Source organism: Coffea arabica, chromosome 4e (assembly GCF_036785885.1).
Source record: "Coffea arabica cultivar ET-39 chromosome 4e, Coffea Arabica ET-39 HiFi, whole genome shotgun sequence".
In the NCBI taxonomy this organism is placed as follows: domain Eukaryota; kingdom Viridiplantae; phylum Streptophyta; class Magnoliopsida; order Gentianales; family Rubiaceae; genus Coffea; species Coffea arabica.
The window spans coordinates 42,145,477-42,206,424 of NC_092317.1; the positions used below are offsets into that span (position 1 = coordinate 42,145,477).

At 33.3% G+C, this 60,948-nt stretch overlaps 2 protein-coding genes and 1 pseudogene across 4 annotated transcripts; 1 reads left to right on the forward strand and 2 right to left on the reverse strand.

Annotated features, from left to right (window-relative positions):
- The first annotated feature begins 37,654 nt into the window (after positions 1–37,654).
- Positions 37,655–44,069, forward strand: LOC113741425 (uncharacterized). 3 transcript variants are annotated; one of them, XM_072047882.1, is made up of 11 exons: positions 37,655–38,011; positions 38,312–38,323; positions 38,404–38,484; positions 39,157–39,216; positions 39,870–39,972; positions 40,765–41,335; positions 42,410–42,545; positions 42,691–42,858; positions 42,961–43,076; positions 43,465–43,637; positions 43,744–44,069. In XM_072047882.1, exons 3-9 carry the CDS (start codon positions 38,404–38,406, stop codon positions 43,042–43,044), a joined length of 1,203 nt encoding a protein of 400 aa, XP_071903983.1. In that variant the 5' UTR covers positions 37,655–38,011; positions 38,312–38,323; the 3' UTR covers positions 43,045–43,076; positions 43,465–43,637; positions 43,744–44,069. The 3 variants fall into 3 exon arrangements, with proteins under 3 accessions (XP_071903983.1, XP_027124753.2, XP_027124752.2); XM_027268952.2 differs by lacking the exon at positions 38,312–38,323 and having other exon boundaries at positions 37,658–38,011; XM_027268951.2 differs by lacking the exon at positions 38,312–38,323 and having other exon boundaries at positions 37,659–38,011; positions 43,535–43,637.
- A 2,045-nt stretch (positions 44,070–46,114) lies between these two features.
- Positions 46,115–47,574, reverse strand: LOC113740998 (uncharacterized). Its single transcript, XM_027268499.2, has 2 exons — positions 46,616–47,574; positions 46,115–46,529 (listed from the first exon to the last, which is right to left on the reverse strand). The coding sequence occupies exons 1-2, from the start codon at positions 47,295–47,297 to the stop codon at positions 46,138–46,140; spliced, it is 1,074 nt and encodes a 357-aa protein (XP_027124300.2). The 5' UTR covers positions 47,298–47,574; the 3' UTR covers positions 46,115–46,137.
- A 6,523-nt stretch (positions 47,575–54,097) lies between these two features.
- Positions 54,098–55,031, reverse strand: LOC113740997 (LEAF RUST 10 DISEASE-RESISTANCE LOCUS RECEPTOR-LIKE PROTEIN KINASE-like 2.4; annotated as a pseudogene).
- Between the last annotated feature and the right edge of the window lie 5,917 nt (positions 55,032–60,948).

Consider the following 60,948-nt stretch of genomic DNA (forward strand, 5'->3'; position numbering starts at 1 on the left):
AAGAAAATTAGATTGAGAGAAAAGGACATGAAGTTATATAATTCGTCAACTGCCTATAACAAACTTCCTTTGTTGTCATCACAAGGTAACATCATATATGTGAACATCAATACCTTAACAATTTCTTCAATTTAACCTAACATAGTCAAAAACTCAAAACAAAGATACAAGTCAAATTTCATCAAACTCAAATAAAAAAAATTAACTAATTAAAAAAATAAAAAACTTCAAAGAGAATAGAATACAACTAAACCCCTAAAAATTTAAATGCTACTAATCATTTCCAGTTAAAAATTAAAATGTTTCTATCACCAATCATTATCATCACCACCATCCAAAAGGCGTTTGCGTTGAAATGCTTCCAAATCAATATCTTTCTCAACTTCATTTTCATCATCTGAATAAATAAATTATACAACAAATATGGACTAATCAATACTTACAGAAAAATTTAAAACTCAATTTTACACTTTTAGCATCTCATGTTACAAGTAAAAATTATGTATTTTAATTTAGAACCATGATAAGGTATATTTTGTTAGTAAATTTATGAATATTTTTCCTTAATTCTGACCAAATATTGCATTAGTTGGTGGATATTACTTATATTTGGTAATTTGTGTTAATTACAGGAGCGTGGTACAAGAAGTAGTTAAATAGGTAATTTTTTGAAAGATTTATGTGCAGTAAAACATCGGGATGTTCATGATTTTCACAGTATGGTAGTTTCCAACTCCAAATCAAAAGTTGCTGAGATCAAATTCCTTTCTCCAGATGATTAATCTTTGGCTATTTTGTTCATATTAGGAAACTAATTTATTTTATCTTTTTCCTTTTTAGAATATCTATTAGATATTTATTATTGTACAGACTCGACACCTGTCAAGCCAACCTTGAGATTGGAAATCATCATTAGGAAATTCTTCAAGTTTTTTCTCTAATTCATCATAATCAAAATTACCATTTTTTCTCTTACGACCCAAAATTTCATTTTGTCTACAAATTCATAATTAATGGGATCATAAAATCTCTTTCGTTGATCGTTCCTATAAAATAATACACTTGTTATAAATTTAGTAGTACATTAAAAAAAATCAAATACAAAGAGAAACTAATTATACTAATATTGCAAGCGCAAATTTTAGTACACATAAACAAGATCATTGAGTCTTTGATGCTCCAATCTATTCCTTTTTCAATGTGAATGAGCTCAAAAATACTCCAATTGCGTTCACATCTAGAAGAAGAAACTGTCTGACTTAAAATTCTAATTGCAAACTTTTGCAAATTTGGAGCATCACAATCATATAGCCTAACTTCCACCAATTCTCTATCATTATCACATTAAAATATTAGAGAACATAAAGAATAAATTCATAAATTATAAAAGTTAGAAAAAATATAAATTACCTGGACAATCCGACTTGCAAGTAAGAATAGCAAGTTTTCGTCCAAAACTTCCTTGCCGTTTTCGATATATTCCAATCTCTTGTGATAATTTTGCAAAATTATACTAATTCACTTTTGTTTCAATATAATCTAACAACCCATTTATAATCTTTGGATGTGTGAAAAATGTCGTACTATCATACTGAAAAGTAGGATTCAAATAATAAATCGCAGCATGTAAATTTTTTTACTCAACACCCTATCCCATCTATCATTGATGATATTAATATAAGGCTTGTATAACAAATATTTATTTTTAAACAGATTTTTGATGTCATTTATTGCTCTAAACATATTTTCATAAACATGACCAATGAAAGCCTTTCATCAACGCCACAAATAAGTAATAAACGAATAAATGGACCCATTATTCACACCATAATCAAATAATTATTCCAAAATCTTTCATCCAAAATAATTTGCTTCACTTCTTTCCCATTTTCAATTCTCAAAAATTTTTTGTTCCACTTATAGCCAAAGATTGGAAACTATCCTTATGATAATGCAAACTTTTCAATGCAATAAAGGTAGTTGCAAATCGAGTTTCACCTGGACGGATAATTTCTTCCCACCCTACAGTCTTTCTTAATCAATTCAATGTGAACTGGCGATTATAGATAAAAAAAAAAAAAAAAAGTCACTATTGAAGCAAGAGACAATAAAACTTTTACATCGCTCATTTCACCAATATCTTTCATAATTAAATTGATATAGTGTGCAATACATAGTGACTAATAAATTTTTTTTTTCGAAAAAAAGTAAAAGGACCATTACATTACATTCATTTACCCTATGCCAAGTTCAGATGTTTACAGCTCAATTGACACAATTACATCAATCGATTTAGCAGTTGCTGATATGACATCCTCAAAAAACTAACTAAAGACAAGCAAATAGGGTATGAAGATCAATGATATTTCTAGATTACTTTAGCACTCGGTAGTATGAGGAAAACAAATTCCTCCTCTCAAGTCTTCATTTAGTGCAAAAATATATAGCAAGGACAATTTTTCAAAAATTATAAAATTTGAATCCAATTTGTCCATAACTTAGCTAACCCATCTATTTGTCTCGCAGAAGACATAAAAGAGCTTAATTTGCTAGAATGCAAGAGTAGGATTCATAAAATATAACTTTTAAGTCAGGTTTCAAAACTTTAAATCTTCAAAAATAGCATTGTTGTAAATTCTCATGAGATAATTACCCTCTAAATTACTTGCCAAAGTTATATCTCTTTCAGGCAAAATGACAAATTTGAATTAAAGTTCCTTATTAGCTGCCAATAAATATTGAGTGTATCAGGATTTTCAATATGAGCACCAAAATTTTTTAAAAAATCTATATAGGACAAAAGTCATCGTTGTAATCCTGTGGGTCAATCACTGATGGTGGACTTGCCAAACGTTTGTTTGGACAGCAAATTATTTGGCCAAATATATTTGCTTACATCATCATTACAATTTTCAATATACCTTTTTATCTTTCCAATTACTTTTTTATCTCACATACATCACATCACAAAAAGTGCTACAGTAAAAATATCTCAAATAATTTACAATCCAAACAAACCATAATAGTTAGTTTTGTAGTTTCGTCACTTTTCTTTGCCGCTCAATGGCAGGATAATTAAGCACAACAATACAAATAGGTTGGTTAGCTTGTCGGATTCTATGTGTCAAATGTCCAATATTGATTTTTGAATGCTTTAGTCTATCTCTCATCCTTGGACAAACACATATGAAAACGGAACATGAAACTCTTTTCTTTTGAATCAATACACCCCAATATTCCCTATCATGTAAAAAATTTTCAAATATTTTTGATTGGTTGTTGTAGATCATAATATTTTCTCTTGTAATTTCAAAAAATATCCTTGAAACTTCCATCGTTAACTTCAAATACAGATCGAGAGGACACTTTCTAACCAACCTACTCCTTATCATTCCAGACACCTCCTTCAAAATAAATTCTTTACATCATTTGAGGCATGATGCTGATTCCAGAAGTACCCACCGAATGTACAATCAATCTTATCTTTTCAAAGTACTATAAATTTGAGATAAAAAATTAGTTCCATGCAAATCACCCATTGTTAGATTTTTGAATGCTTTAGTCTATCTCTCATCCTTGAACAAACACGTATAAAAATTTCCTGACACTCTTCATGCATCAAGAGGAAAGGATGATAATAGAGTTTTGGGTGCAGTGAATCTTTCACATTACAAAATAGCTTATACTTCGTAGTTAAAAGTCTACGAGGAGGTCATAGAAGTGTGTTGTTGAACATTTGATGCATCCAACTCGTATCAAGTAATCTATGGTTTTTTCACTCTTTTTTATCCATGTTTCTGTAATCAAATTTAGCCAACAATAATTTCACTTTTTCCCAACTACAAAAATTTTGTTACCTGTTGCATCACCATGGTAAATTTTCACCTTGACAAGTACTCGAAAGTACGATATGATACCCTTTATCACCTCAGACGCCTCCTTCAAAACAAACCATTTACATCATGCGAGGCATGACGCTGATTCCAGAAATATCCGCTGAAAGTACAGTCAACCTTATCTTTTTACAGTACCATAAATTTGAACTAAAAAATTAGTTCCACGCAAATCATCCATTGTTAAATTAGCTACCTTATCAAAGTCATATTTGTTTGATATTTCAAAAACGGAACATGAAACTCTTTTCTTTTGAATCAATACACCCCAATATTCCCTATCATGTAAAAATTTTTCAAATATTTTTGATTGGTTGTTGTAGATCATAATATTTTCTCTTGTAATTTCAAAAAATATCTTTGAAACTTCCATCGTTAATTTCAAATACAGATCGAGAGGACACTTTCTAACCAACATACTCCTTATCATTCCAGACAACTCCTTCAAAATAAATCATTTACATCATTTGAGGCATGATGCTGATTCCAAAAATACCCACCGAAGGTACAATCAACCTTATCTTTTTATAGTACTATAAATTTGAAGTAAAAAATTTGTTCCACGCAAATCATCCATTGTTAGATTTTTGAATGCTTTTGTCTATCTGCCATCCTTGAACAAACACGTATGAAAATTTCCTGACACTCTTCATGCATCAAGAGGAAAAGATGATAATAGAGTTTTGGGTGCAGTAAATCTTTCATATTACAAAATAGCTTATACTCCGTAGTTAAAAGTCTAGGAGGAGGTCATAGTAGTGTGTTGTTGAACATTTGATGCAGACAACTCGTATCAAGCAATCTATGGCTTTTTCACTCTTTTTTATCCATATTTCTTTAATCAAATTTAGCCAAGAATAATTTCACTTTTCCACCAATCACAAAAATTTTGTTACCTATGACATCACCGTGGTAAATTTTCACCTTGACAAGTTCTCGAAAGCACGATATGATACCCCTTATCACCTTAGACGCCTCCTTCAAAACAAACCATTTACATCATGTGAGGCATGATGCTGATTCCAGAAACATCCGCTGAAAGTACAGTCAATCTTATCTTTTTACAGTACCATAATTTTGAAATAAAAAATTAGTTCCACGCAAATCATCCATTGTTAAATTAGCCACCTTATCAAAGTCATATTTGTTTCATATTTCAAAAACGGAACATGAAACTCTTTTCTTTTGAATCAATACACGCCAACATTCCCTATCATGTAAAAATTTTCCAAATACTTTTGATTGGTTGTTGTAGACTACAATACTTTATCTTGTAATTTCAAAAAATATCCTTGAAACTTCCATCGATATTTTCAAATACAGATCGGGAAGGCATTTTCTAATCAACCTACCGCTTATCATCTCAGACACCTCCTTCCAAATAAATCCTTTACATCATGTAAGACATGATGCCGATTCCAGAAGTACCCACCGAAGGTACAATCAACTTTATTTTTTTATAGTACTATAAATTAGAAATTAGTTCCACGCAAATCACCCATTGTTAGATTTTTGAATTCTTTAGTCTATCTCTCATCCTTGAACAAACACGTATAAAAATTTTCTGACACTCTTCATGCATCAAGAGGAAAGGATGATAATAGTATTTTGGGTACAGTAAATCTTTCACATTACAAAATAGGATATATTTCACGGTTAAAAGTCTAGTAGGAGGTCGTAGTAGTGTGTTGTTGAACATTTGATGCAGCCAGCTCGTATCAAGTAATCTATGACTTTTTCACTCTTTTTTATCCATGTTTCTGTAATCAAATTTAGCCAACAATAATTTCACTTTTCCCCCAATCACAAAAATTTTGTTACCTGTTGCATCACCGTGGTAAATTTTCACCTTGAGAAATTCTCGAAAGCACGATGTGATACCCCTTATCACTTCAGACGCCTCCTTCAAAACAAACCATTTACATCATGTGAGGCATGATGCTGATTCCAGAAATATCCGTTGAAAGTACAGTCAACCTTATCTTTTTACAGTACCATAAATTTGAAGTAAAAAAATTAGCTCCACACAAATCATCCATTGTTAAATTAGCCACCTTATCAAAGTCATATTCATTTGATATTTCAAAAAGGGAACATGAAACTCTTTTTTTTTGAATCAATGCACGCCAATATTCCCTATCATGTAAAAATGTTTAAAATATTTTTGATTGGTTGTTGTAGATCATAATATTTTCTCTTGTAATTTCAAAAAATATTCTTGAAACTTCCATCGTTAACTTCAAATACAAATCAGGAGGACACTTTCTAACCAACCTACCGCTTATCATCTCATACACCTCCTTCAAAATAAACCCTTTAAATCATGTGAGGCATGATGCTGATTCCAAAAATACCCACCGAAGGTACAATCAACCTCATCTTTTTACAGTACTATAAATTTGAAGTAAAAAAATTAGATTCACGCAAATCACCCATTATTAGATTAGCCACCTAATCAACGTCATCTTTGTTTGATAATTTACAAATGGAACATGAAACTCTTTTCTTTTGAATCAATACACACCAACATTCCCCTTCATATAAAAATCTTTCAAATCTTTCTGATTGGTTGCTGTAGATCATGATATTTGCTCTTGTAATTTTAAAAAATACCCTTGGAACTTTCATCATTAACTTTAAATGCAGATCGGGAGGACACTTTCTAACTAACCTACAGCCAGAAATTTTGAAGAAGTTTAATGATGACCAATAAATATTTGAATATCTTTCATTTAGCAAAGCTCCAGCAGCCTTAGAGTTACTGGCATTATTAGTAACTAAATGCACCACATTATTTGGACAACCATCTCAACAATTTCAACAAATGAATTAAACAAGTTTTCTCCATTTGTTACAATGTCAGATGCATCAACAAATTTAATAAAAGAAATGCCCTTCGGACAGTAAATCAAAAAATGTATCAATGACCTTTGTTTTGTATGTTTCCATCCATCATCTATTACAGTGCAACTTGTTTCTGTCCAAGCACTTCAAAATGAAATAATCTACCTTAACATTTCACAACAAATTAACTCTCAAATAATAATATGATTAATCTTTATACCCATGACCCATTGATGCTATTTGATTAATAGTTTTTTGAAAAATGGAGAGTTAACAGCATTTATGGGAATGCAAGCATCATAAAACCGAACAATAGCCATGTCCATATTTTTTTTACTTTGCAAACAAGCCTTGATGGTTGGTTGAAAAGTATCATGCCCTCTTTAAAGAAAGCATGTTTACCTACTGGGGCAATTGCTTTTCTATTTCCTTTAGTATATGCACCTATCTCATTGGCCAGAGAACAAGGAATTTCTTGCACTTCATCACCATCAAATGCATGCATATTTTAACCAAATGAATTTTCTATCCCAAAGTCTCCTTTCTTTTCTTTAGATTTCTATTCTTTCTCTTTCATCGATAATAAAATTACATGTCTAACTGCCAAGTCAACCTTTGGAGACGAAACAATACTGCCTTGTTCTCCTGCCAAATGCTACTTTATACGATTAATGCTACCAAAGTAATTATTTTAAAATAATATCCACATGTCAAAACCTTTCTTCCTTATTCACACCCTTTGAATGGTGATTCCATGCTATATCTGACTTTTGCATGTGACTTTCACTTGCTGATGTTTCACTATTAATGGCTCCCATAGTCGAAGATTGTGAATTGCTACAAGTATTAGTAGTAGTATCCATTATCCTTAACATAATTAATTTAGACAAAATTGGTTCATTATTGCAATATGGTGCACTGACAAGAAAATTTTAAAAAAATTTCAGCAACACTTGATGCATTAAAAGTCCCAAAAAATAAATTTAAATTTAATGCATATATAATATTCTATCATCTAAAGCCCTCAAACCTTAGAAGTGTTAATAGGAACATGGGTCTTGCATAGGGATAGTCGTATTTATTATTTTTTTTATTTCGTCAATTCTAGGTGCTATTAGGACATGGTTCTTTTTTATTTCTTAACAATCAGTTTATTTTGAAAAATCTTATATTAGAGAATATTGGTTTAAAGGGCTCAAGTAACCTTCATAGATAAACTACCAATTGCTAGCTAAAAAGTACTAAGACAAAAAGAAACAAAACTGAAGTTTTTAACTAGTTACTAAATAAACTTGAAAATTTTAACTAGTTACTAAGTAAATCTCTTGTTGATAGAGGACTAGTTAAATAAATTCCCTGTTAAACTACTAAGAATTGTAAATCTAAAATCAACATGTATAAATATTATTAGTTCTTTAAATTGTGTACCATCTTTAAAATTGCATATACAGCTGTATAGAGAAATCATCTCAATTACAACATAAGTTGGGAAACACAAAGAGTACTACACTTTTATGTCTTTAAGTTTTTAGCAAAATGGAATACTGAAATATGAGTAAGAAATGAAAACTTGTAATCTTTCATACAAAAAAAGGGAATTTGTACACTTATATAGTGGAAAACCATTGAAATGACTGTTATACCTAAACTTTTATGTAAGATGAGGCTAGATAAGGACCATTATCATATATGTAATTTCCCTCATCTGACTCATCTAAGAATGCATTAACTATTTCTTAGCCAAGGTAATTAGATAAAGTTTTAGTGGAATTAGGGCCTCTTATGCTATTAATTGTGAAGGTTTTGAAGTCAATGCTATCCACTATCTCAAAAGAAGTTGATATGCTAAAACTGAAGGCTAATGAAACAAATGATTAGCTGGTTCTTATTTGTAAACCTTAACTAAATAGTTTAAAGAACTAATAACAGTAATATCAAACAAAAGTTCAACATTAATTACAAAAAAAAAAGATGAAAACTAGAAAAAAACTATTGAACATCAAACTTTACAAAAAAAATAATGACATATTAATCGACTTTACAAAAAGAGTAGCTCATCATCAATTAGCTTTAAACATCAATTATGACAAAAAAAAAAGAATAGCAAAACATCAATTAGCTTTACAAAAAGAAACATAAAGAAAAAAGTCTCAGACGGGAAAAATTTTAACTCACCAAGATGAAAGCCAATTAATCAACTGAAAATGTTAGCCTAATGGATTGGAGTCTTAAAGCAAAATATTGTTTTGGATAGTTAGATTGTCATGGAGCCTTTGAATCAATTAAACAAAATTAGGAAGTAAAATTAAAAAGAGAAAAAAACAAAAGGAGCTAATCTCACTTTTTTCCCTGCAAATGATCTTTGCTTCAAGACGTTGAAATGTCAGCTAGCTTATTAGGAAGAAAACAGAGATTATCAGCCTTTGAGTTTTGAAAGTAGAAACAATGCCAATGTTGCCAAGAAAGAAAACAGAGGAGAGCGACGGCTATTTTGAGCTATGTTTATATATTTGTGTTGAGATAGGTATTTTTAAAAAGATTTTTCACTTAAGTGAAATGTTAAAAGATTTGAAAAACCGTTAGTTTATGATTTCAAATTATTTTTTAATGATTCACGCAGTTTGCCTGGTTTCAGAAGTTTTTAGTAATGCCCTGCTTTTGTACTAGAGAGGACCGTTGCTATGACCGATTCTCGATTCAATCAGTCAAACCGATCGGTCCGATAAGGTTCTAAAAACATTGCCAACAACTACCATGACACACAAATAATAGATATATAATACACCTTAGATAGGATCAGTACATGTGAGGAGCATGTATACTAGTTCTAGACAAAAAAGAAAGCATCACTAACCAACTAACAAATAAAAGACTTATTTCATTGTCATATAACCATTTTTTAGTGGTGAAAATTTTTAGTAATAATGCAAAAACCAAAAAACAAGATAATCTTAGCTACTGATGTTGGTATTCCAACATATGATTGGCAATTACTTGACGCATGTCATTCCAACTATCAATGGCTATCTGTGACATATCAAATGATTGTGGCTTTACAACTTGGTTGTTGAGTTCACTTCTATTGCCTCAATAGTAGCCTAGTTCATGAAATATTCGTCATTCAGTATTTGTCCCTCATGTAATTATGGAGAGCATAATAAGCGATGATAATATAATTATTTTGAGATAATTCTGCATTGGGCTAGTCAGTATTGAAAAATAGTTTTTAACACACCAAAACTTTGTTCAATCACATTTCTAAGTGAAAAATGATAATGATTGAAAAGGCCTTTAACTCTACGTTCTGCCATATCTCCCACCAGTAGCCCTATACAGTGTCATGAAATTGGAAATATTATTATATGTTTAGTTTACCATATAATACTTACCTATACAAATATTATACACCTACTTTCAAGTTTAAAATAAAATTATAGCTCAGACAAGTAGTAAATTAGATACATACCCTTCGGTAGCATAGGAAATATAGATTGTGGAGCAAACAAAGTATCTTGCAGGTCCCATGCCTCATATGCAAAACTTTCTTAATCATATCGGACAAGCACAAATCTCATATCATGGTCACATATATATAGTATTTTTTTAAAGATAAATCTCTTTTCCTATTTCAAAATTTATCTTGTAACTATGTTTGGGACCAAGCCAACATATAAGTCCCGTACATTACTCCTAACATAGTTCTATACCAATAAGACAAGTATAACTGTTGATCAATTAAACTAATTTTGTACTTTTTCAAATAAATGAATAACCTTTGATCAGGAGTAAAATTTTGCACTGTTTAGAATTTGTGAATGAGTTTGGCTGAAATTTCTCAGCTTGATTATATCCTATTCACAACATTCTAGTGCTATGAGACAACATCTCACATGTTGATCAATAGTTTTTGGAAAATGCTAAAAGTGCTTACAGAGAACCTAATGTCATTCATCATAACTAAGACATAGTAATGCAATAGCCATTGACACATGAATTCCCACGTTTCGCGTTGAGTGTTCTTGTAAGTAATTCCTTTCCATCAACAAAGTACAAAGATATAAGAATGTGGGAACATCTATATGCAAGTTCTCAAATATTATGTCCCAATGTCTATTTATAAATTCACAGATCTATTGTTGATCGAAGAGTTCACTATCTCTACAAATTTGTCTAGGAATGTACTAGTATTGGTGGTACAAATAAAATGCTAGTAATGAAAGCCAATTCATCAACATCGTCAGGGGATAGGTCCTCCAAATTGATGCCAAACAAATATGGAGGATTAGCCATTAGTTTCAACTTATAACTTCATTTGTATACCGTGTTCAGAGTACTTTTCATGCCCTGATCACATGCATAACTTACCATTCTATATTAAATATTGAAACATATGATAAATAAATAAAATATACTCATGCCTGTTATATTAGAATCAATTAAACTTCCACAAATATTGCCGTACAACAATAGGTACACAAGCTCAACACCAATAGAGAAGATATCATGAAACAATCATTCAGCAAATAATTTATTAGTTGTAAAGGAAAACTTGTGCCTTCTATACAAATCATTTAAGCAAATAGCATCTTTTTGTGAAAAATTTAAACCTTTGTTGTCAAAATGATTATATAATTGAAACCCAATCTAGAACTTGCAGATTTGGTGAAAAGTGAGTGCTATAGAATAGATTATTCCAAAAATTTGACTTAATATAAAGTATCTTGATGCTATAATCACTGATTCAATTACCTAATATGCTCTCTTGCTTGATTACTACAACGGTGGACTATCCATTGCAAGCACCACGTATATATTCATAAAATTCTTCTTTGGAATCAACCGTAATCTCATATCCATATTTGAAAAGATTTTCTATACTTTCATGCTAGGCTTGACCTACTTCAAATTTTTTACTGCAGGAATTCACGTTTTTCTAACATTAAAAATGTTTTCTCATAATAGTATTAAAGAAAGCAAAAAGTAAGTTTAAACTATATTTAAATGAAGAAATGCACATATCATTGATTAAATGACTGAAAATGAAAAAAAAAAGTTAAGAAAAGAAATAATAACATGAGCTATCAAAAAAGATTATTGACCTATCAAGTGATGCCATAGTAAGTAAAAAAAAAAACTTAGGGTACGTTTGATAAAACTAAAATCTAAAATCTAAAGTTTGAATCTATTAAATTATTGAATTTAAATCTAATACACTTGAGTGTATATCACATTCAGTTATAAGTAACTAACTTATCACTTAATTTTGAAGGCAAGTTCTGCCTAGAAAATTCAGTGCCACTTAATTAATTCAGATATTTTATTTTTAGTTATCAAACACGTCTGAACATATTAAGATCTGAATCCATTAAATTTAAGTGGTAAATTAGATTATCAAACAGGACCATAATGTAAAAATGGATTATTATAGTGTGAGAACTTGCAAATTCCTTACATTTTTCTTAAAAATTCCCTTTTATTTGGAAATTATTACTTTATAATAGCCCTACTATCTAATAATCCCACAATAAGTGCAAATAAACATAGAATTAAGGGTTTTTCCTTTGGTTTTTAAGTTAGCGCGAATTAGGGTTTTTACGCCTATCCGTAGTGTGATTATCCGGTACAGAATGGGGATCAAATTTGGTGATCAAAAGTGAGTTTAGATGATATTAAGTGTGTGAATAGAGGTGATAATACTAAGTTAGTGAATTATAAGTTAAAACCCTAGTATACGCGATTTAGAGGTCGAATTAAGCTTAGCATAAAACATAAAAATTGTAGAGAATTAGGTTTTATAATTCCCTACAAAATTTTAATCCAATCCGAGCACTGTAGCTCTTGAAAAGACAAAAATACCCCTGAGACTGCCCTAGGTAGAGTCCAGCAAACAGTTTTGACATTTCCTCAAGTTGGCTGCGTTTTTCACCTTGATCCGTACCAAACCAGTATTTTTTCCAAAACATGAACCATTTAGCCCTATGTTTCAGCTTTCCAATGCAATTGAAAACACCTCAATCGGACTTCGATAGCCTGAGTTATTATCATTTATGCATAATGCGGTTAACTAGCCCGAATGTGAGATTTTGGTTCTGTAATCCGGACTTTTGACCTAGATACACTATGAACTAGACTGAGTAGTCTTCATAAAAGTTGTAGCACTTTGTCTTAGCTTCGAAACGGTATAAATTTCACCCTACTCCAATAAGCGTAGCTTCGGTTGTGTCCGATACGCTAAGTGACGTCAAATCTGCCTTTAATTTTAGGCCTTCAACTTCATTTCCGGTCAATTTTTCTAGCTTGGTTTGGTAATCATATGACATTGAGCCTATTGAACGGCTATTTATATTGTGTGTAATGTTGGGACTGAATGAGGAAAACAATGAAACCATGAATGGGTGGAAAATAGGTAAATACAAAGGGCGTGCTACCCAAATTTACGCCCGAGAACTAGAAAGAGATACTTACGACTTGAGTAAGGCTTGAGAGTGAATACCACGTGAACCATCTAGGATATTTGCGTCTTGTTTATCGAGGTCTATAAGTTAGAATTCGGCCGAACCTTGTACCCTTTGAAAAATGGAAATAATGACTAATTGAAATATGTTTTCCTCGTTTTTTCGACTCCAATGAGAGTTTTACAGTTTTAACCGCTTCTTTACAGAAACTAAACGAGCGAGCATGAATTTTTTGGGATTTGATAAGTATCTTGAATACTACCTAACGAGTTGCATTTACTTAATTTTCTTGATGCGAAACTCCTATGTTTCGAACTCTAGAAAGGTTTAATTCGTAAATGATATTTTATCGCAGATTTGGACTCCAACCAAGGAGTTGGACCGGAACGTGATTTTTAGAGGCACTAGACTTTTGGTGAGTGCTTCCAAATACCTGATTGAACTAGACATTTGTTTTCAATTCTTGACCAATGTGATTTAATGATATGTAATTTGTTGATCGGGCAAGAGTGTACTTTATCGTACTTGCCCTAATATGATATATACTTGTTTATTGTTGCAATTGATTTGATATACTTGTACTTGATTTGTAAGTGTGGAGCGGCAGTATGTACCACACTCAATCCGAGTGGGAGGTGCCTCTCATTCCCGTCTCCATACTTTTATTTTAATTCAGTCGATTGGAGTGTTACCTTATCGACTTTTTGGGGACCCCAAACCCCATTGACTAGTTAATCGAGTCGAGTCGGCAAGGGGTTGGTCGATTAGATAACGAACCATGGGTAGTTAGTGATGTCGAGTGGAGTGTTATTTCTCGACTAATCGGTATACTCGAGTATTACCACCAATGTTTATTGAGGATTTTGGGCCCAGTAGGGTGTGTGAATGGTGGATGGAGAGTAGTGTAAGTGGTGCTCTACTGGATTGGTTACTTATTTGAAGGTTGACGGAGTGTCAACTATTACTTGATCAAACTCTGGTGATGCAATGGGAATTTGGCTCCTGAGAGCCATCCGTATCCTTATATTTTGGAATGATTATTGCTTATCGGATTATTGTTTCTTCTGAAAAACTTTTACACTCGCTCACTTTGAGATTTGCCACTTGAAGTATTATTATTCACTTTTATGAACTTTTGATGCTCATTAATTTGCTACGTTGATATTCGTACTTTTAACAATGGTCAATTTGTTATTTGAAACCTCACTGGGTTTTTAGCTCATTCCATGCCATTTGTTTTCCTTACAGGGGGTACGAGCGAGGCGTGAGACGTGTACAGGCTAGCATAATCTAGTTATTTTAAGTTTTGAATTTATACTCGCGCCATATCTCGGCTAGGGTGATTTGTATTCGAATTGTAAACACTTTGAAGACTTTTGGTATGTGGAAGCTTTGTATCTGGATTTTTGCATCGATGTATATTATAAGTTTGAATTGTGATGTTATTTATTATATATGGATGTATGCGTGAGATGCGAGTGAGTGAGTCCTGGCGAGAGTTAGACAGGCGACTCGCAGAACCCTTTGGTACGCCTTAGGGGGAGGTGGGGCCGTAACATATGGTATCAGAGCTCCTATCGAGCTCGTACCGGGAGAAGGTTCTCGGACTGTGGGGATTGGCTTACTAAGTGTGAAACATAAATCTATTTTTGGGGATCTTAGATATGTATGCTGGGTAGGAATCTCTAATATGGGTGATTTACTCTTGGGACCGGCCGGTTCGAGTTGTGAATTATCTTATTGTGGATTCTTGTACCTGAATACCCAGGAGTGTTATCATGGACGAATCGAGTAATAGTCTGGCTAGGGTTCCTATAGAGGATGATTAGGTTGTAGTATATGTCGAGAAAGTCTCACCGAAGACCGATTTCTTTTTTCTACCCTTGGTTATGCTCCTTTGATGCCTAGTATTTTTCTATATTGCCCTAATTATATTCTACTTTTCCGTCCGTTTCATTTGATCTTCCGTGGTTGGATTGGGAGTAAGGAACTTAACAGTTATATGGTTAGATTGCCACTTGTGCTCAGTTACTTACTCTTATCCATTGATCTGCCTGGCAGGCTATCATTTGAGTCCCAGTGAATCCGTGAGATGGCATATTTGGAGGATATATATAAGGAACTCGAGATTCTCCGAAATGAAATAGAGGTCCAAAAGAGACTAGCCGAGTATTGGGAAGGGCGATGAAAACACGAATATTCGGAGAAAATTGAGCTATTGCACGAGAACACAGAACTGAAAAGGCAATACAAAGGGATTCTTAAAGAGGTTTTAGCAATGGCACAAAGTAAAACTTTTACGAAGGATCTGGAAAGAGCCCAAAGGATAGAAATTGCAAGGGCACAAATGAAGAGCTTCCATGCAAAGAAAAGAGGTGAACCTAGTGACAATCAAAGTCAAGAACAAGGTGAACGATGTAGGCCACCCCTTAAGGTAGGTCGAGGAGCTAGTGGTGTGAAAATTTTGGGGACATCTAAAGAAGATACTCCGAAAGGAGCCCCAGGTGGAGCACAGCGACTGAAAGCTGTCTCACAAGGTGATCAAACATCAATCCTCCACTTATCTTGTGGCTATTGTGGAAAAATTAACCATACTAAGGAGAGTTGTTGGAAAAGAGGGGGAGAATGCCTGCGATGTGGGAGCACCAAGCATTGGATCGCTAATTGTCCGGTCCTATTACAGGACAAGAAAGGGACCCGGCAATCGACCAAGACCAATCTTGGACCGTCGAAGGGGGAAGAGAACGTAGAAGGTACGATCTGTCATTTAACTTAGGGTTTTATAGTCCTGATGGTAAGAAAATTTCGATAACGAAATTTCTTTAAGGGGGAAAGAGTGTGAGGACTTGCAAATTCCTTATATTTTTCTTAAAAATTCCCTTTTATTTGGAAATTATTACTTTATAATAACCCTACTATCTAATCATCCCACAATAAGTGCAAATGAACATAGAATTAAGGGTTTTTCCTTTGATTTTTAAGTTAGCGCGAATTAGGGGTTTTACCCCTATCGTAGTGTGATTATCCGGTACAGAATGGGGATCAAATTTAGTGATCAAGAGTGAGTTTAGATGATATTAAGTGTGTGAATAGAGGTGATAATACTAAGTTAGTGAATTATAAGTTAAAACCCTAGTATACGCGATTTAAGAAAAAACGGGTTGAACCGACGGGTACCGTTTGTTACCGAGTGAGTGCATCACTTGAACACTACTTTATTATCTTAATTTCCTTGCTATTAAGTGATTAATATCAGCCCCAAAATATCCCTTATGGCAGCCAAAATTATTGACTCAAAAAGGAGAGAAAAGAAAAAAAAATTTTGGATGCACCAAAGTGTGACACTTGTTGGTCACTTAGAGACCTTTGACCAAACCAATTTTCTTTGCTTATTATCTTCACTTGGACTCCATTTCTTCACCATTTTTCTTGGTTTGGCCGAGAGCAAGAGAGGGAGAAAGGGTGAAGAGAGTTTTCAATTTTCAACCTTGATTCCAACATTTTGAGCGAAAACAAGAAAAACTAAATCGATTAATCACTAGTTTGGGAGCTTGAGAAGCTTAAGGAACCAAAAATTTCAAGGGGAAGTGGAGGATAACTCTAGCAAGCTTTGTTTTGAGGTAATATGGCTGCCCACACTTTTCTTTGTCCTTTATTCATGTTGGAGTTGCTTAGTAGCTTGTATTTGTGGTTATCATAATGCTTATATCAAGTGATTTTGGATGATGGAAATGATGCAATTGAGTTAGGGTTTGAATGATACCCTCCTCATACTTATTGTATGGATGGTGTATGATGTATATATGTTGGTATATGAGGTGGTAGTGATGGTTTTAAACTAGAAATAGGATTTATACCTTGATTGTAGCAAATTTTCAGAATTGAAGTTAAGGTATACCCTGTTCTGCCCGGTTTCAGTTCATCATGTTAGAGGGCGAATTAGGCTTAGCATAAAACATGAAAGTTGTATAGAATGATATTTTATAGTTGTCAAAAAAATTACAGCCCAATCCGAGTACTGTATCTCTTGAAAAGATAAAAATACCCCTGAGACTGCCTTAGGTAGAGTCCAGCAGATAGTTTTGATATTTCCTCAGGTTGGCTGCATTTTTCACCTTGATCCGTACCAAACCAGTCTTTGCCTAAAACATGAACCTTTTAACTCTATGTTTCATCTTTCCAACGCAACTGAAAACACCTCAATCGGACTTCGGTAGCCTGAGTTATTATCATTCATGCATAATGCGGTTAACTAGCCCGAATGTGAGATTTTGGTTCTGTAATCCGGACTTTTGACCTAGATACACTATGAACTGGACTGAGTAGTCTTCATCAAAGTTGTAGCACTCTGTCTTAGCTCCGAAACGGTATAAATTTTACCCTACTCCGATAAGCGTAGTTTTGGTTGTGTCCGATACGCTAAGTGACGTCAAATCTACCTTTGATTTTAGGCCTTCAACTTCATTTACGGTCAATTTTTTTAGCTTGGTTTGGTAATCATATGATATTGAGCCTATTGAACGGCTATTTATGTTGTGTGTAATGTTGGGACTGATTGAGAAAAATAATGAAACAATGAATTGGTGGAAAATAGGTAAATACAAAGGGCGTGCTACCCAAATTTACGTCCGAGGACTAGAAAGAGATACTTACGACTTGAGTAAGGCTTGAGAGCGAATACCACGGGAACCATCTAGGATATTTGCGTCTTGTTTATCGCGGTCTGTAAGTTAGAATTCGGCCGAACCTTGTACCCTTTGGAAAATGGAAATAATGACTAATTGAAATATGTTTTCCTCGTTTTTTCGACTCCAATGAGAGTTTTAAAGTTTTAACCGCTTCTTTACAGAAACTAAACGAGCGAGCATGAATTTTTCGGGATTTGATAAGTATCTTGAATACTACCTAACGAGTTGCATTTACTTAATTTTCTTGATGCGAAACTCCTATGTTTCGAACTCTAGAAAGATTTAATTCGTAAATGATATTTTATCGCAGATTTGGACTCTAACCAAGGAGTTGGACCGGAACATGATTTTTAGAGGCACTAGACTTTTGGTGAGTGCTTCCAAATACCTGATTGAACTAGACATTTGTTTTCAATTCTTGACCAATGTGATTTAATGATATGTAATTTGTTGATCGGGCAAGAGTGTACTTTATCGTACTTGCCCTAATATGATATATACTTGTTTATTGTTGCAATTGATTTGATATACTTGTACTTGATTTGTAAGTGTGGAGCGGCAGTATGTACCACACTCAATCCGAGTGGGAGGTGCCTCTCATTCCCGTCTCCATACTTTTATTTTAATTCAGTCGATTGGAGTGTTACCTCATCGACTTTTTGGGGACCCCAAACCCCATTGACTAGTTAATCGAGTCGAGTCGGCAAAGGGTTGGTCGATTAGATAACGAACCATGGGTAGTTAGTGACGTCGAGTGGAGTGTTATCTCCTCGACTAATCGATATACTCGAGTATTATCACCAGTGTTTATTGAGGATTTTAGGCTCAGTAGGGGGTGTGAATGGTGGACGGTGAGTAGTGCAAGTGGTGCTCTACTGGATTGGTTACTTATTTGAAGGTTGACGGAGTGTCAACTATTACTTGATCAAATTCTGGTGGAAATTTGGCTCCTGAGACCCATCCGTATCCTTATATTTTGGAATGATTATTGCTTATCGGATTATTGTTTCTTCTGAAAAACTTTTACACTTGCTCACTTTGAGATTTGCCACTTGAAATATTATTGTTCACTTTTATGAACTTTTGATGCTCATTAATTTGCTACGTTGATATTCGTATTTTTAACAATGGTCAATTTGTTATTTGAAACCTCACTGGGCTTTTAATTCATTCCACGCCATTTGTTTTCCTTACAAGGGGTACGAGCGAGGCGTGAGACGTGTACAGGCTAGCGTAGTCTAGTTATTTTAAGTTTTGAATTTATACTCGCGCCATATCTCGGCTAGGGTGATTTGTACTCGAATTGTAAACATTTTGAAGACTTTTGGTATGTGGAAGTTTTGTATCTGGATTTGTGCATTGATGTATATTATAAGTTTGAATTGTGATGTTATTTATTATATATGGATGTATGCGTGAGATGCGAGTGAGTGAGTCCTGGCGAGAGTTTGGCAGGCGACCCGCCGAACCCTTTGGTACGCCTTAGGGGGAGGTGGGGCTGTCACATATAGTTAATTTAGTTTCATATTAAAATTATATTAACAAAAAGAAAGAAGAAATAAATATATCGATGAGAACTATAACATTGGTTCAAACCTTCTAAAAATACTTCCTCAAAATAATAAAAAATTTGTTCATTTAGTTCTTAATATTTTGTATTAATTGTGTATATGGATCACATGTCATTGATTATTTATAGCATTTATCAAGCAAATTAGCGATGGAAGGAAATATAATATATAGTTACTATGCTATGAGATTAAACTCTGTTTATTTATAGATCAATATGAATTAATTGCATCAATGCCACTTGGGCATTTCCTTTCTTTCTTTTTTTAATAAGAATGAATGTTTTCATGTATTGTGATTTTGCATAATTGAAATAGTTAATAGAATTCCTATTGTTAAATTGTTAAAGCCAAAGGAAAGATAGGATGCAAATACAACTAGTACAACTTTTTTATTCAATACTTTGTTTAAAGCAATAAATATTTCACACCAATAGAATACAAATTTTAATTTAGAGTTGTAATGGTTACTATGATACAACAAAGAGCTGAGTCTTCATTCAAAATCTTTCGTAAGAAATGAACCGCCTTATCATTTGACTCAAAACTATATCCAAAAGTGGTAATAAACATTGACTAGTAATTTTTCACATGAAATCCTTCACCTTCTTCGATTTGACGTCAACGTACCCCTTACACTAGTATTAGGTTTGAACTCAAAGTTTTTCTCATAAGTTAGATATATTACCATATCCTTATAGTCTTTCGATTTAACATCATTTCTGTACCCAAAATTGGTATTAGGAATTGATTCAAATTGATCAAATGATTTGATGACATCATGTGCCAAAGAAGCAATACCAATTGAATTGCAAGTTCTTGACTTCAGCCTCGATAGGAACCTTTCTTTCTTCTATAATGCATGCAAACTGGTTAATTGAGGACAAAAAAAAAAAAAAGAGGAAACCAAATACTACTAGACTGCATTTGTTGAACATCAAGCCTAATATATAAAAACGTCGATTGGGGAGATATTAATTACAAACTCATAAGTACTGATCTTACAACTAAAGTCACTATCACACAAGTATGTTAACAATGTTAGAAGACTGAAATTCATGAGTTGTAAAGGAAAATATAATGAATCATATCTTACTTGACTATTTAGTTTCAAGTGAAACGTGCTTCTTTAGATAAAACTCCATAAAAAAAAAAGGAAAGTAAGGAGACATGCTTCCATGTAAAAATAAACACCCACTTGTTCACACTTTTTCATATTGAAAATGTCTTAAAACTCATTGTATAGTATCTAAAGTTCTTCTCTATTTCCTCTAATCTACAATGTTATATAGTATTTTTTATCTTTTTTTTTATTTTGCACAGTATTATATCTATTTCTCCTACAAGACTTCCATGACTTACTCTTATTCTATAAATAGTTTTTTTTTCTATTTGTAAGTCTAATTTCTAGATTTAATTTGATCAAAAACTTCTACAATTTAAACAAAGTAATCTTGAATAGCTACTTTTTTCTAAACCTCACTCCACTTATTATACTATGTCCATCTTTGTTTTGCAATCATTGATACCAGGTTTCACTTCATTTAATATGCAACCTCTTATTAAACTTGTGATTATTGTTTCCTTACCAACAACGTCAGAGGGTTAAAAAAGTCGTATAAATGTAACTCGACATGCAACCTCCATGCCATATATGCTTAGTTGATGGTTTTTTCTTTCCTTTTTGTTAGATCTTAAAATTTTATCCTATAGGTTTATACATGTGTATTTGAGTTATTAACACAATTTTTTCTTGTATTCTCCAATATTAAAATCTAAGTAGCACTAAATTTATGATGTCCTCTACTATTTACTCTTCTTTATATTTTTTACATTAAATTTGTTTAATCACTCATCTTGAATTATAAGCAATAGTTTTATTTGATAAAATTGTATTTATAGGCTATTTATATGTTATGTTCAATTGTACAATCTTGTCGTCCAATTATAGCCCTCAGTTTCAGTTTTTGAAATATTTGAATTACATCTCTATATTTCATTATCAAATCAAAACTTTCTTTACCAAGCATACTTTACCTCTTCGATAAGTTTGATTTTCGATATTGGACAATCCACGTATCTATGATTGCTTATATATCGTAATTTATTGAGTGAATTACTTAATTAACATAAGAGTATTATATGTTGACAACTTTTTATCGCTAGTTGAAATATTATTCACAATATTATGACTTTCTTTTAGCAAAGCTCATTTACTGGGTGGGGATGCCAGCCTCTCATTTTATTAATAATCAACAAAGATACAATGAGTTTTAAAAAATTAGAAGAGTTACACCCTTGGATACAACTAAAAAATTACTCCTTGACAACTTGCATACGTATTGAGCAGAACTCTCAACAATCTAGATTCAAAAATGCCCGAATCTTCCCAGAAAGTTGGTCGTATGAAATACAAAAAAACTCCGAAGGAAGCTGCAAATTTGCCAGCATATTGGCCGAGGAATTAGCCTCCCTAAATATATGCTCAATCGAAGCCGAAAAGAAGACTAACAGCGCCCATATCCTTTTGAGTGTGTTGCAGAGCGGCCACTTGACTACCATTCCTGATGTAAAAAAGCAAACTAGACTTTCCGAGTCTACCTGTACCAACAACCATCCCCTAAATTCCTCTGAACACTGTTGAAGTCCGTGCAATAGTGAAAAACTTTCTACCGATAGCACATTGATCTATGCAATTTGTGTAACATATAGATTATGTATACAAACTTATTATTGAGTAAATTTTTAGATTAATCTTTCTAACACTAATAATGTATACACTGTCAAGTGTAAATTTATTCCACATCATATTAATTTCAATTTTAACTCTAAATTTTACACATATAACATGCATCAATACCTGCTAGTGTATATATTGTTACTGTTTGTAAGGTTAATTGATATATTATACATCACAATTATTTTTTGTGATACTATATTTTGATCCTTGTAGTTATTGTACCAACTTAACATTTAATTAATTTTAAATGATACATTGTGATGCCATATTTTAATATATCAATAATCTCACATACTTTTTATTGAATTGCTTATTTAAACAAACATGTTTACTGATTAATGATTTTCTATACTATTATCATTTGAATTGCTATATGTACAAAAAATATGCTATGTTTTCTTTCAGATCAACCTATATTTTTTTAAAAATAGAAGTCAATATTATTAATAATTTAGTTGAAAATCATTTAGAACAATTTGGTTGACAAAAAATGCTACACTAATGGTAGGAAATACATAAAACATGTCACAAATATATCTAATTTGAAAATTGTTGATCTTGGTCCCTAACTTTTGATGTTTACAAAACAATGGATAATATTAATATTTCTTCAAGATATACTTTCAGTTATGAAGTTATTTGATTCCATGAACAAGTGCAATTGAAAGAAGACAAAGGTTGTTGAAAGCTGTCGGACGCTTGTGATGACAATACCGGACGTCCGATAATCATTGCACAACTTCGGACGCATGTTTCGGACGTCTGATAGGATCCTTCAAAGTCGACGAAACCATCGGACGCTGAATATGTCTCCACCGGACGTCCGATAGAAACAAGATGATTTCTCAAATCTCTTTGTTTACTGTCGGACGCACAAAGAGCTTGCACCAGACGTCCGATAGAATTGAAGAAAATTTCTCAAACTCACTGCCTGCTGTCGGACGCAAAAAACAGGAGTACCGGACGTCCGATACTCCAACGGCTAGATGACACTTCAGCTACTTTCTATCCGTTGGAAGCATTAATGAGGCACTTTCTTGGTTCTATTTAAATAGTGGTTGGTCAGATACATCAAATAACTTTTGCACACTGAAGATACAAAAGATCAAGAGTGATTTTAGTGAGAAAATACTTTTCAAAGAAAATTTGTAGTATTAGTGGTGTGAGATTCATTATAAGCTTTTCATTTGTGAGTGAATACTTCATGAGTGTAACTCTGTGAGGGTTGTCCTAAGGGATAGTAAAACTTTCTGGCTTGACCGAGTGGTGTTCGGGGTAAGGAGGAGGTGAACCTTTCTTTGTACGCAAGAGTGATTGTAATTCATCAACTTGAAGAAACTTATTTGAATTAATCTAGAAGCTCAAGAGAAGCTTGGTAGTTAATTGGTTTGTAATTCTTTCCTTTTTATTTATTTATTGTTGCGTTTGTGATCTTTACACTGCTTATCTCTTTCATTTGGTTATCTTCGATCCTAGCAATTGGTATCAGAGTTTGGCCTCCTTGAGATTAAGCTCAATCGGCTTAGGAGTAAATATGACAACCAATAATACCATATTTTTTTAAGGACATTCTGTCATTAGACCACCTATGTTTAATGGGTCAAATTATATGAGTTGGAAAGAAAGAATGATTATATATTTGCAATCAATTAATATTGAATTGTGGTTTGTTATTAGTGAAGGTCTATGTGATGCCTCTTTTATAGATGAAAATACTCATAGATCTAGACCAAAAATAAGAAGTGAACTGACTGTTATGGATAGAGCTCATCTCATCTTAAATGCAAAAGCCATGAATGTGTTATATTGTGCTTTAGACTCAAATGAATCCATTAGAGTCAAGGGTTGCATGCCAGCTAAAGAAATTTGGGACAAATTGAAAGAAATTCATGAAGGTAGTGAGAATGTTAGAGAACAAAAGAAATCTATTCTGGTTACCAAGTATGAATCGTTCAAGATGGAATCTCATGAAAATATTGATAAGATGTATTGTAAATTCAATGACCTCATTAAAGATTCGGAGGTGCTGGAAAAGGAATACTCTTTAGGTGAGAAAAACAGAAAAATTCTGAATGTTTTATCCAATGATTGGAAAAATAAAGTGACTGCTATTGAGGAGGCTAAAGATTTGAATACTATGCCTATTGAATCACTTATTAATTCTCTAACCTCTTATGAGCTGAAACTTAAGTCCAAAGTGCAAGAGGAAGAGGATGCAAAGGTGAGAAAGAGTATTACTCTAAAAGCCTCACAAGATGAAGATGATTCAACCTCCTTAGATGAAGATGACATGGAAGGTGATGACAATGATATTGCACTCATCACGAAAAGTTTCAAGAGAATTCTCAACAAGAGGAGATTCAGAAAAGGAGGATTTAGCAATTCATTCCCAAATCAGTTCAACAACTCAAGAAACAAAGGGAAGCAAGAGTTCAATAAGAAGCAAACTGACAAATGCTTTGAATGCGGCCAACCTGGACACTACGCAAGTGAGTGTCCAATGAAGAAGAGGAAAGGTGAAAGAAAATCCAGATTCAATAACTTCCAGTTCACATGGAATGAATGCAACTCTGATGGTGAAATTGAAGAGGAAGAAGAATCTGCTCAATTGGCTTTCATGGCCATTGGAGATGATGAGATAACATCTTCTAACTCTCAATTTGAAAGTGATGATAAAACTGATGATGATCTTGAATCTTTCATTATAAAATTGCATGATAGTTTGAAAGAATCTTATGCTAGAAACAAAGAATTAAAACATAAAATTAATTTTCTTCTTCAAGACAATGCAAATCTTTTTCAACAAAACAAAAAGTTGAGAAAGAAAATCCAGATTCAATAACTTCTAGTTCACATGGAATGAATGCAACTCTGATGGTGAAATTGAAGAGGAAGAAGAATCTGCTCAATTGGCTTTCATGGCCATTGGAGATGATGAGATAACATCTTCTAACTCTCAATTTGAAAGTGATGATAAAACTGATGATGATATTGAATCTTTCATTATAAAATTGCATGATAGTTTGAAAGAATCTTATACTAGAAACAAAGAATTAAAACATAAAATTAATTTTCTTCTTCAAGACAATGCAAATCTTTTTCAACAAAACAAAAAGTTGAAAGCTGAAAATGATTACTTTAAAAAGAGTGAGACTGCTTTACACTTGGAGTTTGATAGAAAAATAAAGCTTTGTGAATTATTCAAAAAGGAACAAGGTGATTTGAAAAGAAGAATGGATGATCTAAATGAGTTGCTTAAACACAAGAAACAAGTCTGTTTTCAAAAGAATAGGTTGAATTTTAATTCCAACGAATTTGCTATTTATAAGAGAAGACAAGTAAGATTTATTAAACCTGTTCATATAAATAACTCTTTGGTTATCTGTAATTTTTGTTGTCAAAAAGGTCACATGAAAAGTGATTGTTATGTGAGAAAAAACATGAGAAGAGGCATGAAATGCATGTGGATAGTTAGACATGATACTAACTCTAACAAGTAGGAGATATTGGTAAGATTGATGAGATTTTTATTCATAATATTTTTTTGTAATTCTCTTTTGATGTTTCTGATGCTTTGAACTAAGTTTTTCTTGATTTTTTTACTGAATTTGTATGATGTCAAAAAGGGAGTAAAAAGAATAATGTCGATCTCATGATGATTTGCTGTGATATGTTGGTGATTGCTGTCATTTCTCTGTTGTTATTTGGAATATTGGATTCTCTGTTATGAGTTGCTTAAACACAAGAAACAAGTCTGTTTTCAAAAGAATAGGTTGAATTTTAATTCCAACGAATTTGCTATTTATAAGAGAAGACAAGTAAGATTTATTAAACCTGTTCATATAAATAACTCTTTGGTTATCTGTAATTTTTGTTGTCAAAAAGGTCACATGAAAAGTGATTGTTATGTGAGAAAAAACATGAGAAGAGGCATGAAATGCATGTGGATAGTTAGACATGATACTAACTCTAACAAGTAGGAGATATTGGTAAGATTGATGAGATTTTTATTCATAATATTTTTTTGTAATTCTCTTTTGATGTTTCTGATGCTTTGAACTAAGTTTTTCTTGATTTTTTTACTGAATTTGTATGATGTCAAAAAGGGAGTAAAAAGAATAATGTCGATCTCATGATGATTTGCTGTGATATGTTGGTGATTGCTGTCATTTCTCTGTTGTTATTTGGAATATTGGATTCTCTGTTATTGTTGCTGGATTTTGGTAACTAGTTTTTACTCTCATCTTATGATGACAAAAAGGGGGAGAAATGGATGCTATGTGTAAGGGGGAGTTATTCTGAGATTATAAGTTTGGATGTAATGAGTGAGGGGGAGCTTATGCTCATTTGCTCAGTCTTTTTCCTTTTTCCATCCATTGTTTTGTCATCATCAAAAAGGGGGAGAATGTTGACCTTGGTCCCTAACTTTTGATGTTTACAAAACAATGGATAATACTAATATTTCTTCAAGATATACTTTCAGTTATGAAATTATTTGATTCCATGAACAAGTGCAATTAAAAGAAGACAAAGGTTGCTGAAAGCTGTCGGACGCTTGTGATGACAGTATCGGACGTCCGATAATCATTGCACAATTTCAGACGCATGCTTCGGACGTCCGATAGGATCCTTCGAAGTCGACGAAACCATCGGACGCTGAATATGTCTCCACCGGACGTCCGATAGAAACAAGATGATTTCTCAAATCTCTTTGTTTGCTGTCGGACGCACAAAGAGTTTGCACCGGACGTCCGATAGAATTAAAGAAAATTTCTCAAACTCACTGCCTGCTGTCGGACGCAAAAAACAGGAGTACCGGACGTCCGATACTCCAACGGCTAGTTGACCCTTCAGCTACTTTCTATCCGTTGGAAGCACTAATGAGGCACTTTCTTGGTCCTATATAAATAGTGGTTGGTCAGATACATCAAACAACTTTTGCACACTGAAGATACAAAAGATCTAGAGTGATTTTAGTAAGAAAATACTCTTCAAAGAAGATTTGTAGTCTTAGTGGTGTGAGATTCATTATAAGCTTTTCATTTGTGAGTGAATATTTCATGAGTGTAGCTCTGTGAGGGTTGTCCTGAGGGATAGTAAAACTTCCTGACTTGACCGAGTAGTGTTTGGGGCAAGGAGGAGGTGAACCTTCATTTGTACGCAAGAGTGATTGTAATTCATCAACTTGAAGAAACTTATTTGAATTAATCTACAAGCTCAAGAGGAGTTTGGTAGTTAATTGGTTTGCAATTTTTTCCTTTTTATTTATTTATTGTTACGTTTGTGATCTTTACACTGCTTATCTCTTTCATTTGGTTGTCTTCGATCCTAACAAAAATTTATTAGATTTAATAGAGTTACAAAATATAAAAAATTACACTATGAATCACAAGTTCAGACATACTATGAATATCCATAATTGATAGCATGCTCACTAATCACTTTTTAGTTTCCTACTATAAAGTATAATTTATACTAAGTGTACCATCCTTCATGCATACACATAACGACCACACCCATCATTCATATAATACTAAGATTGAAACATGAAGCCTATTTTTTTTAATAAATTACAATTTCATCTCCGCCCAATTGTATTATTCATCTAAAAATTTACTATATATTTGTAAGATCCAAAGTAATCTAAGAGGGGGATGAATTAGGTAGTTCAACAATCAAGCAAATATTTACATATTTACATCCAATTTTATCTATCCAAATTTACCTAAATTAACACACATCTAAACAAACCAAATAGCAATAACAATAAGGCAATTTAACTATACAAACAAGTAACAAAAGATAGCAACAGAAGGTAAACAAAAGTTTCAAACCAAACAAACTTCCAAACTTCTTCCATATTTGAAATTGATTCTTCCACTAGTAATTTCATCAATTGATGGCGTAGTAAACCACATTATATATAAGAAGACTGACTCTTTGCTTATTCAAAACACCCTTTAGTTGAGTCAAAAAGTTTTATAACTTCACTTAAATTAACTCTCACTATGTTACAATTGAATGCCCCAACCAATTAAGAACTACCACACTTTTCAATCTCACCAAAATTACAAGTACACCCACACATGAGTATTTTTCCTCAAAATCACTATTACCAAACTTGTAGTCTTGCAGGCAAAAGTTTTCCTTTTCTTTAGACTTAGGGGTATTTAAAGGTAACGAAATTTTGTCCCAAAAGTTTCTCCAATAGTTAAAAAGACTTCCTATTAAAAACTAGCCGCTGGACCTATCGAACGTCCTATAGTTTGGTTCTGCATTCGACGTTGCATCCAAAGGTCTTCATTGGGAGTTTCAAACATCCAACGTAACGTCCAAAGATGCATCTAATAGAAATAAAGTGTTCACAGAGAGTTTAAATAGCTTTTTGGACGTCCAGTAGCCATGATGTGCATCCAATCATCAAAGTCAGTATTTTCTTCACTCATTCAACATTTAATCCTTCTATCTAGTGTCCAAAACTGCATTCGAAATCCACTTGAGTTGTTTTTGAAGTACTTTGGGCATCCGATCTGCCTGATGTGCATTCAAAACTAAGACCAATACTCAGCAAAAAACTTTATTTCTTCTTATTCTTCATCCTTTCTTTTCCAAAATGTTTGAGTATCTGTTCTAACAAAATTCTTACTAAAAATATTAGTTCAAATCATGATTTTGGGTTGTTAATCATCAAAATCAAGGATTGGTTAACCTAAGTCTTCAATATCGATATCAAACTAATATTGACACAATGCACTAGTGTTTTTTCAATTACATTATTTCTTTTCACTTGTAACCCATATCAATAGTATTTTTTATTTTTAAGTTTATTCTATTTGGGTCATATTCAATGTATGTTTTGCTATTAGTGAAAAATTTAATGACCACTTCACCCTAATCGGATCATTGATTTCAATTTCATTCATTGTAATTTTGATTACCTTAATTGTTACTTACCTCAACTATACATAACTATTTAATCAACGCTGATGAAATTTAAATCAAACTATTTTTAGTTAATTACATAATTATTAAAGTATTATTACACTAGTTAGTTTCGTTAGATTTTTTGGCTAGTTGTGTCATAGTACTTTGGTTCCATTTTGAGCCAAATTCATTTAATTAGTCAACTTCCTATTTGTTATTGGGACCCTCTAGTTAGGATTTGTTTAGTTAGTTATCTCAAGTCTATATATAGCAATGATGTTGTCACACTAATTCTTGAAGAGAGACTACTCAAATTAAGAGTCTTGTAAGATTTGTGAATTATTATAAGTGAAAGGTTATTGCCAAGTGCAGTTATTGTTTGAGTTCTTAAATTAATAGATATTTTTGAGTACATTGTATGAATTTATTTATTTTCCTCTTCCCACATATTTATAATGTGCTAAAATTGCTTCAACTGTGTTTTTTTGGTACTAATAAATGGTTTTAGACTTTAGAATTTGGGATTGTTCGCAAAATTAGGGCATAAAGTTAAAAAAAAATTTATTGCTACTAACTAAGGCACAAAATTAGTTCTAATTGGTATACAAACTGAAAAAAATTAATAATACATTAATTGTTTGTTTGAAGATTGGAATAGGCAAGAACAATCAGACAAAGTTGAATTTTTTGTTGAACTTGAATTGGTACAACTCATAGAGTTCAAGAAGTTAACCAAAGGAAAGATGATTGATGAAAATTTTTTGTCAAACAGGTAAGTTTTTTATCCTATTTATCCATTGTTTAGAGATTTCATTAATGGTTAAAATTTTGAAGTGATTACAATTTAAATAAAATATTGGTCAAGCCATATACATTAGTGATTATCCATTGTAAGATTGTTTTTTCAAATTATGAGAAAGTTAATGCTTGAGATGCTTTTTAAGAAATTTATCCATCATTCTCATGTGTGTCATATATTTTGACAAGATATCTTTGAAGGTAGATATAAATCCTCGTATGATTATGTTCTAAAATTTGGTAATACATGAAAAGTACATTTTGATAATGACAAGTACATAAATGGTGAAATAATTTATGAAGAATTTGAATCAATTGATGATTTTACATTGCATATATTATTTGGTGCATTTTATTATGATTATTTTATTAATGAAGAAGAAATTTATGATGGAAAAGAAGAAAAACTATTTTTGACAAACCAAAGAATGAAGATATTCCAAAAATTGTGAGTGCACTCGAAGATGAAAATTTTGTGGTTTAAAATTTTTTTTGCAAGTAGTTAATAAAAAAAAGTGAAATTATTGGTGAAATTAATGAACTAATTCAAGATAATGGTGTGGCTAGAATTAATAATTTTGTTAGGGATGATAATTTTTTTAAAAAGAAAAATCAAGTAATTGATTTGGTTGATATCAATTGTTGAGTACATACATTAATTGAAGATTATAACACTACTAAAGTTGATACTATTATCAAGATAAACCAATCAACACAAAAGTATATAATGTTGAAAATTTTGGTGATGGTTGTATTTTTAAAGAATTTTGTTGGTGACACAAATGAATTAACTTACGGAGTTACGGATGAAGAATGGGTGAATATGTATAAATTTTTCAATAAAAGAGATCAAATTACAAAAATAGGATGTGTGATACGTTTCCAATAGTAAATCACCAAATTAACATTTTTTAATGCATTCCAAAAGATAAGATGTGTGATAGGGATTCTAAAGTTGACAAAGTTGTGTAATCCCATTCTAGCTTTGATGTATTTGAAGAACTTAGTAATTTGTGATGCATTCAAACATTCAATTTAGATAAGGAATTCTTCAATTATATTCAAAAATAGATGCACATCCTTATGAATCTCATTCCCCTTTGTGGAGATTTCATCCATTTTGATAACATAACACCCTTTAACATAATCAATTTATCAGTTTCATTATCCACCATCAAAAGAACACAAGACCTATCACCTACCTAGGCTTTGATTATTGATATTTACTGGTAGAGTTATAAATTTTATGACAAACTCAATAAAGCAAGGATGAACAACTTTTCAATTATCGTCAACACTCCTTGTTTTGATACCCAAGTCAATAATTAACTTGTTGAACCATGTAATTTGTGGCTTTTCATTTCTTTAATGACAACCACTTTTTCGTTGTGATTTTGCTTGTCCTGACGGAGTAAGGATGGAATATGACATTGACCTACCAATGAGAATATATTATTCATTCGATCGTAACAAGGGATTAAATGGTAATTGCCATCTTCTTCCAAAAAGTTGGATGCTTGATGAATGAAGGTCAAATCTAACTTTTCACTATTGCCATTAGTGGACATTGATGATTGCGCTTTTTGGAAATTCTGTCTGTTTCCAAAAATTCACTCACATCATATAAAAGAGTCTTTGTCTCCTTCCATTTTAACCCTTCTAATGAACCACAACAATAATAGCAAGAGTTGCCTTTCGTACAATGAGCCTGGTCAATCACTAAATAGTTAATATGTTTCACCAAACACATACTAGAATAGATATCTTTCTCAAGAACTTGGAGTGCAACAAAAAAAAAACTTATTTACTTCTATAATATTCTTCTCTTCTTGTGGGACTTATTTGAACTGGCAGAAAAGAGAAGAATCACTACCCAATGGTGCTTTTTATGAATGTATGGTCTCGGTAGTTACAAAAAGGGCTCCAGTCTCCCTGCCTCTTATGATATTCCTTCAAAATTATGCCATGCTTCAATTTACTGCAGTACAAGTGGTTGAAAAGGATCCACAAATACAATTTTTCCTAAATAAGTGGGATTAGGAAGACACTGGTTGTGATTTACTTCTAGATGAGGGAAAAATAGTAAAATTAGCTTAATTTATATAATGTCTATAATAATTGTGCATGATGCCTGGAGAAGAAACTGTTCCAATTAAGAATTTTAAACACTTTATGGTAGAAATGACGGGTTCCATTTGCTTTTAAAGGGTCAGATAGCTTTAATTGGTTGCTTCAATCTTAAATTATTATGATAGACATGACTTAGATTTAGTGAATCATGTTCTCAACCTCCTAGATATTGGTTTTGACACAAATCTCATTTCCAACAAAAATACATTTGTATTTGTATTGTCAATTGAAAATTTATCAAACGGCAGATGCAAGTGAAATTTTTATCCCGCCTAAACTCTAAAACACATCAATCAAATCAAACCAAAATTCTCATCAAACTTTCCCTTTGCCTCCAACTCCCCTTTATTGAGTCCCACTCCAGATACACCCATAGTTTTAAATAGTAGAGATAACAATTTTGCTAGAGTATATAGAAACAAACACTAAAATCATCATAAAAACAATACCATAGTAAGAGTTTGAGAAACCGTAGGTTTTGCTGTCGAAATATATGGGACAAGCAACCCTTTCATGTTAACGAGGGTTTTATTTGCAAGAAAGTATCAAGAGTAGGAAAGTCTCCTTGCTAGTTAGTCCATAGAAAATTCTACATAATTTGATCTATCTACGGCATGAAGCAGAGGCAATTATAAGGAAGAGAAATCGTGACTGAGTGCAAATTGTTAAACAGTTGATATTCAAGTGAAGGGAGGACATCCTTTGTTGTTGGGGGTGCCAAATGAAAAAGTAATAAACTTGTGCATGTGATTGATGACTTTAGTTATTTTTCAAAAAAAATGTAATTTGACAAATTGTTGGTCCATTTACATGCCAAAATAAAGGATAGAAAGTGTTACTCTGTTTTGAGATGGTTTACTATTCCAAACCATTAGTTTTTATTTGTATGACAAATGAAAGTATCAAGAGTAGGAAAGTCTCCTTGCTAGATAGTCCATAGAAAATTCTACATAATCTGATCTATCTACGGCATGAAGCAGAGGCAATTATAAGGAAGAAAAATCATGACTGAGTGTAAATTGTTAAACAGTTAATATTCAAGTGAAGGGAGGACATCCTTTGTTGTGGGGGTGACAAATGAAAAAGTAAGAAAATTGTGCATGTGATTGATGACTGCAGTTATTTTTCGAAAAAAAAATGTAATTTGACAAATTTTGGTCCATTTACAAGCCAAAATAAAGGATAGAAGTGTTACTCTGTTTTGAGATTGTTCACTATTCCAAACCATTAGTTTTTATTTGTATGACTTTATTCAAGGGCAAGAAAACAACAAACTATTATTGATGGCTAAACACCACATGTGTGGGCAATAATTATTTGTATTGCGGTGAAAGAAGTAATTTAGAAGAGCGAATAATAGAAGATTATCAGATAACTAGAGTTGTTGCAAAACAGCAAGTACTTATGCAATGTGTATACAAAAAAACATGTGTAAAAATTAAATAACTAAGGTAAACCATAAAACAGATATGTCTAGTGAAAAAATTGAAAAACTACTTGTGAGTTTGCAAATAAACTTGTATAGTGTGTACAAAATAAATAACAATGTACAAATAAAGTAACAATGTGTAAAAATTAAATAATCATTAGTAAATCATAATAATCAATGTGTATAAAGTAAATAACAATGTGCATAAATAAAATAATAATTTGTAAAAACTAAGTAACTAAGAGTAAACCATAATACACAAAATAAGTGGTGTCATTACCACTTGTAAATTTTACCATTAATGTAAAGGGAATTAAACATAAGATAAATATTTAAACGTGCTAGGTAAGTTTTTGAGTTCATGCTAGCTTGATAATAAAATATACAATTAGTTAGGTGGCGTCACAATTATTGGTAGAGTAGAAAATACTGAGATAGTATGTATTTAGGCTGTTAACATATAAGATTTATGAGTTCATGTGTTAAAAAGTTTGAAAAGGGGAGTAATTTATACAAAAAAAAAAAAAAACTGATTAATTGGAAGAAAATTTTACATGTACTTATTCCATGTATTATTACTATTGGGAAAATACTCTATATTCACTACTTTACAAATTATTTTTAGTTTCTATAATTTTGAATTCACTGATTGGGCAAGGTTCTATGTAAAAATATGTACATGATGGCACATAGGAAAGGAAGTACATCCAAAAGGTAATAAACAAAGAGAAGAAATTGAAGCAGGCAAAGTTGCAAAATCAGCCTATAGTAAAGTTGAAAGTATGTGGGACTTCTAGTTGTTCAGTGGATATATTGCATTAACCATCTTTTGTCTGAAATTTCATAATAATATTTTATTAGCTTATTGCACTAGTACTACGTATTGTACAACATATTTATACATGACTTTCTATCTAAATTATCCCTATCAGAATGGTTTGATAACCATTTTGTAGAATACCAAACTAAAGAGCGTTGTAGAATGATTGAACTGTATGTAGTACAAATCATGCAAAACGTAATCAATTTGAAACATGTTGTAAATCTTGGTAGTATGGAGTAAGTTTAGATAGTGAGCAATCAATTTGGAACTTGTTCTTACTCCTATTGGTCAATTTTGTGATGTCAATATATGCATAAATTGTATTCAATCGATTGTAAGTTATATCTAATTGGTTCTAATCTCAGCAACAAGTTTAAGTGATCTTCTGAACATTATACATCCTATTCAACAAGTTGGAGTCATTGTTAGTATAGATTCACAAGTTGTTGAATATAATCACATTTCGATTGAATTACAGGAACAAATTAATACTGGTCAACTACAGATAATTCATAGACTAGTATGAAGAATAGAAATAAGACAAGTATTTTAGTTTCTATAAGTTCTAATCTAATTCAAATGAAATTGATTGAATTACATAAAATAATTAATATTGGTCAACTACAGTTATTCATAGACTATATCGAGAATTAAAAGATGATAAGTATTTTAGTCTTAATAAGTTCCAATTCAATTCAAATAAAATTGGTTACATTCTCCGAATCTATGTGCAGTTATGAAACCAACATTGGTAAATTAAATACATAAATATCGTTCTCTTTGTGCTCTACATGAGAATTGTCATTGAAGGCAAACATTTTCGATGATGGAATTGTACATTGGTATGATCACAACAAGATATCTTATACTGAAGGCTAGATGAAAGGCTAGATGAAGTGGTTGAGGCACCAATGATATACGCTTCGATCTATTTGTATACTTGAAAGAGATTGCTCGTCATGGAAGCAAACATTTTCAACGGATCTAACTTGTGGGTTTTTTCAGTATTTTTTTTTTTTTTTTTCAGTTGGAAGGTGTCCCGGCTCACCCCGACTAATCCTACCAACCCCGAGGAGAGCGGGCCCCATCGATCCTCAGGAAAATACCCCAGGCAGTCCAAGCTCGGAATCGAAACCAGGACCGACGCCTTAACGAAGAACGTGAAGTCCGCCCGAGCTGCCCGTGGGGTTTTTTCAGTATTTGTTAACTTGTGTTTAGTGGAATACTGTTTCTTAGCTTTTCATACGAAAGTGTACATTGACATAGTCACAACATTGTATTCTGTACTGAAAATTAGATGAGGCATCAATGGTAAATGTTGCTGACCACCTATATGTGAGATCTATACAAGTTAGTCTTAATAAGTTCCAATCTAATTCAAATAAAATTGGTTACATTCTCCGAATACAAATATGCAATTATAAAAGTAACGTTGATAAATTAAATACATAAATATTGTTCTCTTCATGCTTTGCATGGAGATTGTCATGGAAGGCGAACATCTTCGGTGATGGAATTGTAAGTTAGAATGGTCACAGTAGGATATCCTATATTGAATCATAGATGAGGCACCAATTGTACGGGTTCTGATCCACCTATATACTTAAAAGAGATTGTATAATGATTTAGAAACTTATATGCTAGCATGTACAAAATAAATAATAATGTGTACAAATAAAATAACAATATGTAAAAACTACATAGTAAACAATGTAAAAAACTAAACAACCATACATTAATGTGCAAAAAGAGTTTATATGGTGTGTATAAAGTAAACAATAATGTCTATAAACAAAGTAATAATGTGTAAAAACTAAATAACAAAGTGTAAACCATAATAACCACTATGTACAAAGTAAAAAACAATGTATACAAACAAAATAACAATATGTAAAAACTAAATAACCAAGAGTAAATCATGATACATAATGTGTGTAGTGTAAAAACTAAATGACTATGCTTGAGTTTACAAAGAGAACTTGTACAAAGTGTACAAAGTAAATAATAGTTTGTACAAATAAGAAAAGAATGTGTAATAATTAAATAACCAACGGTAAACTATAATAAAGAATGTGTACAAAATAAATCATAATGTTTACAAATTAAATAACAGTGTGTAAAAACAAAATAACTAAGGGTATACTATAATACCCAATATGTATAGTGTAAAAATTAAATAATCATACTTTGAGTGTGCAAAAAGAGCTCATATAGTGGTTCAAAAATTAGTATGCTAATGTGAATGAAATAGACAATAACGTGTACAAACAAAATAATAATGTGTAAAAATTAAATAACTATGGTTAAATCATAATAAACAATGTGTACAATATAAAACTGAATAACTATGAGTAAGTTACAACAAAGTGCTTATTATAATATAACCATATGTCTAACCATTCAGTTACTGACAAAGAGTTTATTGCATCCACTCATTCAACTTTCCCTATACTGACCCAGATAATAAATTTTCTGAAATAACTAAGCAAGATTACTTTAAAATCACCATTACATAATATATCCTTGGTAAGCTATGTGTAGAGAGATTATTAATTGAATGATCCATTATAAAAAGGAAAACAATAATTTGAGGAGCACAGTTGTAGGAAATGCATATGTAGCTATGAAATAACAAACAATAAATATTGTATTTGAAATTGTGAACAAAAAGACAATTTTTGTAGATACGTGTGTTCTCCAAAAATGGGTAATTACATAACCCTTGTAATTTTCAAAGTATTTCTAAGCATATATTTGCCATCTGATGAATGCTTCTCTCAATTATTCTAAAGTTAAATCGACATATATTGCTCCTGCGGATTTTCCACAGCTATTCTCCTGTACCCCTTCCCTCCAAAATTTATTTGTGAGTGAGTGGAAGATGGAGATTTAAAACTCTATTGGGAAATTTGTGAAAAAAGAGAGTAACAAGGAACTGCAGCATCATTGTTTCAAATAAAATAGATTTTTGTTTGTGAATGTTTGACCACCTATTTTGTTCTAAGAAAATCCACTACCACCAATTTCTTCCTATCCTTTCAAAATTCAAATACTAGTTTTAAATCCTAGTCCCACCAAAATTTTCTTTTCAAATTTGGATTTTGAACTTTGGAATTTCATCAACGGCAAACAAAATGTTATAGAATAAGTTCTTTCTATTTTTCATTTTTTGCTTCGCTTATTGAAATGACGTAGTAACTTATAGTATTACGCTGTGATCATCTCTATTTTTATTATAGAGGACGTGACATTTTCTTGACCGCTCATGTTCGTTCCAGTTGATCTGAGCCTTTAAAATTTCTTGAACGGTTTTCTGACATCCGTCCAACTCCCGTATCCGACTATGATGAATCCTCCGGTGTTTGCAGTCTAGGTCCAGGCTCAAGTCCATTCGTATTCTAATACGATCAACCCGGCCCACTACATGAAAACTTAGCTAATTAGTGGTCCCTACTTTTGAAATTTGAGTAATTTTTTACTTTCCCCTTTTCAATTTAATTGGCCACCTGATGTCTCATTCTACAATCAGCTAAGCAAATTTCCCAAAATTTTCTTTTTTTGGTAGAAAAAATTTCCCAAACTTTTAAATCTCTTTTTTTCAGCCTTCTTCAAGTCAATTCAATTCAGGTTCATTCTTCTTGGATTTCACTAAAAATTCCTGCAAATTCAATCTCACATACTGATAGAAAATCATTTGGGAAATTTCAAAGCACCAATAGGTATGCCCTTCCCATCCCGTCATCGATGAGTATATTGATTTTTTTTAGTCTTGAATTAGCAGAAGATTTATGATTATTTTAGAAAGTAACAATGATGGGTCATCAAGAATCCATCCATTTCATGAATTTTCTTGCACAACCTTTTTTTCCTTGGCCACAAATGCATGTATCAAGCAAAGAAGAAAGTCTTTATTTTTATTTTCTTTCTATTTTTTTTCTTTACAGAAACCTTTTGTTGAACACAGTTTGCTGATTTTTTTTTTTTTTTGCAATTGTTTTTGCGTCAATGAATTGTTTCAGGAGTTTTAGCAGGTGAGATATGCATAATTCGGTTAAAGAAACAAGTATTCTTTTGAATTTGTTCATTTTGGTATTTGTTTTATGTTTTGCAGATGTCTAGTCAATCCAGCAGTAGTAGTGAGAATTCCTTTGATGCTGAGGAGCTTTTCCAATTTAGGACTCGATGTAAAGAGGTAAAAGTTTCAGTTTTTATTATCTTTTTCCCTTTTATCTTGCACAGAATTTGGTAATTGCTGCTTAATTTAAAATTGGAATGAATATTAAGTTGGAAAGAAAAAGTTTTGTATCAAACATTCTACATTAGTGTTTAGTTCATGATTTAATTTCAGAAACATTGAAGAGAACATTATAATCATGTGCCGGTCTCTGTGTATGAAAATTTTACTGTTGGTTTACTGTTTTAAAACATTAATGAAAACCTTTTGGTCGGTTTTATCTGATTCATTTGTTCATCAAGAGAAATTGAAGAAATGTAGAAGAGTCCAGTTGCTCTTGCACTCTAGTGAATTGTGTGGGACCTAGATACTAGCTATAAAGTGAATTTACTTCTTTTTCTAATGCTCTGTCTGAGCTGTTGGTAGTGACTGCATCACAATCTTGGACATTTTCATCTTTTCCATCCTATAGCTGTTACCTATTTTCTTTCTTTAGTCCAGAGAGGAATCTATGCATTGGATACAGCCTTGTAAATTTTTAGTATTATAACTTGGTATAGATGTTTTCTGCTCATTGGTACTTATGTAAGCTGCTAACTGTGGATAAGATGATGGATCTGTCATGTTGAATGGAGATCTTTCTGCTGCTGGTATCATTGATTTTTTCTGCTTTCTATGTTTTCGTTGCAGTTGAGGGAAGAAAAGGATAAGTTGAAGGATTCACAATCTCAGAGCTTTGAACTGATTAGAGTAATTTCTTTATTCTTAACTCCTCCATTCAAGAAATTTGCATAAACAATGATGCATCACGTTCTAATCTCTTTAAAACTCCTTGCTTTTGGGATATAGCATGTCTGCAATCGCATTCTAATAAGCAAAAGTAAGACCCTCCATGGTTGAGGTTATCATTTAACTCATATCTGTGGCACTATATTAGTCAAAAGCTGCTGGAGATTTAGTGCTTAAAATTCTGTTAATTGTTACATTGCTGCTTTTAGCTTTCTGATTGTAGCAGCGATGAAATCTAGATTCTGAGTGCTTTTGTACGTAATATTACTTGAGTGTAAGACTTGGAGTATACGTCTTTCTTGCTACCTTTCAAGTAGGTCGTAGACAAAAGTACCATGTATTGGAAATTCTTTTTAGTGTCCACCTATCTTGCTTATAGCAGAGAAATGCTTATTAATTGCAATATTTGTCAAATTTTGTCGTTAATGACTCTTAGATGAGGTAATGTTTGTCTTGTCTTTTATTTTTGAATATGATGAAAGTGAACGTGAGAGTTATCTAACTACTGGATTGCTAAAATGTTTTTACACTACCAAGTATAGCCAGTATTGGGATGAAGCAAGACACAAGCAGCTTCTAATAATGGCCTGACTATTTAAGTTCCTTTGATTCAGAGACTGGAACTTCACGTGAAGACGCTGTCTGAGGCCCAAACAGAAGACAAGAAACGCATGGAGCAGTTAGAAAGAGAGCTCAACAATTCTTCCCAAGAAATAGGTGCTATTTGTACTTCTCTTTCAATGCATTTAATTGTTCAATCACTGTTCTAGAAGTTGTGGCACAGATTCCAATATCTTAGTTCTTTTTATTGCTTGTAAAATTCTAGAATCTGTCTGCTGAAGAGATGTAGATGATAGCACGCCTCTGGTATCTTCTCAAGTATTATGTTCATCAACCACCCTTAGAAAATTATTCTGAGAAAAGATGATTATTTAGTAATGTACAGGCTTCTTTAATGCTTTCTACAGGCCATATATTTCTCCCATTGTAATGTTCAGATATTAAGAAGCTTGCTTTAATGCTTCAACTTTTAATAGGGCGGCGTTTTTGCCTTGGTATGAGTTTTCTGGTGATGGGCCTCTAATACTTTACTTCCACACTTTATTTGGTAGTCTTGGAGGTTGCTGAAAACCTGAAGTTCTGCTAACAGAGAAATTTTCTCTCATGTGTGTTAATGTTCTTGTTTTCTTCTGTTTAATTGCTTAGTTTCTTTATTCTTCTCAAGCATGGAATTTGTTGGGGATGCAGCGCTTAAAAAACCCCTAACTGCCTTAAGTACATCACATACATTCAGGTTGCAAGAGATGATTTTCTATTCTGTCAGCTACTAGGATACACCTACTAGTTGTAGATTACCCTATGAACTTCCATGTGGCCTCTTTCTCATTGGACCATTCCAAGTGGATATATGTACAGTATTTTTCCGTGTATTACCAGGCTATAGTTTATCTTCCATTCACCTAACCTGGAGGTCTTCCTAAAGCTTCTGTTTCAATGCTATCCTTGCAGATTATTTGCAGGATCAACTAAATGCAAGAAACACAGAAGCAGTCTGTCTCGACGAGCAGGTTTGCAGTCTTCAGTTGAAACTTGCAAACATGGAAATTCTAGAGGAGGAGGTCATAAGGTTAAGGGAGGAGTTGAGAAATTCCAACTTCGAGCACTCCTTCTTGATGCAGGAATTGGAGAATAAAGAGGTGGAGCTACAAAAAGCGATCCTGTGTATAGATAAATTGGAGGAGTCAATTTCATCTGCTGGACTAGATTATCAATGCGAAATAGAGAGCATGAAGCTCGATTTATTAGCCTTGGAGCAGAAATTTTTCCAAGCTAAGAAATTACAAGAAGAAACAGCCCTAGAGAATGCTCGGATGAATAATTTGATTCAAGACCTTAGGCATCAACTCCAAGATGAAAAGAAGACCATTCAGTGCTTAGGAAAGGAAAATAAAGATCTAACTTTAATGTTCCAAAAATCCAAAATGGACACAAAAGTGTTTTGCCAAAAGGTGGAAGAACAATTTCAAGGGTCTCCAGTGGACAAGGACCTGTCCTTGAGTGAATTAGGAGAAGATATTAGGTATATTGCAGCCTGGATATGCACTTAACAAGTATACATTTATATGTGTACATACATTTGTAGGTATTAAAGTCTCATCATTTCTTATTTTCCTTAACAAAAATTGTTGTTCATATTTGGGGTCAGCTTAAGGAGAGGTCATTGCAATAAAGTTGATAAATCTTAAACAATAGCTTCATGGTTTGGGTAACACTTGATGCATTCTTACCCTACAAAAGTTTAAAAGCCACCAACATTTCGGGGAGGTGTCTTGCTTGTTAAATGTCTATGTTACTCGGACTCGGGTATGAGAGTCCTGCAGACATGGGAACTCTTGTGCAAAATGAAGAGTTGGACATGGATACAGCAGGGTGAAGTGAAGAGTCCGAGCAACATAGTTAAATGATAATGCACTAGTTGGTAAGAACTTAAATGAGGCTGGAGGACTTATAAATTGGGTGACATTGTAGGTCATCAATGTCTGCTTTAGTAGATAGTAATTTGTTTTGTGATATCATTGCAAGGTGAATTGATGCTTGCCAAATTTAGATTGCTGGATCTGGTAAAGAATGTGTCTTAATTACTTGAAACCATCACCAGATGCCTCTGAATAGTTGGTCAGAATTGAATTGTGGAAGTCAACTCTTTATCAGCTTATTATGGAATTGACAATGTGAAAAAATTTTGAAATGAAAGTTGGTTTTACTTATTCTCATTTCTTCTTCTCCCCCCCCCCCTTCCTATCCCCCAATAAAATTCTTCATGGTCAAATTCTGGAAGTTTCAAACTGCTACTAGGGACAGGAAGCTCTCTGGAATACATGTGGCGGGAATTTTCTTTTCCTACCCCAATTTCCTGATAACTGGCTGGAATTATAAGACAATAACCATACTTATTCATGAATGACATGCCTTTTTCTGGATGTTGATCCTAATTGAACTTCCACATTCTGTATGCTCAACTAGGTCACTTATTTTTAAGTTTTTAGCTTTCTAGTTGAATACCAACTCTTCATCATCTTATTATAATTTATTTGTCTCGTCTCTTTTGGTTTTTTGAACTTAATATGTTATATCTGCTGTATTTGTTTTGAAGAACTTGTGGAGAAATTTTGGGACCACTCCCTTCGAAACTTGTAGTCTTAGGAGATTCAGATGCAGAACTGAGGGAAAAGATGTACAAAATGTCACATCAAGTGCATCAATATGAACTTCTTGTAGAACGGCTTAAGGTATGTTTACACTTCCATGAGGACATGATTTGTCATATTAGTGAACTTGATAGCAATCAAGTCAACCACAGTATGATAATTAGAAGTGCAAGTGGTCATGCATTTTGACAGACAATATCTGAGATGTTTATTTTGATGGTGCTAGGAAGAATTAAAAGAGGAAAAGCTAAAAGCAAAAGAAGAAGCCGAGGACTTGGCACAGGAAATGGCCGAATTAAGGTATCAAATAACAGGATTACTCGAGGATGAGTGCAAAAGACGCGCATGTGTTGAACAAATATCATTGCGAAGAATAGCTGAGTTGGAGGCTGAGGTATATGTGTTTGAAATGTCATGCTTTTATTCCTCTTTTTCCCCCTGTTTTTCTTTTTTAACTTTGTAGCTCTTGATCCTCATTGATCTTGTTTTGATGTAGCTTGAAAAAGAAAGGTCCAAAGGCCTTGATGATGATGAGCACAAGAAGTCTATCATTGTTTTTAGGCATATGAGTGCAGCATGATAGAGATAACTACCGTGTCCAATGGGTTTGAGGTTAGTTATCTGATTTTTTTTTATTTTCATTTTATATTCTTCTCAAGCATAAGAACATCTACCTTCATCGTCTGTTTATTCTTTGTAGTCCTATGTCTGGAGAAAAAATTCATTGACCAAGGAAAATTTTGTTTTTGCTAAAAATGTGGTCTAAAATAACTTGATAGTGTAGTGGAGTCCAGTTATTTTAACTCGTTGCGTCATCCCCATGGTTACCAAGCCTTTTATGGCAAGAGACAAACCATGTTTCTGCATTCAATTGTCTCCTGGTAGTAAGCTTGAGGTAATAGTGAGGTGACGAAGCTTCTTTGTATGACTTATCTCTCTAATATAACCATTTGTCATGCGATCTACATAGACAACCATATTATTGAAAGTTTCTTCACAGATTTTGATGCATGGGACGGCATTTGGAACCATTCATCCTTACAAGCTTCAAAATATTGTTTGATTTGTAGTCGGCTTCAAGTGATAAAGCACCAGCGAGAAATCTTTGGGTTTTCATTTTCCTACCGCTGTTGTTTCTCTATGGCTTGAAGCTGTCTTTATTTAACATAACAGGTTGGCTTTCCATTTAATAGCTTTTCTAATAGCTTAATTTTGCTAAGATACAGTATACATGTAGAGCATTGGAACATTGAGTAGTTAGCTGCTACTATTTTTCCAGATTCTTGGTGCTACACGCTCTGAAGAACATGCAAGGTGTATCAGAGTTCTCTATATGCTGGATGATGCTTTTGCTAGCTTCTTGTCTGGTTCTGTGAAGGCTTTTCCAGGTTGTGGTGATGCGATTAATCTTTTGCAAATTCCAGTTCCTGGTTCTCTCTCTCTCTCTCTCTCTTTTCCATAAATTGCTGCTGAAAAGAACAAATAATGCAGCATTTTACCAGTTGTGAGATAGAGGAGTGAACAATCTTTTAAGTTATAATCTACAAATGTAAATTATGTATGTATTTATTGTATTTGCTTTAGGGGAAAACTTTATTCAAGGCACTCGTGAGAGTAGATCCCTGACATGGCAATTAGAATGCAATTACATCATAATAATAATAATAATAATAATAATAATAATCTATACTATATATAAAGGAACAGAAAGGGGTTTGGGGTAAACGTTTATTGGTACTTTATGAAATTTAATTTTACTCTTATAAAAACAACTTTTATTTTAACTATCTTTCAACTATTTAAGCATATGTTTTTAACATAATTATCCCCAAGCAATATAACTATTAATGTGGAATTTTTTATGAAAAAAATTTAAGAGATAAAGTGCTTCAGCAATAAAATTTTTTACATAAAATACTCGATCGTGTATTTTTGTATTGTGCACATGTTGGGAGTGCATTTATCACTAATAATAATAATAATTGAAATGCCGTCGTGCGGGTATTAATGCACTTGTGTGTTAAATGTCGGATTCTGTTGGCCTCCTTGACAAGCGAGAAAGGGGGCGGTGTACGCCCAACAAATATCATCCTATACTTTAGTCCAATGTAGGGCTGCAAACGAGCCGAGTCGAGTCGAGCTTTGAGCTAATCGAGCCGAGCCTCGATTAAATTTTACCAAGCTCGAACTCGAGCTCGACGAGCTGGCAAATTTCGAGCTCGAGCTCGAAAAAAAATAAAAAATAAATATTTTATTTTAAAAAAAATAAATAAAATAATATTTTTTCTTAATAAATAATAAAATATTAAGGATATATACGTAATTTTACTATAAAAATAAAAATAAAAAAAATATATATAATATACGTAATTTTATTATTAAATAAAAATAAAAATAAAAAAAAATATATATATATACCCAAGCTCGCGAGCCGGCTCGCGAGCTAACGAGCTTAATATTCTGAGCTCGAGCTCGAGTTCGAGTTTGACTCGAGCCGGCTCGAGCTCGACTCGAGCTCAATTAATAACGAGCTCGACTCGAGCTTGACTCGAGCCGCTCGCGAGCGGCTCGATTCGTTTGCAGCCCTAGTCCAATGCAAAAGGAAAGAAAAGCAAATTATTGAAATCATCCAATCAAGAAGCAAACGGCTACATCTTTAAGCATAATGACATAGTGAATGCCCAATGTCTTGCACTTGTGAAATAAAGAATATGAACTACCAAAACTAATAGGATGGAAATCGGGTAAATTGTAAGCTAAGCTATTATGCTAAGAAAAAATGATGATTGAGAAATTGTAGTTTTTTATTTTGGGTATAAAACATAAGTCAATATTATTAATAAATAAGATGAAAATTGTTCAATACAATTTGCTTGATAAAAAAAGTTGAACTAATGACAGAAGATACATAGAATAAGTCATATGTCACAGATATCTGATTTCAAAAATCATTAGATTTAACATATAGATTTGGAAAAACTCTTAAATCTGAAAAATAAAAAACGTGAATATATGTATGAAATAGGAAAACAAAATGTATCACAATGAGAATTTTTTAAATAAACATTTTAAATAAGTAAGGCCAAGACATGGCTTGAGTCCTTGCTTACATATATGTATTAGATTAGATTGAAGTGATCAACAAATCCAGAACCTCTCTACTGGTTTAAATTGGGCTATGTCAGTTTGGTATTTTTTTTTGGTAAGTTTTTAAATGAATGGTTCAAATCATACCGAACTGATGATGCCGATTTGTACCACTAAGAACCGTTATATAAAGACACTTACTGTAACACCTCGCGTTCAATGGATTGGCAAAATAGTCTTTTGAATTGAAACCACAAATTCAAAATGATTAGGGAAAATCGCTAATTTAGTTCTCAAACTATTTTACTAAAGCCGATTTGGTCCCTAAAAGTTTTATCGCACCAATTAAGTTCCTTAACTAAAATACTTGTGCCAATTGAGGACTTATACGGCGTCGCCACCCAAAACTCATGTATCTGTACAGAAAACAACGGCCAGGCAGGGGCCTTTTTGGAAGTTCGCATCCTAATTTCTACGGAAAGCAAGACAGAGCTCATTTTGCATCCGAATTGGGGGAAACCTGTGAAATTAGGGATTTTCCAAGACAGAATATAGCTGCTAGCATCAGTGGTAATAAATAGTTCATCTACGTTCTACCATTTTGATGCATTTTTCCAGTGAAAATATCCAATCCAATTTGAAGCTTCCCTACTTTAGTTAGACCTATCAGCAGAGAAGTAGATGTGGAAGCAGAAGGAGTAAGACCAAATTTTGTCATTATGTTATACACTTCAAAAGCTTTCTCATGCAGTCCTGCTCTGCTGTAAGCACAAATGAGCGAATTGATGGCAATTATGCTAACAGGTATGCCCTTCTCAAGCATAGTCTTCAGTAAGTGCAAAGCCTCATCTAACCTTCCTGCCCAACACAATCCTGAAATGGACATGTCAGATATTGAACAATCAGGAATCAAAGCCATCATAGATAATTCCCTTAAGAACCTGTTGCCATCATCTTCCCTCCCATATTTGTAGTTTCCTGCAACCAAAATGTTAAAAGTTATACCGCAAAGTTTCCTGCAACTCTCATATTCCGCATTTCCTCATAGAGCATATTAGCCTCACCAATTTCTCTTGCCTTTACATGGCCATCCATCAAAGCATTGTATGTCACAGTGCCTGGTGAAACACCCATTTCTTGCATTTCTTCAAATATTTTCCTTGCTTCTACAATGTTGCCCTCCTTGCAGAGTGCATTAATAATTGTAACAAATGTGGCAGTGCTTGGTTCACAACCGCTTTCCGCCATAAAATGCGCCCAATTCAGAGCATGAGATGTCCAGCCTCTCACACAATATGCACTTATTAGCAAATTATGTGCAATAACATCAGGTTCACAACCATACTTCCTCATCAAAAACAACAAGCTTTCTCCTGTTCTAACACACCCTTTTCTACAAAAGCCAAGAATCATCACATTATACACAAAAATATTCGGGCAAGGTCCCCTTTGGATCATATCTCTAAATAACTTCCATACACTACCATAATCACCAACTCTAATTAGCAGCGCAAAGAAAATGCTAACAGCTGATAAACTTGGTCTAATTCTGACCTCCCTCATTCTATCCCAGATTTTCAATGCTTGGGAACCCATATCTGCATTCACAAACGCCCTCATCAAAGAATCAAGAATCGAGAAATCTGACTCATACTTGCTATGCTCTCTCCACATAAACTCTACCAACTCATTACTCCTACATTCACCAATTCTACTACTTACACAAGAGAGAACATCCTGTGCCATCAACCTCAACCCCTCAGCAGCCAAGACATGTGCGACAATACAACACGACTGGACTATGAATTCCGAAGCATCACAGAAGACCAACTTGAAAAATGCAAATGAGACTTCGCGGTTTTCAAATAATTTCAAGATTTCTACAAGCAAATAGGGGCAAACCCCCAATTTCTTCCGCTATTTGCATGCAAAATGGGTTTCTGTCTTGGAAAACCCCTAATTTCACGGTTTCCCCCAATTCGGACGCAAAATGGGCTCTGTCTTGCTTTCCGTAGAAATTAGGATGCGAACTTCCAAAAACGCCCTTGCCTGGCCATTGTTTTCTGTACAGATACATGAGTTTTGGGTGGCGACGCCGTATAAGTCCTCAATTGGCACAAGCATTTTAGTTAAGGAACTTAATTGGTGCGATAAAACTTTTAGGGACCAAATCGGCTTTAGTAAAATAGTTTGAGGACTAAATTGGTGATTTTCCCAAATGATTAATCTAAATTTATTAGTAACACAACAGGTTGGACATTATATGCCAATGCTTTTCCTTTTCCTTGGTCGATTTTTCACTTTTAAAACTTTGCGTTATCGCAAAATCCAACTATCCACTCAATTGTGCGCGATGGCCGCTGTCCAATGTGGCATTTAGTCTCGCATCTATTGGGTTGGGATAATAACCTTTTGAGTTGAAATCACAGGTTCAAAATGGATATAATCTTTTGAGGTGAAATCACAAATTCAAAATGAAAAATTATTAGTGATCCGATGGATTCTGAAATTATATACCAATGCTATGACGCAAAATCCAACTATCCACTCAGTTGTGTGTGATGGCCGCCGTCCAATGTGGTGCTTAATCCCGCATCCAACGGATTGGGATAATAACCTTTTGAACTGAAATCACGGGTTTAAAATAAAAAAATTATTAGTAATCTGATGATCCCAACATTATATACCAATGCTTTTTCATTACATGACATTAAAATTATGCAAGATTTGTTCTGATATCATTTGTGATATGCGCATCCAACGAACTGGCCTAATAATCTTTTAAGTTGAAACTACGGAATCAAAATAGTCAACCCAAAATCACTATTTGGTCCGATCGGGTTGGATGTTATATACCAATGATTTTTCTTTTTCTTTTTCTTGGTAGATGTTGGATATTTCAGCTTCAACCGCACATGCCCCTTGTCTATGACCAACGCGAGACCTTTTCTTTTTCTATTTTCCCTGAGCGGGTCTATCCTTTCATAATTATTTTTTTTTTTTTTTTTTTGCTCGAAGTGGAGGGTTACAAGCTAGTATGAAAAGCTCATTTTCCTGAAAGACCTTAACGGGCCAAGGTAGGGGTGGCAATTCGGGTCCAATCAGGTTGGCGGGTCGGGCCAAGATTCGACCTGTCAAAAATCTGTTGACCCGAACCCGATCCGTCAACCCGTGACGGGTCAGTATATCTGACACGAACCCGAAAATTTTGGGTTGGCGGGTCGATCCAAAATGACCCGAAAATTAATTTTAATTTATTAATTTATCACTATAAATTCTAATAAAATCAATTTCTCACAAAATTAATTACATCATCAAGTAATAAAAATTTAAATAAATAATTTCAAATCAAATCCAAAATAAATTAAACACCGTAAAAGTGTTTTATCCCAAACCAAATATAAAATAAATTAAAACGAATTATATTATTTGTCCAAATATAATAATTTTAACTTCACACAAGGTAAATAAATTCATTTAGGATTAAGTAATTAATGCCTTTGAAAAAAAAGAATGATTTAGTTTAGCTAGATAAAATAATTTTTATGTTTATTAAATTATTTTTAATTTGTAAACGAGTCATATCAGGTCACCACGGGTTGACCCGAAATCGACCTGTTTTCTTTTCGGGTTCATCGGGTTCGACCCGATTCTGACCCGAACCCCCAAAACTTCAACCCAAACCCATTAATTTCGTGTTAGGTTCATGTCATATTTTCGGGTCGTGTCAGAAATTGTCTCCCCTAGGCCAAGGTTCAAGTTCTTGAAGTTAGCTTTAGGAAACTATATGCTGACAGAAGGTTCTAGCTTTATTGACCATCATTCTTACCATATGGATAAGTAGTATTGTGGTAAATAGCCTGTTATTACCATGCCAAAGGCTTCCTATTTCTTCCTGCCCATCAAAATATCTCCATCAAAAATTGCAGCACCATTTCTATTGTGCCCATCAAAATATGATTCAACAAATTATCCCTAGAAAAAATTGCAGCAGCATTTCCATTGTACCCATCAAAGGCCTGTAAATTGGCAAAAATAATGAGGTCATAGTATGTGATACAAACTTATCAGCTTCATCGAGCACGTTATCCAAACACAATCAACTACTTCCTGAAATTGAGATTACTAGCCAATTGATATTATTGTCATTTTTCATCAATTGAGAACCTCAACCATGTCCAAGTTCCACTACAGGAGATCATCACACAGAGCCCAGAAAACAGGGCTTAAAATCAGAAAGCAAACACCTAAGCATGTTGCAGACTCAAGTGCAAAATCAGGATATTGGTCTGCTCTTTAACCACTACAAGTTTATATTCAGATAAAAGGTTCCTTAGAGATATTACTCACCGCAAAAAACAGAGAAGGTTGTTGAAGGATTGCACAAAACTCTCTAGCAATCTGTCTTTGTTGAAACATATAAGTGATTTTTCTCAAGTTATACCAAAAGAAAAAGGGCAAATTACACTATACCATCCTGAGGTCTAGTATTATTTTACATATTCCCCCTATGGTTTCAAATGTTATATATAACCCTCTCATGATTTGGATTAAAGTATCAAAATGACGGAATTTGTAATCCATAATAGAGTCAACTAAAATATCAAAAATACCCCTATGTAAAGTTGAAAATTATTTATTAACCATCCACATGGGAGTTATGTATATATATTGAAAATCATAAGGGGATTATATGATAAATTACTAAATCATAAGGGGGTTATATAGTAAAATATAAAATCATATGGAATTAGAATGTCATACATATTATGTTTATGTATTTTGATCGCTTCATCCATTTTAATTTTTAAACAAGGATAATTTTGATATTTTTATAGGTTCTGTTATGGATGATTATTTCCGTCACTTTGAAATTTTAATCCAAACTATAATGGGGCTATATACAGCTTTTAAAACTATAGGGGGATTATGTAATAATTAGCTATACCATAGGAGGATAAAGTGTTATTTACCAAAAGAATTGTTAGTACATACAACCGTTATAAGTTGTAACATCATTCTTCAATTAAAGAGTAAATCTTATATACACTGACAGTGTATATACTATTATTGCTTGATTCATGACATGTGTGTAAAAGTTGAATTTTAAAATCAAATTTTACATAGTTATCATTCATCCAACACTGTCAGTGTAAGAAAGATTAATCCTTAATTAAAAGAGACACACATCATTCTTTAAAGGAACACATTTGTAAAACTAATTACAACTACAAACTTTCTCTACCTCTCCAACTCCCCGTACACTTGAGTCTTTTCTCTCTTATTTTTCCCTAACCAATCCTTTCTTTTCTTCTTCTTTTTCTCTCTTTGTTTTTTTCTATCCTAAGCTCCCAAAACTGGCCGTTAGTCTTTTCCTTTCCACTCGTTAAGAACTTCAATTTCTGAATTCCAATCCCATTCTTCCGTGATTATGATTATACGGCTCGGCTCAAAATCAGAATCTTCAACTTGAGAATTTGGGAGCTCAACTAATATGCAACATCCCATCGATCAGTCAATGCTCTCACAATCTCCTAATTCTCAAGAGCTTTCTATTGACACAGTGGCAAATATATTACAGTCACATCTGTTGGTCAGACACCACAGTAGATACAAATATCTCTGGCTGACTCAAAAAAAAAAAAAAAAAGATCAAAGCGAAAATTGAGCAGAAATATTCAAGGTGCAATTCACTTCAAATCCAGTAGCCGTTTTCATTCGATGGCATCCTTGGTTGTCAAGACAATGAGAGCAAAGCAAAGAACCTTGCCAAGGCTTTGACCTTTAAGTTAGTGGAGAATATGGAACTGATATGCCTTCAGTTGGGGAATATCAGTCTGGCAAGCAGCACATATGAAGGTAGCAGTTGTTGTTTGACCATTCGAGATTTGCAGTCACCATTTCTCAATCTGAAAAAATACAGGAAAGAACTTGACAAGCTCTGATGCAACGGATAATTTCTCTGTTTCGACAGTTCAATTCAACTGATAATTTCACGATGATTACAAGTAAAAATCAAGAGAACTTATGTAGGTGAATTCTGTAGACTCCACACAGTTATGAACTATAATCAATACTAACAAGGAAAAAGAATCATCTAGTTTTTTTCTTAACCATATATCGATAAAGGGTAAACTTATCAATTCAAGAATCAAGTTCACTGACACCTCTAGAGGTCTAAAACTAGTAAATGACAAAAACGTGGTCTTTACATCTACATAGTGTTAGCGTCTTCTTTACTTGCCTTTATAGGCATGAAGGGGGAGCTTCTGCATTTTCATCTCTAAACTTTTATTTGGGATTAAAAATGAAACTGAGTGGAATTTTAGCAGAAACAGGAGTCCAGTTCTTCTTTCGGTGAAATTGCTAATATTACAAAATCATGAGACTATTCCAGATGGATATATTGTTGAAGAATCTTCTGATGCTCCTGCTGGAGAAGACAAGAAAGGTTTGGGAGGGATTTCCAAGACCTGGAAGTTCCCCTTCTAACATCTCCACAACCTTACTTATTGATGGCCTGCTCAAGGGATTAGTTTGTATGCACCACAGGCTCACTATTATCATTTTCCTTGCAAGTTCGTTCTGCTCTTCATTCCAAATTCCATACAGTCCAAGCTCTTAGTCACCTCGATCTAGTCTTGAGTAACTCCAAAGAGGAAAGTATATTTCACTACTATGATCTACTCCAACATCGATATTCTTTCTTTCTCCAACCATCTCAAAAACCATCATCCCATAGCTATAGACATCAGACTTACGAGATACCCCTCCAATGTTTTTACAAAAAATTTCATTAGCAATATATCCAACTGTCCCTTGTGCACCTAGTATTGAGACAATGATCTCTTTTTGAAGGTAAAGTTTAGCAAGGCCAAAATCAGAGATTTTGGGACAGAAGTTTTTATCTACGAGGATGTTACAAGGCATTATGTCAAAATGTAGTGCTCTAGTATTGCAACCACGGTGCAAAATCCAATCCTCGAGCTATGCCTACTGCAATTTTGTACAATGTTTGCCATCCATGTTGACGGTTTGTCAAGGATTTTTCCACTATAGGCGAACTTCTCAAGGGATCCATTAGGAATGAATCCTTGTATGAGAGCCTTTTTGCTACCCTGGAAATGAGTACTTCCTTCAAGAGAAGTAGGCAAGAATGACTAAAATAGCAAGACCACTAGTAGAAGCAGCTGTATGTGGTACAACTACTTAGAGGGGCTAAATTTCCTTTATGGTTTGCAATAGATAAAGTGCGTGCAAAATTCCAAAAAGGAAATTTAGCCCCTCTAAGTAGTTGGAAATTTAACCAAAAAGGAAAGTGCGTCCAATAGATTAAAAAGGAACATTGTAAGGATGAGCAGGGAAAAAAGAAACTTAACAAATAGTAGTAGAGAAAGAAGATCACAGTATTACATGTATGATGCTTAAATTGTAGCTTTTGACGATTGACCTATACCGATCAGAAATAACTTTATCAGCATCCGCTAGATTTGACATTGACACTTCAGATCAAAAGTTAATGATCGGAACAATTTATGGTCCCTTCAAATAAGATACTGATCATTTTCAGCAGTAAACCAATATCGCAGGAATAACTAGAAGGTAATTAGTTTTTAATCGTGCTTATTCCTTTTGGATTCATTGTTAAGCATCATTTTAACCGTTAAGAGTTTTTACTGAGTCTCAGTTACTCCCTTGAACAAAAAGCAAAGATTTCATTGATAATGCATGGATGATGTAGGATCAATAGCAAATCAGCAAAGCACTTAAGTGGACTTACAAGCCCTCCAACTTATACCCAAATTTAGGTCATGCACTAATGGAATCACACTATAAATTTTGATCTTTTCGTCACCTCCTCATTTCTTATTTACTTTACTTCAAGGGTGCATGTTTTTAATCTTCTCTGCTTCATCCGGTGTTTCACTCGAAGTTGAGTCATATCATCCACATTTATCATCAACATGAAAACTTGTGCTTCCCCTTTTGAATCCTTCAAATCAATGGCAACCTGTGAGGCATCATCGCCAAAGTCACTTAGTTCATAAATTTTGTTGTCTTCTTCCACTTTTGGTTTCAACTTCAGCACCCTCTCTTTCTTCTTCTTAGCCTTTTGATCAAACAAAATTTCATCTAGATTCTTAACCTAGCTGCGTTTCTTTTGGGTTTTAACAGTTTCCTGGAGGCAATAGCCTTCGTTTTGGACTCAGTGTCTATTGATTAATTAGTGGTGATTTACAAATATTATGTCCTCAAGGTAGAATTATTGTAACTCCTCGTCATTTGACACTTACCCCTTTTTTATTGTAGTTATAACGTGAAGAAATCACAACTTTAATTATATTTTTTGATTGACTATATTTCGGATTTTGAAGCTTCTAATCTGAATAATTAGAAACAATCATTAGAAAAGAAAACAGATTTTGGCAGAAACGCAAGTTGGAAGTTTTGGAAGTTTTTTTTGGCCAATTAATTAATAATGTCTAGCAGAAAAACAGAATCACAAGGAGAGGTTAGGTCTACTGTTAAAGATCCTTGCGGGGGTTTCAAGGGAGGGATCTGTACTGTAAGGCCTCCAGGCTTCCTTCCAACATCTCCACCACCTTAGTCATTGCTGGTCGGTTGGAAGGATGAGTTTGTATACACCATAAGCTCACTATGATCATCTTCCTTGCAAGTATTTTCTCCTCTTCATTCATAAGTCATAACTCCATTAATTGCATATTCATCAACTTGATCTAGTCTTTTGTATATCCAATCGGGAAAGTACATATCACTGCTATGATCTACTACTCCAACTTCAGTGTCCTCTCTTACTCCAACCATCTTGAAAACCGTCATCCCATAGCTATAGACATCTGACTTGTGGGACACCCCTCCAATGGTCTTGCAGAAAACTTCCGGGGCTATGTATCCGATGGTTCCTCTTGCGCTTAAAAATGACACAATGCTTTCTTTACCAGGGCAAAGTTTAGCCAGGCCAAAATCCAGGATTTTGGGAGTGAAGTTTTTATCAAGAAGAATGTTATGAGGTTTAATATCAAAATGCAATATTCTAGTATTGTATCCATGGTGCAAATACTCCAATCCTCGTGCAATTCCTACTGAAATTTTGTACAGTTCTTGCATTCTTATTGATGATGTGTAGAGGATCGTCCACCGTGAGTGAACTTATCAAGGGATCCATTAGGCATGGATTCATATATAAGAGCCCTTTTGCAACCCTGGAAACAGAAACACAGAAGAGTAACAATGTTGACATTGGAAGTCCTGCTAATACTTGCCACCTCATTGATAAATTCTTCTACACTTCCTTTTGATTCTTTCAAAACTTTAACTGTCACAGGACTTCCATCGTGTAACATTCCTTTGTATACACAGCCATAGCCACCTTGTCCTAGCTTGATTTTGAAGGAGTTAGTCATCTTCTTTATCGCAGGGTGCCAGTGATCCATAATTCTTGAGAAAGGCTTCCAACATTGTGGAACTTCTCCCTTTTACACCAAATACCTAGAAATGAGTACTTCCCTTGGGAGAAGTAGGCAAGAATTACTAAAATAGCAGGATCACCAGCAGAAGTAGCTCTATGTAGAACAAGAGCATGCCAAACAAAATTCCAACTACTTAATTAGAGGGGCTAAATTTACTTTTTTGTTTGGATAACTATTTGAATGAAAGTTGAGGTATATGGGGGCGATGAAGATTTGACAAACCACCAGCAGTTTACAAGCAAGCCAAAATAAGATGTTAGGTTGAAACTTGGGAGGGAACAAGAAAGGCTTACAAAGTGTGAGTCTGAAAGAGGCAAAGGCCAAGATTGATTACCTATTGCCATTAAAATCACCAAATCTTTCTTTGTTCCTGCAAGTTGTCATTTAATAATCAGTTTTCCAGAGCAACTCATGAAATGAAAATCTTATGCTTGTAATGAAATATCCAGTGATGACTTCCATAAATTGGCTTGTATAAAGATAATGCTAAGTGGAAAATCACTCACCCATCCAAAGTGCATGCATTAAAGAAAGTGCAGCTTTTCAATTCACTTGAGTTGTTAAAAAGGAACATCGTAACAATGAGCGGGCAAAAAGAAACTTAACAAATAGTAGCGAAGAAAGAAGATCATATATTGCATATATGATGCTTAAATTGTAGCTTCTCATGATTGACCTGCGCCGATCAGAAATAACTTTATCAGCATCCGCTAGATTTGGCATTGACACTTCAGATCAGTTAGTGATCAGAACAATTTATGGTCCCTTTCAAATAAGATATCGATCATTTTCAGTGGTAAACCAATATCACAGAACAACAAAAACATAATTAGTTTTTTAATCTTGCTTATTCCTTTTGGATTCATTATTAAGCATCAGTCTAACCATCAGAGTTTTTGTTGAGTCTCAATTACTCCCTTGAACAAAAAAGCAAAGATTTCATTGACAATGCCATGGACGATGCAGGATCAATAGCAAATCAGCAAAGCGCTTAAGTGGACTTACAGGCCCTCCAACTTATATCCAAATTTAATTCATACACTAATGGAATCACACTATAAATTTTGATCTTTTCGTTGCCTCCCATGGTTCAAAGACAAGAGGTCTCGGCGGAGTCGTTACCCTCTCGGGCCCTCCCGGTATGATACCGAGATACTTGACTAGCCGAGAAATCGGCCGATACGTCACCGTGACGGGTTGAAACGGCCGAGTCACTCCGAGTTATTCCGAGTTAACTTGAATTTAACAAAAAACCTTTAGAAAAAAAGGAAAAAAAGCATTAAAAAAGGGAAACCCGGAGCCATTGGAGTAACAACTACAGCTAGATCCCAACACACGAGAAGGAGAAGTCAATATTGAAATCATTCATTGGGAAATAGAAACAAATTTGCCAAAGTACTGATCATGTGAAAAGATGTGGTAATATTATTCCAACTTGGTTCATATATCAAGTATATGCACATTCACTTTACTTTTCTTTCAAAGGCTATCACTTCCAAGGTGATAGAAAAGTGAGAGAAGGAGGTTCAGAGGAGAAATGACCAAAAGTAAACTGGAAGACCACCTCAGTCATAGTACTCTTCTTACGAACTCTTATGCCATGGTGGGATCCGCCTGGAGTTTTGTCTTTCAAATGGGATGTCCATAATGCGACTGCCATTCTTATATAGGCTTTGCTTGGCTTTCTCCTGCAACTTTCTGGAGCTTTGGCACTTGGGTACGAAACTCTTTAAATAAAAGACTAGACTAGTCATTTTATGTGTCGGTGCAATAGTCCATAGATTTAAAATTTTTATGCTTTCTCTCATCTCTGTTCTTGTTTGGACGCTCTTAGGGAAGTGAGATAGTACCTAAAATAGTAGGAATCAACTCGGAGAACTGGGATTTGTGATTACGGATCAAGCTTCTCTTTCCTATCGAACATAGCTAGTCATCAACTTTAGTTGCAGTGGCGGCCCTTTCATTGCCCTCTCTTGGTCTTTCCTTTGAAATAAGGACTTTTCCCGTGGGTCAAAAGGTATGAATTTATTTCTTTAAGTTTTCTATACTTATTAGAAGGTATGACTTAGAAACATATTTCGATTAATTATAGCCCTTATGTAATAGGCCAAGGTTGGATTAATTATGATTGTGTCCAAAATAAAATTTAGAAATTTAGATTTATCTGGCTAATTTGTGTTGTTGGAATTTATTTTGGGCCAAACACAAATTTAACACTTATCTCACATATAATTCAAAGTACATAATAAATTAGTTCAAATTCATTTGACATTTAGTGAAAATATTAAAATAACTGTTATATCTTTTAATATAAAATTTCTTGCTAGTGATTCATTTTACGAAATAACTATTAGTAGAAGTTTCATCTTTATTGACTTTAGCTATAATAGTAATTAATTATACTTATAATCATAACGGCCCAGCTATTTGAGTAATTTTCTAAAATGCAGTAATAATTTTAATAAATATTTAAATTTTGAAGTTCTTTTAATAAATAAAAAAATGATCATTGTAGCAGGTTTACATTATAGATTAGATGTTTAACTTACTAATATAATAGAAATAAATTATTACTATTATAAAATATCTTAAACTACTTGTTGTATTTTTTTCATATATATTTAATTATTTGTGATGAATTAATCATTTATATTGATACGTGTCATAGTTACAATGACGAGCAAGGATATTGGTTGGGAACATGGTAAACCCGTGGGTGGGAATAGAAAAATTGTGAGATGCAATTATTGTGGAAAAGTAATGTATGGTGGCATTACAAGGTTGAAAGAAGATGTCGGTCATGTCACGGGACAAGTTGAACCTTGTTCAAGGGCCCCAGGAGAAGTTACAGATGTAATAAAAATGCATCTAAAGGCTGGTAAGATTCAAAGAGTTACAATAAAATAGAAAAAAGAAGAAATATTGAACTCACTGCAACAAGAAAATATGTATAGTAATTTCAACATGGTTGGCGACGAGGAGGACGAAAACATTTTTGAAATTGATGAAGAAAGTAGGATGGCGTTGGAAAAAAAAAACAGATGAAGCAAGCAATTAGAGAGAGCCAATACTTGCAATTTTTAGACGAACAACAAAGGCATTCAGTATCTGGGAGTCGACCTTCTATGTTTATGTCAGGTATCATTTGTAAACTAAAATATTATAACAAATTTGATATCATTTTATTAAATATAATTAAATAAATTTGTAATTTATTTATTCATTTTTTATTTGTTAAACATTGTGAATTCTAGGGAATATGGGTGCTGACACTTCAAAACCAACGACTTCTGAAAATAAAAGAGAATTGTCACGTAATTTTAGTGTCAGACAAGCGGATGAAATGACAAGCAGAGGAATTGACTCACATATGTTTCCTTCGAAACAAAAATCAGTCAAATCAATGTTTGCGGGGGAAAATATAAAAAGAGTTGGTAAGGCAATTTCAAAGTTTTTTCATTTCAATGCTATACCATTTCATGTAGCTGACAATCCTTATTATCAATCGATGATTGATGAAATTGTCAAAGCTGGTTCTGGTATTAAAGGCCCTTCAGCTTATCAAATTGGAAGTGAATATTTCGACGAAGAATTTGAAGAGTTTGAGAAATATCTTGGAGATATTTATGATAAATTTTCAACTTTTGGTTGTGCACTTATGTGTGATGGGTGGAGCATCCGTACAAAACATCCAATAATAAATTTTATGGTATACTATGATAGGCACATGATATACCATAGTTCTGTTGATTGTACCAATGTCAAGAAAACTGCTGAATATAATTTCAAGTTAATGGAGGATGAGGTAGTAGAGGCTGTGGGATAAAAAAATGTTGTGCAAGTTGTGACAGATAGTGAATCTAGTATGAAAGCAGCTGGACAACTGTTGATGAAAAAAAGAAAAAATCTATTTTGGTCACCTTGCGCTGCTCATTGTATAGATTTGATGTTGGAGGATATTGGCAAAATAGATAATGTAAAAGAAACTATTACTCAGGGGAAGAAGATAACAAGTTTCATATATAACAGCGACAAAGTAGTGAATCTGATGAAGACATATACAAGAAAAAGGGAACTGCTACGTCCAGGTATCACTAGATTTGCAACTGAATTCATTTCTATGGAAAGTCTTCTTTGGCATTCTACAGAACTGAAAAAAAATGTGCACCTCAGATGAATGGACAGAGTTCAATAACACTACCAAGAGAAAAGCAGGAGCTGTTAAAGTAGCTGAGTTGATATTGTCAGAGAAGTTTTGAAAAAAAGTTAGAAATATGTGTGCAATAATGGAGCCTCTGGTCAATGTTTTAAAAACTATTGATCAAGATAATAAGCCAACATTGCCAATTATTTATGAGGCAATGGATAGAGCAAAAATGGCTATTCAAAAGTCAGTGAAATCTTGGAAAATGATTTGGGAAGTGATTGATAATAGATGGTATAATCAACTTCATTGTAATTTACATGCGGCAGGTAATTTAAAATATTACATCCAATTTAAATATGTAATATATATGTATTTATTTATTTTCTAATTTTGTTATTTTATTGTATTTAGCATATTTTTTGAACCCGATCCTTCAATATTCTGGAACTTGTGAGTTTAATCTGGATGAAGTTTGAAAACAGTTAAAGAAAGTCATTGCAAAGTTGGAGCCAAATTTAGATGCACAAGTTCATTCAATAAATGAGGTATTCTTTTGATTATTTTATTTATTTATATTAATGAACAAATTTTAAAATTTTAACACCTGTGTATATATTATTTTTGTAGATCAAAATTTTTGTAGACAAAAAAGGAGGATTTGAAAGTGCTATTGCAGCAAGAGCGTTAACAAAATCATTAACAGGTTTCAACTTAATTCATACTTATATAAACATCTAAACCATATTAATGAAATTAATATTTTTATAATTTTAAAATAATAATAATAAATTATTATTATTATTATTACTTTGTTTGTTTAGCTGAATGGTGGCTTAACTACGTTGAAGGTTCGCCAAATTTAAGGAATATTGCAGTGAAAATATTGAGTCAAACCTGCATATCCTCTGGTTGTGAGCGAAATTGGAGTACATGGTCATTAATTCATACAAAATTACGTAACCGTTTGGCAGTTAAAAAATTGCATAAATTAGTTTTTGTGCATTACAATATGCGATTAAAGGTGAAAAATTTGATGCATCAAAGAGATACTGATGATTTCTACAACCCAATTGACTTAAATCACATTTTTCACCAAGATGATATATTGGATGATTGGATAAGAGAAAATGAACAACCCACATTGCCTGAAGATAATCTGGATTGGTTGGATAAGGGCATTCATCAAACTGAATCAGAAAGTAGTGAATATCAAGAACATGACAATGATGGTTTTGGTGATACATTGTCCCAATATATTACCAAAAAAAAAAGAAAGAAAGAAAGGTCTTGCTGAATCATCAAGTAGGAAACAAAAAAGTAAGACTAAACAAACCAGAAAGCATACTGTTTTATCATCTTCGAATAAAAGTGACAGTGGTAATAATGATGATGACAATGGTGACAATGGAGATGGAGGGAACAATTCTTTCAAGCATAGTGGTGGTTACAATCAAGATAGCCAACAAACAGGAGGTATGTCATGGGCTCAAGGACAAGATAATTATTATACCACTCAAGATACTGATCATGGCTATGGTCTTGGCATAGAAGCACAATGTCAATTCCTCAATAATTGAACTCAATTTTCAAGTGAGAATACTTTCTCTTAGGGGTGGCAATTCCTGACACAACCCGAAAACATGACACGAATCTAACACGAAATTAATGGGTTTGGGTTGAGATTTGGGAGGTTCGGGTCAGAATCGGGTCGAACCCGATGAACCCGAAAAGAAAACAGGTCGATTTCGGGTCAACCCGT

Excerpts from the sequence above, each read along its gene's own strand:
- LOC113741425 (XM_072047882.1), top strand. The coding sequence starts at position 38,404 with ATGTCTAGTCAATCCAGCAGTAGTAGTGAGAATTCCTTTGATGCTGAG. Across the intron at positions 39,973-40,764 it reads CAATTCTTCCCAAGAAATAG|ATTATTTGCAGGATCAACTA; the intron begins GTGCTATTTGTA and ends CTATCCTTGCAG. Across the intron at positions 41,336-42,409 it reads GAATTAGGAGAAGATATTAG|AACTTGTGGAGAAATTTTGG; the intron begins GTATATTGCAGC and ends TTTGTTTTGAAG.
- LOC113740998 (XM_027268499.2), bottom strand. The coding sequence starts at position 47,297 with ATGGCACAGGATGTTCTCTCTTGTGTAAGTAGTAGAATTGGTGAATGT. Across the intron at positions 46,530-46,615 it reads TGTAAAGGCAAGAGAAATTG|GAAACTACAAATATGGGAGG; the intron begins GTGAGGCTAATA and ends TTTTGGTTGCAG.